The following is a 72,089-nucleotide window of genomic DNA, read 5'->3' on the forward strand; positions in this document are numbered from 1 at the left end:
AACTACAAGGAACAAGTCCCCACCCGCATGCTTTAACCCGACAACAACGCATACCTCGCTCACATATACGTTGTACCCAACATCTAAACATGTAGCAAATAGACAAACAAGTCCTAATCCCTCAAGTCAAGGTTAACCACGACACTTACCTCGCTCCAAATGTCCACTCAAAGCTCAATCACAGCTTTGCCTTTCAAAGAAGCCTCTGAACCAATAGAATCTAGCAAATTACCAACCAAATGATTCAAATTAAGTCTGAGGAACTACCCACGATTGCAAAGTATTCAATTTAGGTCATTATTGAAAAAGTCAACAAAAGTCAACTCCTGGGCGTGCTTGGTCCAAACCCGAAATTTGGACCAAAACCCGATTACCCATCCACCCCGAACCCGTATATATAATTTATTTTGGAATTCGACCTCAATTTGAGGTCTAAATCCCTATTTTGCAAAAATTCCTAATTCTACCCAAAACCCCAATTTCCACCATGAAAACACTAGATTTTAGGTTGAAATCTTAGAAAATATAGTGAAAGATTGAAAGAAAATGGATTAGAATCACTTACCAATGATTTGGGGAAGAAGAATTCTTTGAAAAATAGCCTCTAGGGTTTTCATATTTTGATGTAATTAGGATATTTAATTGTAGATATCGACTTGTTGGTGATGTTTGAGCATTTTAATAAACATTTGAATGATGGAACAGGATTGAAATCTTGTGAATGTTAATAAAAAGAAAGCGAGGTAAGTTGATTAAAACTTACTCTACTTGAGGGACTTTCTCTAAAAGCATGTTTTGAGTTAATACTTAAGTTGTTTGCAAATGTGCTTTCGTGCCATGTCCTCCCTCATACTTTGCTGCCCAAATGTTGCATCAAATCAAAATCCATCTCTGTAGCACCTGAACGAATAAATTGTTACCGACTTTAAGCCTCTTGGAAGATTATCTCTCTCGAACCATCAACATTAGAAATACTAATTCGATTCTGAACCACTGCACACCGCTGTCTCTGACACCCGCTTCTCAGGTACCATTTCACAATACCTTGCCCCGAAGACAAAATCAAAGAATACCATAACACCGGCAAACCTTAATGCGTTCAAACAAGGACGACAACACCGCATCATAATGAAAATTCCAAGTATCGTTACTCCATCAACCAAAACTCGAACATCCATAGTCCGATTGCCTTTCCTTTGTTGGAATTAAATGTTAAACCTCTAAATCATGCACCGAAAATCCTCCTTTCAAGTCATTCACTGCCTCAACACATAAACGAGCACCTTACCATTACACCAACATTATGCGATAACAACACATAGACATCGTAGCAATCCGTGCACAGTCTCAAAACCATAGAAAATACAGATACTGAGCTGGAACAAAGGAACATCCTTCTACAAGGAGACATAATAGCCTGCCCGAACACGCAGGGAAAAACATCCTGCACTACGTCTACAGTACCACTACAACTCCTCGATGCCCAATTGATAACAAGCGCTTCGCGTTGCATAAGATTGAGTAGGAAGGAAATAAAGGCACAAGCCTCAATTGAATCAAACTGCATGATCAGGAAATCAAGAAGGGAAGTGCTCCTAACAGCCTTGTAGCCTCTCGAAGATAAGTACAGACGTCTCTATACCGATCCTCAAGACTCTACTAGACTTGCTCATGACTAGTGAGACCTAAGTGAACCTAACGCTATGATACCAAGCTGTCACGACCCAAAATTCACTAAAGGTCGTGATGGTGCCTAACACCGCTGTCAGGCAAGCCAACGGTGATCTAGCAGCTCACTTGCTTATTTTTTGTAATTGAAATCAAAATTTTCCTTAATCAAATCATATGTAATAGATTCTTCAAAGTAAGTTATAATATTTATACAACTACATAACCGAACAACCCGTAGGAATCCCCCAAAACCCGGTGTCACAAGTACATGAACATTTTTTTCTAAGGAGTACAATAATAATACAACAACTGTCCCGAGTGTTGTAAGACAGAATAAAATAATTAGTATAGTGGAGACACGATGAACTAGGATGCGTAGCCTAAAATGCAGCTCACATGAAGTCTTCTCAACAGATGCGCCTACGCGCCAAGGTGATCATCAATGAACCTGTCACATCCTGAACATTTAATGCAGAAGTGCAGCATGAGTACGTAAATCAACGCGTACCCAGTAAGTATCTAGCCTAACCCCAAAGAAGTAGTGACGAGGGGTCGACATCGACACTTACTAGAGGTCCAAATAAATAAAATGATAATTCATAACAGATATGAAGTGTACAGCTATAGCGAAGTAAATTTGAAATCTCATAATTTTCCAATTTATTCCCTTTAAAACATAAATTTTCCCAATATTGTATTCTTCCTTAATATATTAGAACATTCCAAGTGTCAATACCAAATATATAAGAAATACCATAAAGTGACGGGCATCAGTGGAAAGACTAGCTCGTGAATATTCGGGCTACTAGCGATATAACGCACGATACTGTCGAGGTCTTTCGGCCCGATCCAGAATAACGTGTACACTGCCGAGGGATGTGCAGCACGATCCATAGATGCATCTATATACTGTTGAGGCATTCGGCCTGCTCCATAACAAACGGAAAGGAAATCACTGAATTACGAGACACGTGTTTACAATACAGCACATGAGCATCAATTGAATATAATTTTTACCATTTCTCAAATTACTCGCCCACAACTTAAAGTGTTATGGCTTAGTCTATTGTGCATATAATTACTTCTAAATCAATTTCAATTATAACTTTAATTAATTAAGCCAGCAAAATGGGTTCAAATAATTCAAATATTATATGATAAGATCCTAAGTCTACCCGGACATAACATGTTGTAGCTATGTACGGACTCTCGTCACCTCGTGCGTACGTAGCACCCACAACTAGTTGCACATAACAATAAATATCACCTAGGGGTAGTTTCTCCCTCACAAGGTTAGACAAGAGACTTACCTCGCTCCGAAGTTTCATAACCGGCTCCAAAGCCTCTCTAACACCTCAAACCAAAGCCCGTCGATCCAAAACTATTCAAACAATGTGCAACCCAATCAAAATATATTCTAATACCCATAATTAATCAATTTTCAACTTCGCTCGAAAAGTCGATAAAGCTAACCCTCGGGCCAACGTGCCCGGATTCTGAAAATTTTCAAAGATAAACTTTACCCATGACACTATGAACTCAAATATATGATTTATTCCTAATTCCATGTCCAAAATCGTGGCCAAAATCCAAAATTATAAATTCTAGGTCTTCTACCAAAATTCTACAATTTTCCTAAAGTTTCCTCCTTAAATCCAGATACAAACCTTACATTAAGCTCACATCAAGTGGAAAATTACTTACTTTGTGTTACATGATGAAAACTCCTCAAAATCGCCCAAGAACCGAGCTCCAAAAATCCCAAATAAAAATGACGAAATGACCAAGTTCAATCCCCTTATGTTCTGCCTAGTTTCCGCTTCTGCGGACATATTTGCGCATCTGTGACCTCGCTTTTGCGAGCCAAAATAATCTGTGGCGTACACTGCCCAGTTGAGACCTCACATCTGCGGAAGCATTGTTGCTTCTGCGTAGGCGCTTCTGTGATGGCCAACATGCATCTGTGGACGAGCCGCTTCTACGTGTTCATTCTTGCTTCTGCGATTCCGCAGGTGCGAGAATTTCTTCGCACCCGTGACCACTGCTTTTCCCCTTCCATTTCGCTTCTGTGAGCTTGACCTCGCTTCTACGATGTCACTTCTACGACCAAGACATCACAGAAGCGATCATACCAGCTGCTGCCCGGCTTCAGCATTTCTTAAGTCCAAAAATCAATCTGTTAACCATCCGAAATTCACCCGAGGCACTCAGAACCTTAACCAAATATACCAGCATGTCCCAACATACAATACGAACTTAGTTAAGCCTTCAAATCATATCAAACAGTGCTAAAATCATGAATCGTACCCCAATTCAAGCTTAATGAACTTTAGAACTTCAAACTTCTACATTCGATGCCGAAACCTACCAAATCAAGTCTGATTGACCTCAAATTTTGCAAACAAGTCATAAATGACATAACGAAGCTATTCAAAGGCTCGGAACCCCAAATGGACATCAATAACATTAAAATTCACTTCAAGTCAAACTTAAGAATTTCTTAAACTTTTAAAATACCAATCTCCCATAATAAGCGCCGAAATGCACCGGAGTGATCCGATACTCTACCCGAACATATGCCCAGGTACAAAATTATCATACGAACCTATTGGAACCTTCAAATCCCGATTCTGAGGTCGTTAATCAAAAGTCAAATCTTAGCCAATTCTTCCAACTTAAAGCTTCCGAAATTAGAATTTTCTTTCCAAATCAACTTCGAACTTTCCAAGATTTGATTCCGACCACACGTACAAGTCATAATACCTCAGGTGAATCTACTCAATGCCTTAAACCACCGAACAACATGCTAGAGCTCAAAACGACCGATCGATTCGTTACATTCTCCCCTAGTTAAATGTATGTTCGTCCTCGAACGTGCTAAGAACTGCTCCGGAGTTGTCCAAAATCACCGTGCAACACCTTGTGCACCTACTCGTGCCATCACAACCCAATTGGGCACATTAGCTCAAGCCGGACTGAATGTCCTCCCTTTTATTTAGTCAATAAGCCTTAGAACCAAATTCCAACATCTGAATTTCTCTACAATACCTGATTCTAACATACGGACTGTTACACCCCATAGTATTGTATGTTGGATTTGTCGAAAAAATAATTGACATCAGTTCAAGGACAAGATTATATTGAGGTTATAAGTATTATGCTATTTATAACAAGTGGTAAGTAAAGCCATGAAGGTCAGAGGGTAAACGAGTGAAAGAAAATAATTTTCATCGAAGTTTGATATTTTGAGGTAAAATACGATCCAAGCTATAATACCCCATATTTATGGATTAATGCCATACAAGGTACTATATGACCATGATAGTAAGGTATATAAAGTGTGTTAAAAGTGATTAGTATTTTAAGTAATTTGAGATAATTCTTAATTATGTGAGTAATTGATTAATTATTAGTTAGTGGGAGATTAACAAGTTAACAAATTAATTAGAATTGTGGATAAGCTTAATGGATCCCCCCCTCCCCAACAAACGTGGAAGCAAGTGAAAGAGGACTCAAAAATCAAACAATGATTTATGAGATTAGGTGGCATATTTAGAGGAAATTGTTGGCCAATCATCATACAAAGTGGGGCCCACACCAACTAAGATAAAAGATCTCTTTAATTCACAAAGAGAGATGCTTATATCTAATCTACAATGTATTGGATCCTCTTCGGCAAGTATCATACAAATTTTGCAATAGCAACGTGATTTGCTTCAACAATTCATATCAAACTGCTTAATACTATAGCAACGTGAAATCGCAATTCTAAGGGAGTACGGTACAATCTTTCTCAAGAATATCATACGAATTTTTCCCTACATCGATCCGCCGTTACGTGTTTCTCGCAAAAGCCATGGGTTAGAGGGATTGTTAAGAGAATTGGCTCGGGTATGTTAAGGCTATCCCTTCTTTCCTTTTGGCATGATCCATATGATACAAACGAAATGAGCAAATGCGCAACTTTCATAAATGACTCTATTCATAGAAGTGCTAGGGGTGCCTATGTTCTTGATTCCCCATGTGTCTTATTATTATATCCTCTGTTCATGGGTTTCAGAAAAATACGTAGTTGATAAAGTTTATTCGAAGGCATATTGATCTTATGACATTCCGAGAAATCTTATTAACATACTTCTTATGCATTTCATTCATTTATACCTGTATATTGACCCATGACCAGATGGCGTCATATACGCGTATATTATATGTATATGGGATATGGGAAAAGGTTACGTAGGGTGCAGGCAGGGGCATAGCACACTTTTTGCCAGTTAAGTCTACCAACACAGCGGAGCAGCATGCTCAGTTGTATATCAAAGAAATAGTCAGGTTGTATGGCACCCCAGTTTCCATCATTTCTGATCGTTGAGCACAATTTACTGCTAATTTTTGGAAGAAACTTCAGCAAGGTTTGGGTACTCAGGTGAATCTTAGTATAGCCTTTCACCCGCAGACTGACGGACAGGCAGAGCGGACTATTCAGACGCTTGAGGATATGTTGCGCGCTTGTGTTCTAGACTTCAAAGGTAGCTGTGATGATCATTTACCACTCATAGAATTTGGATACAACAATAACTATCATACTAGCATTCAGATGGCACCGTTCAAGGCTTTATATGGTAGGAGATGTAGATCTCCCATTAGGTGGTGGGTGGTTCGAAATTGGGGAAGCAGAGTTGATAGGGCCAGACCTCATGCATCAGGCTATGGAAAAAGTTAAAATCATTAATGAGTGGTTAAATACTGCTTAGAGTCGTCAGAAATCCTATTCGGATGTTCTTCATAGGGATTTGGAGTTCAAAAAATATGATTGGGTATTCATGAAAGTTTCCCCCATGAAGGGTGTAATGCGATTTGGTAAGAAAGGGAAATTGAGTCTGAGGTATGTCAGACCGTACAAAATCATCCAGAGGGTCGGTGAGGTGGCGTACAAGCTTGAGTACCACCTGAGATGTCATTAGTACACCTAGTGTTTCATGTGTCTATGTTAAAGAAGGTAGTCGGAGATCCGTCAACTATTGTACCGATTGAGACCATTGAGGTTAATGAAGAACTGTCATATGAAGAAATTCCAGTTGCCATTCTTGATAGGCAAGTCCGAAAGTTGAGGAATAAATAAATTGCCTTTGTGAAGGTGTTGTGGCGAAACCAGCAAGTTGAAGAGGCTACTTGGGTGGCCAAGGAAGAAATGAAAAAGAAGTATCATTACTTGTTTGTATAAACTATATGACCTTTTTATAAAACTGTCGCCTATGGATTCTTGTATCATTTGTTCAGTTATTGTAAATGTGTTTGTTTCTAAATATATTGCTTGTGAGGCCACAGTTGGTGCTGTTGTGTGTTATTTACCTCGTTGGATTGTGTATATATTGTTAGGATGTGTTTCTGGGGCTCTCTGACAGGTGGATAGACCTAGTTACAAGGGGAACTCTAGCGAAATTTTTGAAAATTTAGGGAGTTAGTCAAATTTGGGGATGCTAGCGTGTGATATGAAAATCTGAGTAGCATGAGATGCTAATAGCAGATTTTGACCCTCATTCGAGGACAAATGATCCTAAGTGGGGGAGAATGTAAGGCCCCATAAAATTTTGCAAAGGAAAAATAATGTTTCATGGTGGCAGACTAGGCTTACATATTTGAGGATTGTAAAAATTCTTTGGGTTGAACAATGCGCCGGAAAGTAAAGAAAAATTCTTGTCAGAAAAATGCGTTTCTGCGGTCCATTATGCGACCTTAGAATCACTCTACGGGACGTATAATGGCCACAGAAGTAAGGCAGGAGAGGGTCAATTTGGATGCAATTATACGGTCGACTATGCGACCGCATAACTGTTCTGTGGTTCATTATGCGACCGCAGAATAGGTCTGCAGGCCGCATAGTGACCGCAGACACAGATAGATTTTTGCCGGTTCTGGACAGCAATTATGCGATCGCATAAGCGATCGCAACCTTGTTCCGGAGCTCCATTTTTGGGTTTTTAAAACCCGACCCTACTTTATTAAATACAGCTTTGGGCCATTTTTGAGCTATAATCTGAAATTTTAGAGTGAGAGAGAGTACCCTAGAGTGAGAGTGTGTTCTTCAATAATTGTTCTTCAATTCTTGCTCAAGTTTTGGAAGATTAAGAAGGGAAACTCACTAGGTCTTCATCCTAGAGGTGAGATGAATAAACTCACTAGGTCTTCATCCTAGAGGTAACATAACCAAATGCTTTATTTATGTTATGTTATCAATTGAGGATGTGTTAAAATTTGGCATAAACTCACTAGGTTTTCAAGTCAAGTTCAAACGAAGGCTATTATGCCAAATTTTGTGAAATATCTCTATGTGCCTTAGACTCTAAATTGCTCACATGTGTACTACATACCTTGATTTGAATTGTATTTATTGTTGTTGATGATGATGATAATTGAAATTGAAAAAGTGAGCATGAAATACTAAATATGGCCAACGTGCCAAGAATGATCTTATAATTATGGCCATTAGTGTCAATGAAATGAAAAGATGTGAAAGTAATATGAAATGCGATGATTGATATAAAAAGGTTGATGTCTCGAATAAGACAGCCTAGCCGGTCAGGTCTTGATCGGACACCATACCGCACACATGGTGATGATTGTGCTGGAAATTGTAATTGAAATTATGATTGTGGTCGATGTCCCTAATGGATAGCCTAGCCGATCGGGTCGTGATCGGACTCCGTGTTAAAGACGGTGGTATTGATATTGAGAGTAATTGTGGTTGATGTCTCTAATGAGATAGACTAGCCGATCGGGTCGTGATCGGACTCCGTGCTGAGAGTAAGGTGGTACTGGTATTGTGAATAATGGTATTATGGACAATGGTATATCAATACTAAAAATCTCCCAATGTGAGATATGGAAATTAATTGAAACACTGTCTTGATCCTAAATTGAGGTTTGATGTTGATTAGGCTTCCATTAACATTATGATAATCTTATTTGTGATATTTGTCATTCTATTGAGAGGGTGTTTAGTTATACATACTAGTGCTATTCGATAGTACTAACGTCCCTTTTGCCGGGGGCGCTGCATCTTTAAATGGATGCAGGTGATTCCACAACAGGAGATATTGATCAGTGATAGCAGAACATCTTCTTCCCAGCTGACTTGGTGAGCCCCACTTCATCCCGGGGTCATGAATCTTTTGTACTTTGTGTATTCTATTTTAGGTATAGTCGGGGCCTTATTGCCAGTATTATCATTGTACTCTTCTTTATCTATAGAGGCTCCGTAGACAGTGTGGGTTGTGTATTGGTGCTGGGAAAGACAAACTATGTTATATTGTGGTTGTATTACTTGTCCCATTTGAGACTTTAAAATGATGAAAACTAATGGTAATGAATTGGTATTGTAAACATGATCACGTTTTTGTCAAATTAATGAAAATATGTATTATCTTCATTCGTGGATGAGTTTGGGTAGAAGAAAATCTAACAGGCTTGCTCGGTCGGGTTCACTCGGTTGAGCACTGGTCGCGCTCCTCGATTTTGGGGCGTGACAAACTTGGTATCCTGATCAGCTGGTATATGTTGATGATTTTGCCCACAGTGGCCGAGATGATATGATGGGATACCCTCAGAGGCTTGATGATGTTATGTACGCATATATCTATGCATGATATGACATTTATACGCATATGCACGATATTATTAATATGAAACGATTCACAGAGCTATTCAGACTTACATGTTTAGTCTTTTACTCCATGTTTCTCTCATGTCTTTTATTTACTGATTTTCATTCCTTACATACTCGGTACATTATTTGTACTGACGTCCCTTTTGCCTGGGGACACTGTATTTCATGCCCCCAGATCCTGATAGACAGGTTGAGAGTCCTCCAAGTAGGCTATCAGTTCAACGGAAGGTTTTGGTGCGCTCCATTTGCTCTGGAGTTGCTTATTTGGTCAGTATGATTTGGAAATGTATTGATTGGTATGGTGGGGCCTTGTCCCAACCTTTATGGTATTTATCTTCTCTTAGAGGCTTGTAGACAGATGGCATGTATATGGATACTTGTATGGCCTTGTCGACTTATGTTTTGAGTACATAAAAGATTGTGCCGGCCTTATAGGCCCGTATGTCATATGTATAAGTCGGTACATCATGTTGGGTCATTCTATGTCAAGTGTTTCCTCATGTTTTATCCTAGTTATCTCACAACAGCCTTTCCGGCTCATTTACCTATGATAATATGATACAAAATATACGTTTCGTTAGTACTCGGTTGAGTAAGGTATCGGGTGTTCGTCGCAACCCATCAGTTTGGGTCGTGACAAAAGTGGTATTAGAGCAGTTCCGTCCTAGGGAGTCTACAAGATGTGTCTAGTAGAGTCTTGTTTATGGGTGTGTTGTGCACCACACTTATAAGCAGGAGACTACATGGCATTTAGGATTGTCACTCTTTCTTCTTACTCTAGATCGTGTGGTAGAGCTCACTTCTAAGAATTCAAACCCCTAAATTATATTTTATTCGTAATAAGATGATACCTACATCCAAAGGACAGTTGGTAAGAGATTGCATGTGGTAGTGGAAGAGTTGAGTTAGAGGAACTCGATTTTCCATCATTCTTATGATGGATAAATGTGAGGTTTTCAGCAGAACATGTGTGTACTAAGACGTGTAAGCTTCTTGATAAGGAGCCTTAAGGCAGGAATATCTATCCACCCATATGGTGAAAAGCAATAAAAGAATCTGAAGATAGATACAGTTTCAACAAGTAAAAGAAGCAAGGTAAAGAAGGGTATGAGGTACCCAGTTAATGAAGATTATCAGTATTACAATTCAGGCAGAGAAATATAAGCATTTTGGGTTACCTTCAACAGTAACAGATGTATGTACAATTGGCCACACCGATCTCAGTTATTCCCTATGGGAGCTAACAGATATGGCTTAAGAGGATCCAGCTGGGGTTAGAGTTAGTTGACATTTCCGAAGGATAGTGTAAATGTGGTAATGGATCTCCTTATGAGACACCCAGATGGTTCACTCTAGAATAGTACAGCTAGATATGAATACTAGAATGTTCAAAAACAATTATTACAAAGATAGGCACTGGAAGCCTGGAAAGGATCAATATTACCTTAATGTGGTTCCCGTCCCTAGTAGAGCGATAATGTTATGCAATCCGAAGAGCCAGGGGATGGGGCAAGGGGAGCTAAAAGCAAAAGAATATCTTGTTGAAGTTTTCAGAATAAAGTTATAGACAGAAATGTTAGCAGGGAAATAAGAAGAGAGTTAATGAAGCATTATGAGTAAGATGTGATACATGGATGACAACGGTAGATCAAACAAATGATAGTATTACAGAGTCTATACTCAAGGGAAGGAAAAGACGAGAGGTGACAGGCCTTGAGACATCAAAAGAGTATAGGCCATAAAGTCATATCCTCATTTCGAGAAATAAATTCGTGATTCTAGTGCGACTACCAGAAGGAAAATTTAGACCCCAGAATAATAGAAATTAGTATGGGCTGGTGAACAAGATAAACTAAACATGAATTAGGGACTGAGTAATTTGATAATAGTAGGCATCATGAAAATTTCAGAGATTACGTTCCGGCGATAATAGAATAGACGACAGAAGAATAACCTTTAAAGATAATTTAGGAAGACGCTTCCCTAAAGAAAGCAATGTGAGCAAAGTTAAGCTTAAGGGACTATGTGTGCTAGTTACACTAAGTGTCACCCTCATGAGTAAGGAATTTCGTTATCCTTGGCACAGAAGGATTACCGCAAGGCGAGTAAGGGTCATCGATGATGTGAAAAAACGCCAAAGATGAAGAGGTAAAACATCTATAGGTAGATCATCGTAGCACTAAATCTTATTACTCCCCAATGAGGGGAATATAGAGTGATGTGGCATTAAGTTAGAGTTAAGTGGTTCTAGTAACTATGGAATGGTAAAGGAAGAATGCGATAAAAATAAGAAAGGGATGAGATTGCACTTATTCAAATCCTACGGATATGTTACGACTCCAGCACATTATGCAAGTACAACGTCGGAGAGAGGCAGTAAGGGTTTTTCCCGGAATGTTATTGATAAATAAGTGTGAATGAACCTTTGATGCATAAGGAGATAGTGCGAAAGGTAAGTTAAGACAAAGAAAATAACCCAATAGAGATTACGCAGAATATAGATATGAGAATGGACCGACGAGCAGTTAGTAGTTGATTCAGGAAGAGTCTAGTTATGGCTAGATATGAGGTTACAAATAACTCAACAGATCATGCAAGATTACCGTAGTGAACCCCAACATAGGGAATTTAGTCTCGCAGATATGACATCGTGACCCTTGAGAAATATTCAGACAGGAGTTGGGGTAGTTAAAGGTACCGTATGAGTGTTACGGAAATAAAAAAGAGTGCCACTGGGAAGACAATCAAAATATCAGCTCAAAAGCAACCCTACAAGCACAAGGGCATGGAGGTAAGTAACTACAGACAATTATAGTCGAGGAAGAACATCAAAAATAAAATCGAGTATATGATGTGATACGCTCGCAGCTTTACAACAGTCAGAGGGTCCTCTCTAAGTACTACAACGAAAGACTAGCTGAGGAAATAAGGAAGAAGGCTTCAACCTAAGCACAATGAGCTAAAGAGGAAATGGTCTTGTAACAACAGTCTCACAACAACATTGTATGCACTCCATAAGAAAGTGGCACCTATCGTGGCTAATGAACGGGAAGAAGAAAAAAAATCAAAAGGTGATATTCAAGATCATATGGGCTATATGGAATTCCAATATGTGTGGGCACTAAGATGAGCCAAGTATCCATGCAGCAAGTGGCAGAACGGCCAGAAAAAGTAATTGCTTATATTTAAAGAAAGCTGAGAATGAACGAAAGGAATTATTAGAGCAATGATCCAGAGTTAGTTACGTTATGAACACACTTAATATTTTGAAGTATTATCCATGCAACATATATGTTGACAACCATACAGCCGTAAAAGACTCCAGTATAAGTTAAAAGAAAGAATTGAGTCCAGGTCATAGACAAAGGATTGAATTGTTAGAAGATTGTATCATGGATATTCCATAGCGTCCATGAAAGGCTAAAGTAATAACTAATACCATGAGCCGCATATCGGAAGATAGCTTAAGCCTGCATAAAGGCTGATCAGAAGGAAGAGGAAACTAAAGAGTTACATCAACTAAGTAAATCAGGAGTCTGATTATTGGACCCAGAAAATTATAGAAATCGTGATTGAGAACATTGCAGAATCACTCTTAATATCAGAGGTACAAGAGAGATAGTACAACAACCATATTCTATAATGGCTCTGCGATAAAGCCAGTTAGAAGAGTACCAGCCTCATAAGAAGTCAGTATGAAGCTCCCACCAGATTGTGTATGCACCAGAGGTGCAAGTATTATAATAGAGCTTCAAGTTGTGGATGTGAATTATACCTATGTGGAAGGGAGGTCATGAAAGAGATAGAAGATGTGATGCGAGATTTTAAGGTAAGTAAGGTAAAGGTGAACAACGTACGAGATACTCAAGTGCGGAAGATTGTGAATAATCTATACTTCAGATAGAGGGCTAGAAGTGATGGAATTCAGTATCCAGGAATGATAGCGGTATCATTAGTGGCATATCTTTCAGCCTATGGTTTCTAGGTATCGAGAGGTCTAGTTAAGAGAGTAAAGAAGAGTTAGTGACAATGTGATGTCTCGCTTGATGTTCCAAAATAACATAAGGAAATCTATGGTGCAAGCAAGTTGAAGGAAGGTTACGAGTAGTATAAATAGATATGTGTAGATGGCAAGCTAAAGTATGGTAGAGCAACAAGGTTTTAGGGAGACATTAGTAAGGATAAGGAAAGGCGAGTGAGAAGGTGACGAGAATGGATTAGTCCTCGGGGTTAAGCCCAGGAAAACAAGAGAGCTAATGGTTTTTCTAAGTTATAGAAAGCTCAGTATAGCCTGAATGAACTCAAAGGAGTCTAAGACTAATAACATTTAAAAGAGATGGAATGTTGCCCTGGTAGTAGAATAAGGGTGTAATTGTGATAGATAAAGGATGATGTTTGGGCCTTTGATTGAGTACTGATTTAAAGAAAAAAAACCCCATAAGATGAATCACGTTGGAAAGCTATAAAAAACGATTATTGAAGTATAGTATCGCCCTTAGGTGGATTAGGAAAGTCACTTAAGATATTCCCCGATGAGATGTAAGCCCTAGTGACAATGTATTACGTAAGAGGTTTCAAGTTATCAGTAGTAGATTGTAGATCAACACTGAGGTGAATCAACAATGGATGGATAAAAGTTACAAAGTATGAGATGAGATTAGGCCATCATTCTTAAGATGAACAATAATGAAGAAGCATTAAAGGACTTAGATTTATACATATAAGATAAGCAACGAGAGTAACCTGGAGTTTGGTAGCAGACCTCAGTAACAATAAACTGAAGTAAGAGTTATGGTATAGTATGACCTACTTAGATATAGTAAAGTCATAGACGCCCAGAGGGACAACTTATCATAATTCTATATATGTTCACAAAGTGAGGCCTAGAGATTGACTAAAGGCTGGAGGAATAAGAAGAGAAGAGTCTCATAAGCGCACATACAAGGACAAAGTCGTACAAACTACATGATAGAAGGTAGCAATAGTTACGAGATTGGAAGAGTTCCGGTCACAAGTCATGGTGTGAAAAAAAGGGCTTAAAGGGGGAATGCCCTGGCCTTTGGATTTATTCACAGAACAGTTGCCTAGATGGTAAGGACAATATTAAAACCATTCGTAAGAGCTATCTGGTTATAAGACAGATAAGTGCATCAGCCAACATTCGAGGACGAATGTTCCAAATGGGAGAATGATGTTACATCACGTAGTATTGTACATTGGATTTGTCGAAAAAATAATTGACATCAGTTCAAGGACAAGATTATTTTGAGGTTATAAGTATTATGCTATTTATAACAAGTAATAAGTAAAGCCATGAAGGTCAGAGGGTAAACGAGTGGGAGAAAATGAGTTTCGTTGAAGTTTGACATTTTGAGGTAAAATACGGTCCAAGCTATAATACCCCGTATTTATGGACTAGTTCCATACAAGGTACCACATGATCATGATAGTAAGGTATATAAAGTATGTTAAAAGTGATTAGCATTTTAAGTAATTTGAGATAATTCTTAATTATGTGGGTAATTGATTAATTATTAGTTAGTGGGAGATTAACAAGTTAACAAATTAATTAGAATTGTGGATAAGCTTAATGGATCCCCCCAATGTGGCAGCAAGTGAAAGAGGACTCAAAAATCAAACAATGACTCTTTGATTTATGAGATTAGGTGGCGTATTTAGAGGAAATTGTTGGCCAAGTCATCATACAAAGTGGGGCCCACGCCAACTAAGATAAAAGATCTCTTTAATTCACAAAAAGAGATTCTTATATCTAATCTGCAATGTAATGGATCCTCTTAAGCAAGTATCATACAAATTTTGCAATAGCAATGTGATTTGCTTCAACAATTCATATGAAACTGCTTAATACTATAGTAGCATGAAATCACAATTCTAAGGGAGTACGGTACAATCTTTCTCAAGAATATCATACGAATTTTTCCCTATATCGATCTGTCGTTACGTGTTTCTCGCAAAAGACGTGGGTTAGAGGGATTGTTAAGAGAATCGGCTTAGGTATGTTAAGGCTATCCCTTCTTTTCTTTTGGCATGATCCATATGATACAAACGAAATGACCAAGTGCGCAAATTTCATAAATGACTCTATTCATAGAAGTGCTAGGCGTGCCTATGTTCTTGATTCCCCATGTGTCTTATTATTATATCTTCTGTTCATAGGTCTCAGAAAAAGACGTAGTTGATAAAGTTTATCCGAAGGCATATAGATCTTATGACATTCCGAGAAATCTTATTAACGTACTTCTTATGCATTTCATTCATTTATACATGTACATTGACCCATGACCAGATGGCGTTATATACGCGTATATTATATGTATATGGGATATGGAAAAAGGTTAAAACATTATATACGCACCACCACCTGATCAACTGGTATTAGGGGTGTACATGGACCGAGTTGGTTCGATTTTTATCAAAACCAAACCAAACCAACTATATCGGTTTGGATTAATTCGGTTTTGTCGGGTTTTTCGGGTTTTCGGATTTTTTGTTTCTTAAATATTATTTCAATCTTACTTTGTTAAATATTTGATAAGTAAATATATATTTAGTAAAAATATAAAAAATTAAAAAATATATTATCGATTAAAATATTCTTATGGGAGAATTCTATTAGTAACACATAATAGTTATTTTTTAAGTCGTCTGACAATAATTATTCATAGATGTACACTTTCAGGTTAACCGAATTTAGTAATTAAACATAAAAATCAATATGATACCTAAATATTAATAATCATTTCACATTCGAAAAAGATATAAGAATTTAATAGATCTTAACATATGATATGAATATGGAAGAATAAAGAGATAGACGTATTTCAATAACACTTGATAATAAAGTGATCATACAACCCATTATTTAAGGTCAATAAATATGGAGCACTTCATAATCTATTAAAATTTATATCCCGCAAGAGAATCCCAAATATTTCTAGACATTTTTAAAAAAAAAATTCTATATAAAATCTTAAAAGTATATATAAAAATTATATATTTATATGTCGGGTTGGTTCGGGTTTTTTTACTCAATATCAAACCAAATCAAACCAAACCAAGTCGGGTTTTTTAATCGGTTTGGTTTGATTTTTCGGTTTGGTATGATTTTTCGGTTCGGTTTGTACACCCCTACTTGTTCCTTAGTCAAATTATTATGATGTATTAACGTGAGGATCCTATAGGAACCCATAAACTTTTAATCTTGGATCCGCCTCTGTGCAAGAAGCTATTTCTATGACTCGAACCCGTGACCTCCTAGTCACATGATAGCAACTTTACCAATTACGTCAAGGCACCCCTTCCTATAACAAACAAAACTATAGCAAAAAAAAAGGGAAAAATGAAGAGTCTATTTAAGGTCAATAAATATGGAGCACTGCATAATCTATTAAAATTTATATCCCACAAGAGAATCCCAAATATTTCTAGACATTTTTTAAAGAAAATTATATATAAAATCTTAAAAGTATATAAAAAAATTATATATTTATATGTCGGGTTGGTTCGGATTTTTTTACTCAATACCAAACCAAGTCGAGTTTTTTAATCGGTTTGGTTTGACATTTCGATTTGGTGTGGTTTTTCGGTTTGGTTTGTACACCCCTAACTGGTATATGTTGATGATTTTGCCCATAGTGGCCGAGATGATATGATGGGATGCCCTCAGATGCTTGATGATATTATGTACGCATATACCTAAACGTGATATGACATTTATACGCATATGCACGACATTATAAATATTAAACAATTCACAGAGCTATTCAGACTTACATGTTGAGTCTTTTACTCCATGTTTCTCTTATGTCTTTTATTTACTGATTTTCATTCCTTACATACTCGGTACATTATTTGTACTGACATCCTTTTTGCCTGGGGACGCTGCGTTTTATGCCTGCAGGTCCCGATAGATAGGTTGAGAGTCCTCCAAGTAGACTATCAGCTCAACGGAAGGTGTTGGTGTGCTCCATTTAATCTAGAGTTACTTATTTGGTCAGTATGATTTGGACATGTATTGATTGGTATGGCGAGGCCCTGTCCCGACCTTTATGGTATTTATCTACTCTTAGAGGATTATAGACAGATGTCATGTATATGGATACTTGTATGGCCTTGTTGGCTTATGTTTTGAGTACATAAAGGATCGTGTCGGCCTTATAGGCCCATATGTCATATGTATAAGTCGGTATATCATGTTGGGTCATCCTATGTCGAGTATTTCCTCATGTTTTATTTTAGTTATCTCACGATAGCCTTTCCGGCTCATTTACCTATGATAGTATGATACGAAATATATGTTACGTTGGTACTCGGTTGAGTAAGGTATCGGGTGCCCGTCGCGGCCCATCGATTTGGGTCGTGACAAGGACACCGTACCAATCACCACACACCGTACCAAAACACGATCGTGCACCTTTTGCTGAATTCACACTATGCCCTGCATAATTCCCATGCCCATAATAACATACTCCAATAATAGCTATAATTTAACTAATCTGATGCCCACAATACATCTCATGACGTATATAAATCTTGTGCCAACTCTCGCAATACTGCCACGACGAAAGAGATGTGTAGAAACTCATAACCACCTGCTGAATCAATAATTCACGGAGTCTCCCCTCCTGACAAGAACCATTACCTCATTCTGAATTGAATAACGATATTTTCCATTCTATGTACCTTATATAAATCTAGTTGCGCAAATTTTAGGACCAATAATCTCGTCTCATCCAGTACAAGCTGCTCAGGAAATAAGCCACCTCAAACACTGAGTCAGATCTCATATGACGCCATCAATGCGCCGACAAGCTACAACTCGAATATGACACATAAGGGAAACGAACTCTGGAGAAGTACTACCGAGCCTGCATAACGAATAAATCGGCCGAATAGATATTGTGAACCTACCTCAGGGATGAAAAAAAGGCACACAAAATATATGTAAGGAGTTATGCTCAATCTCTCGTTGTTGCGGCGTGCAACCCGATCCGACATGACACTGTTGCGGCGTGCAACCTGATCCATACATAACAATCACGAAGAAAACACATATATCAAGCCGTAACGCTTATACTTATGAAATGCCCGAATATCAACCACAAGCACGCCAAGTGCATAATACCAAATCCTGGGGAGACGGATAGCGCCATACGTTACGAACCCCAAGCACAACTAAGGTGCAATAAATGACCAGTATCTCGAGAGCTATCCTGCTCACATAACACCACAAGCTACATGGGACCTCAACACGTGTGTGAATATTCAAGCCGTCTAACAACCCACATGGCACAATAGAGATGTACATAGAATAGCTGACGACGGGAATAATATCCCCCCATCCGATGACTCCTCCATAAGCAATGCTGTGACGACGAACACATCTGACCTGATGTGGAGCACACATTCACATTAGTCCCACAAACGGACCTCACACCGATTCTGATCATACCATACTAGGCCAATAACTTTCTAAAGATCCACAATGGCCCTATTCACGACACATAAGAACAGCTGTCAAATCCGAAACAAACTCAGACGGGCCACAACCTAAGGAATAGGGCGCCTCTCAGGCATAAGCTCTCGCATTTGCGATGTTACCATAACCTCCATACTTGGTCTTAATCTTTAATAATAAAGTGACTAACACGCCACACTTATACAAATTCCCCATTGGGGTACGCTCCCACGACCTTCCGCTCAGGTAGCAAAGTCCGCACATCCATACCACCAGTCGTACTAATTCTTTAAGGCAAATCACAATCCGTCAATCAATACACAATGCCTCTTCCACAGAACACCATTCTCAGGTGACACTAAGATAATGCCATCTCACTCTAAACATCTGAATTCTTCCCTGCTCATCCGAACTCGTGACATTCTTATCAACACCGAACCGCAACCTTGATCCTCAACTTCCAATTCCCATGTTGCTCACTGTACCCATCACGCCGCTACGAGAGAATACAAGAATTCATCATAACCCCTGAATTACCAGTAGAACAAACACTTTATTGGCTAGAAACCTTTCACTTAACTCATTTCAGAAGAACCGATGCAACATGCAACCGAATTCCCAAATTGCAGAAAATACAAACCTCAAGTCGTGACCTAAACCACCATGACTCTTCCGGAATGCATTTACACAACAAAGCCATTTGAATCAAATACCTCCTAAATCAATAAAGTTATGGTGGCTATCAAGCCCACACGTACAACCACAAACCACATGTATGACTTCACACGCCTAAGGAATTTATCATTGCCACAATTATGCCGACTCAACCATTACTAACCGACCCAACTTCTTTCAATGTACTCTTGACCTGACTTAGAAATATAATAGTTCCATTCACAACATAACAAATGCAATCCGCACTCATCCCGAGTAACCAGAATTGCGAGACCACATCGTCTCAATACCCATGAATCATCTCATACCCTTTTCAAGCGCACAATAGCATCTCCAACTGGTACACCCATTTTGAAAGACCTTCCGTGAATCCGAAGCTATTTCTTCCTTTACTCCAATACTGCACCGCATACCCGATGATAACATAGAAAATTCCAAGTCCCGTTCATAATCCACTGCAAAAAAAAACTCGATCCTTAACCACACAACGGACCCGAAATCCTTAGGCACTGCACCTTAATTCTTGAACCCACTAGGACTGTTGTTGAGAGTCACCCACTCTAACCTAATCCCGAATCTAACCAACTTCAATGCTCTACGAGCACCTGAACACCCTCTCAAAGAAGCAACCCGACTGAATTCTTTTCCTTGTACATCACATCCACAAAGCGTACACTCTGAGTCTTCCTAAAACCTGCACATGAATCGATAGGGCGAAATATACCACACATTTATCAATTTCTCTGCTTGTATTACCCTTGATGTTTCCCTTTCTTAGTCACAAATAATCCACCAATTCACCGATAACCAGAAGCTACACAAGCCGACAACCACGCTATCCAATCGTAGACGGTGGGACTCCAACACTTAGCTTTAAGCTACCATCACATAATGTAGAGCCCACAATGATTCCTCCTTCTCATTTACCTTGATCCCGCACTGTTAACCTGCCAAATTTCTCGAAGTCTTTTGTTAAGATTTTCATGAATATTCCGAATCATCAGTCACAGTCACACATTAGACCTTTTACCGGGCAGCAAGTAGTATTCTTTGCAGAAGCTTCATCAACATCATGCAACCACTAACTTGCTCACATGAGATAACCCACCTGTGGAATTTCTTACCGACATCTTCCAACGGCTCTTCACTGGGTACAACTACCACGTAATCAGTAAATTCTCCTAAGCTCATCCTCACCCACTAGCTGTATAAGTCTGCTTCTTCCCAATTGACATCAACTGAAAGTTCAACAATACCTTCCGAACTCAAGTCATATTGCATCTCAAACGATAATCAAATCTTCACACCCCTCTTCATTTCAAGCAACTCAATTCTTCCATATTCAATCTTTCTTCGTACAGTGACCACCATTCCAAATACAATCCGTAGGCCAAATCACCTTTCATCATGATTCCCAAACCGTTCTACACTTTCTCAAGGCACACGACTATCCTACCACGGAATCCATATGCTAATCTGCCACTCTTACTTCGGTTAAACCATCTCCTTTAAGCAACTTCTCAATCTCTGCTCTTCATACTTGACCCGCTAGTACTTCAACCACCGCGAAACACTTCCCGCCATGTCCTCCCTCATACTTTGTTGCCCAAATATTGCATCAAATCAAAATCCATCTCTGTAGCACCTGAACCAATAAATTGTTACCGACTCTAAGCCTCTTTGAAGATCATCTCTCTCGAGCCATCAACATTAGAAATAACAATTCAATTCTTAACAGCTGCACACTGTTGTCTCTGACACCCGCTTCTCAGGTACCATTTCACAACACCCTGCCCCGAAGGCAAAATGAAAGAATACCATAACACCGACGAACCTTAATGCATTCAAATAAGGACGGCGACACCGCATCAAAATGAAAATTCCACCACGCTCAAAAATACCAAGTATCGTTACTCCATCAACAAAACCCGAACATCCATAGTCCGATTGCCTTTCCTTTGTTGGAATTAAATGCTAAACCTCTAAATCATGCACCGAAAAATCCTCCTTTCAAGTCATTCACTGCCTTAACACATAAATGAGCACCTTACCATTACACCAACATTGTGCGATAACAATGCATAGACATCGTAGCAATCCATGCACAGTCTCGAAACCATAGAAAATACAGATACTGAGCTGGAACAAAAGAACATATTTTCGCAAGGCGACGATAATAGCCTGCCCGAACACGCAGGGAAAAATATCTGGCACAACGTCTGCAGTACCACTACAACTCCTCGACACACAATTTATAACAAGCATTTTGCATCGCATAAGATTGAGTAGGAAGGAAATAAAGGCACACGACTCAATGGAATCAAACCGCACAATGAGGAAATCAAGAAGGGAAGTGCTCCTAACAACCCTGTAGCCTCTCGAAGATAAGTACAAACGTCTCCATACCGATCCACAAGACTCTACTAGACTTGCTCATGACTCGTGAAACCTAAATGAACCTAATGCTTTGATACCAAGCTGTCACGACCCGAAATCCGCTAAAGGTCGTGATGGCGCCTAACACCGCCGTCAGCAAGCCAACGGTGATCTAGTGACTCACTTGCTTATTTTTTGTAATTGAAATCAAAATTTTCCTTAATTAAATCGTATGTAATAGATTCTTCAAAGTAAGTGAAAATATTTACACAACTACATCAACGAACAACCCGTAGGAATCCCTCAAAACCTGGTGTCACAAGTACATGAGTATTTTTTCTAAGTAGTACAATAATTATACAATAGTTGTCCCGAGTGTAATAAGACAGAATAAAATAATTAGTACAGTGGAGTCTTGGTGGACTGGGATGCATAGCCTGGAATGCATCTCACATGAAGTCTCCTCAACAGGTGCGCCGACGCGCTAAGGTGATCATCAATGAACCTGTCAGATCCTGCACATTTAGTGTAGAAGTGTAGTATGAGTACGTAAATCAACGCGTACCCAGTAAATATCTAGCCTAACCCCAGAGAAGTAGTGATGAGGGGTTGACATCGACACTTACTAGAGGTCCAAATAAATAAAATGATAATTCATAACAGATATGAAGTGTACAACTATAGCGAAGTAAATATGAAATCTCCTAATTTTTCAATTTATCCCCTTTAAAGCATACATTTTCCAAATCTTGTATTCTTCTTTAATATCTCAGAACATTCCAAGTATCAATACCAAATAAATAAGAAATACCATAAAATATCGGGCATCGGTAGAAAGACTAGCTCGTGAATATTCGGGCTACTAGCGATATAATGCACGATACTGTCGAGGCCGTTCGGCCTGATCCAGAATAACGTGTACACTGCCGAGGGACGCAAGATACGATCCATAGATGCATCTACATACTGCTGAGGCATTTGATCCGCTCCACAAGAAAAGGAAAGGAAATCACTGAATTACGAGACACGTGTTTACAATACAACATATGAGCATCAATTGAATATAATTTTTACCATTTCTCAAATTACTCGCCCACAACTCAAAATGTTAAGGCTTAGCCTAGTGTGCATATAATTAGTTCTAAATCAATTTCATTTATAACTTCAATTAATTAAGCCAGCAAAATGGGTTCAAATAATTCAAATATTACATGATAAGATCCTAAGTCTATCCGGATATAACATGTTGTAGCTATGTATGGACTCTCGTCACCTCGTGCGTATGTAGCACCCACAACTAGTTGCACATAACAATAAATATCACCTAGGGGTAGTTTCTCCCTCACAAGATTAGACAAGAGACTTACCTCACTCCGAAGTTTCATAACCGGCTCCAAAGCCTCTCTAACACCTCAAACCAAAGCCTGTCGATCCAAAACTATTCAAACAATGTGCAACCCAATCAAAATATATTCTAATACCCATAATTAATCAATTTAAACAATTTCCAACTGCACTCGAAAAGTCGATAAAGCTAACTCTCGGGCCCATGTGCCCGGATTCCAAAATTATTCGAAGATAAACTTTACCTATGACACCACGAACAAATATATGATTTATTCCTAATTTCATGTCCAAAATCGTGGCCAAAATTCAAAATTATAAATTCTAGGTCTTCTACCACAATCCCACAATTTTCCTAAATTTTCCTCCTTAAATCCAAATATAAACCTTACATTAAGCCCACAACAAGTGAAAAATTACTTACCTTGTGTTACATGATGAAAACTCCACAAAATTGCCAAAGAACCGAGCTTCAAAAATTCCAAATGAAAATGACAAAATGACCAAGTTCGATCCCCTTATGTTCTGCCCAGTTTTTGCTTCTGCGGACATATTTGCGCATCTGCGGCCTCACTTTTACGAGCCAAAATGCGCATCTGCAGAGTACACTGCGCAGCTGAGACCTCGCATCTGCGGAAGCATTGTCGCTTCTGCACAGGCGCTTTTGCGATGGCCAACACGCATCTGCGGACCAGCCGCTTCTGCGTCTTCATTCTCGCTTCTGCGATTCCGCAGGTGCGGGAATTTTGTCGCACCTGTGACCACTGCCTTTCCCCTTCCATTCCGCTTCCTCGAGCTCGCTTCTGCGACCAAGACATCGCAGAAGCGATCACACCATCTGTTGCCCAGCTTCAGCATTTCTTATGTCCAAAAATCAATCTGTTAATCATCCGAAATTCACCCGAGGCACTCGGGAACTTAACCAAATATACCAGCACGTCCCAAAATACAATACGAACTTAGTTGAGATTTCAAATCACATCAAACAGCGCTAAAACCACGAATCGCACCCCAATTCAAGCTTAATGAACTTTAGAATTTCAAACTTCTACATTCGACGCCGAAACCTATCAAATCAAGTCCGATTGACCTCAAATTTTACACACAAGTCATAAATGACATAACGAAACTAGTCCAAGATTCGAAACCCCAAACGGACATCGATAACCTTAAAATCCACTTCAAGCCAAACTTAAAAATTTCTTAAACTTTTAAAATACCAACCCCCCATAATATGCGCCGAAATACACCCGGGTGATCAGATACTCAACCCGAAAATATGCCCAAATCCGAAATCATCATACAAACCTATTGGAAACTTCGAGTCCCGATTCCGAGGTCGTTTACTCAAAAGTCAAATCTTAGCCAATTCTTCCAACTTAAAGCTTCCGAAATTAGAATTTTCTTTCCAAATCAACTCTGAACTTCCCAAGATTCGATTCCGACCACACGTACAAGTCATAATATCTGAGGTGAATTTATTCAATACCTTAAACCGCCGAACAACGCGCTAGAGCTCAAAATAACCGATTGGATCGTTACAATATAGTACTCCCAGTGAAAGGTAAGGATGATTTTCTTATGTTGAGGCCTAAGGAGCGAAAGTGATTTCGATGACTTAAAGCAAATGGAATGATTTTGTATGATTTTATCCAAAATCTTGGGTTGATATAAATGTTTTAAAAGTATATATTATGGGTTATGTTTTATTTGTCTTTTATTTAAAATGACAATGATCGTGAATATATAAAATTTCTTATCATTTTATATCAAATATTGATGCATTATTTTTATAAAGTTTGTCCCAAGAACTTAAATTAGAGAGTGTCTATGACACTTATTGAGTACCGATGTGGTGTACTCAGCCCTTAGGGGCCCCCTCCAAGGTTCCACTTACTTTACATATTTCAGGATGATGTATAATAAGTGGCATGCGGTCAGGCTAGGATGACTCTCTTTTCAAGGTATTATGAAGCACCACTTTTATCGTGGTAGCTATCATGTTCTTTCTTATTTTATTTTGGTAGAATTACTCCAAGTGTTGGTTTTATTATTTAGTATAGAGGCTCCATAGATAGTTGTGGGATTATAAAAATAGGATTGTGGACGTCATGCATAAAGGAATAATCATTTAATTTGATTGTGTCATTTTTATGAAAGGTTTCATGTATGACTTTGGAAATGAAAAAAATATGTTGTCTTGATTTGAAAATGTACAAGATTTTTAATTGGCTTCCGCAATTATACTTGGTCCTGACATATGAGTTGGTTCACTCTGGTCGGGTAGTGTGCCGGGTGTAAGGCACGTAAATTTGGGTCGTGACAAGTGACTCACAACTGGACTATGCAAGAGTATTGGGAAGTTTGATGTATATCATGAATTGTACGCGACCAGATATAGTATATGCTATTAGCAAACTGAGTCGGTTTACAAGTAATCACAATCAAATATATTGGATGGCAATGAAATGAGTTTTGGGGTATCTGAAATATACCCAAGACTGTGCTTTGCATTATAACAAATATCCCTCCGTGATTGAGGGATATAGTGATGCAAATTGGATCACTGGATCATCTGAAGTTAAATCCATGAGTGGATATGCTTTAACAATTGGGGGTGGAGCAGTGTCTTGAAAATCATCCAAACAAACTTGCATCACTCGTTCTACAATGGAATCTAAATTCATAGCTTTAGACAAGGCCGGTGAAGAAGCTGAATGGCTCCGAAATTTCTTGGAAAATATTCCATTTTGGCCCAAACCTTTCGCACCTATATGTATATATCGTGATAGTCAAGCGGCAATAGACAGGGCAGGGAGCAATATATATAACGGAAAATCTCGTCACATACGACGAAGACACAATTCCATTAAACAAATACTCTCAAGTAGTGTTATCACAATTGACTACGTAAAGTCAAGAGATAACGTGTCAGATCCACTTACAAAAGGCATATCTAGAGAGGCAATTGAAAGATCATCGAATGGAATGGGATTAAGGCCTAGGACAAGTCATCATGGTGGTAACTCTACCTAATAGACTAGAGATCCCAAGAGCTAGGTTCAAAGAGATCAAACAAAGTTATGAATGATGGTTCAACATTGTCAAATAACTCAATCCATTCTCGTGATGAAGACAATGTTCAGAAATCAGGGCAAATCATTAAGGCTTTTTTGACGAGTCAATAAAACTTAAAGCTTTTTAATGATTTGCTAAGTCTGGAAGGAAATGACCAGATAGTGTGTCTATAGGATTACACGTTTAGAAATCATCTATGTGAGTGTGAAATGTAAGCCACTTTAAGGGGAATGAAATTAAAGGCACATTCTCTAAGCACTCATGAAACCAGGCGGTGTAGATGGCTGAAACGAACACAACCGTGAGAACCATAGATGGTTAAGGGTTGATTATATGACTTATATTATCTAGGTATACTATAAAACTCGACGGTTCAAAGATATAAAATCTACCGATTGATTGAGTATATCCGATATAAGTTCACTACGGAAAGTTCAAAGGGAAACCTACTTATCCAAATGCAATTAATCCTTGCATGTAAATCACACACTTGTCCGTGCATTCCTTTATCTTATAGCTATTCCCCATTCATGTGGGGAATTGTTGGGATTAAAAGATTGGTGAATGAGAAATAGAGGGATGAAAGTGAAAGGGAAGTAAGCTCCCCTTTGCTTTGGAAAGAGCAAGTGTCCCTCATTGGTGGTGAAACGAAAAGTGAATGTGCTTATATTGATAAAATATTTTCCTTGGTGTTAAATTGGTTGGAAAGAAAGCAAGTCTCGCACCGTCGTCGTCGTCGCTTGCTCGGCTCGGCTCGACTCGACTCAACTCGACTTCGGCTTCGGATTTGGTCAAAGATCGATTGATTGATTAATCTTTTTGGACAAAATTTCTTTCAATTATTTAATTAATTAATTAACGAAAAGTCAACTCGGAATAACCCAGGACCTCTGCGACCCGGTCCGTTTCTTTCCCGGATTATTTTAAATTAATTTCCCAGAATATTTTAAATGGGAATCATTCCCACCTGTTCCAACAGCTATGGCTATTTCTTAAAGGTTGCAAACTTTTCAGAAAACAGTGCCAGAAAATGTCTATAAATATGCCTTGATCCCACAATCTTTCCTTACGAAATTTTTCGAACTTCTTCTCCTTCTTCTACACAATTAAATCCCAGTGTAGTTTACAGCCTTTAAGTGGTTCGCTGTTTCACCGGCATTTTTGGTACCGATACTCTGGTGCGTTAAATTTTTCTATCCTGGGAGGATAGTATTCCAACACCTCGAGTACGTGAGGGTAATAATTTTCTTAAGAACACACTGTGCATTCAGTGGGCTCGATTTTATTTCGAAATATATTTACTGATTCTGGTTTCTGATAATCTCCAGTTTCTGCCTATTTCTGTTTTTCTTTTTCTTGTTTCTGTTTTATGTTACAGAAATTTACTGTTTTGTAATATTATATTATACTATTATAGATTACTAACAGGATAGTGTGTACGCAGACCTTTACCCTACCCCGAGGGAGTAGAGAGGTTATTTCCGATAGATCTCTGGCTCAAGTAGACGAAAAGAGACAATATATCAGTACCAGTAACAGAAACCATAAAAATAATAACAGCATCGTAAGAACCAGAAAATAGATGAAAAGCAATAACAACCAGTAAATAAGGCTCGGGACTATGAAAAATAGAAGAATAGTGTGAATATAATATTAACCACTAGCAGTCTAAGATAAAATTCTATCAGACTAGCCGCATACCCCGTATGAAGTAGAAAAATGCTCCTAGCCAGTAAAAACATAGCAAAATATTTTTAAGAGTCTACTCTGGTAGTATCCTTAGAACTCCAGGATATAGTGGTACAATATCGAACAGATAGAACAGTTCCTGTTCATGTAACGTCGTATGCATCAGCGTTGCTTCACTGACATATAAATACTTCCTTGCCTCGGTTGCTTGTCGATGTGGTACTTTGGCCAAAAAATGTAAGGAGTATTTAATTATTATTTTATTGTCTTTACAAGTCGATATAAAAAAGGACAACCACAAGCTATGTTTTTGTCAACATCGAAAGATGTTCTAATTCTGACGTTAGTGGATGCATGAAGTATTATGCAATTTCTGAGTAATTATTTTTCCAATATTGCATTCTTATTTGAAAATTAAAGAGTTTATATTTCAACGTTTCTTTCAGAAAATTCATTGAGTACAACTGGCATTTAGACGCCTAGGTTGGTGACCTCCATTGCACTTTGAAGGGGTGCCCGCCTAAGGTCGGCCCAAGTGGCTGAGCTTACGTCATAATTTGTGGCAGTGGGGACTTGCGTTCGCGCAGCCCCTACCCAATCCTAAGTCTAATTATTTCCCATTTTCTTTTTCTGGGAACAAGACAGCAATGGCCTAGTGAGTAAATCTTAAAAAGGGATTTGTGGATATGTATCTACTTTAACTCCTCTATTTGAGTCTAGCCAAATTGTGTCTTTTTCTCTATCGAAGACAGCCTATATTGACAAATTTGGAATTTTTGTACAGTTTGGAAAAAGCTTAAAAGAAGTAATCCTGGAATTATTTGAATACCATTGACCCCGTCCAGGTAAGTATGTTTCTTGGTTGTCCTTGGCCCTATTTTATAGTATCTTCTCATCTTCTATCTTATTCAATTGACGATGTGGGTCTAAGAAGTTCAACCTTTGCACAAACACTTATCCAAACTTGCATCTTCGTTGTGAATATTTCTTTTTTGGGTATTTATTAAAAGATGAAATAAATAATGAAATAAGTATGGTAGTTCTTCACCAAGTCCTTCTGATCTTAGCTTAATTTTGCCTAATATTAACAATGCTAGTTTGACTCTAAAGCAGATACTATGCAATTTAGCCTAGTCTAAAATAACACATACAAAGCATTTAAGTACTGCTCCATAACCATTGGCATTACTGGCTCAGTGAACCATGATTGAATATTCTTCTGGAACTTCTATGTCATTCCAAATCTCTAGAAGTATGTCACTGACAATTCTATAAATGGCATTAGAGGAATAGCTTTACAATTGTAAACTTAAAGTCTCACAAATATAAGGCAGATAGCAAAAAATTCAAGAGTCTGTCAGACAACCATTAAACCATCCCATCACCCATAGTTGGGGCTGAGAACGATAATCCTGAAGGTCACAGGGGCTGTTGATCACGCTCTGGTCTAATGGCCAGAATTCATCTACCAAACTTGATTTTCTGTCTTCCTTAGAGACTCAAGGATACAGTGGTACGAGCCTATAGAACAGATCCTGTTCAAGTAAGATCGTATCCATCCAAGTTGCTTCACTGATATATAAATATATCATTGCCTGGTTTGTTTGTCGATGTGGTATGTAAGGAGAAAACATAAAGCGGTAATACTTAATAACTTAATTCTTTTATTGTCTCCGCAACTTGGTATTTTGAACAATGCTTCTTTTCTATTCCCCTTTTTCTTTTTACGTTTGTGGCTATAGAATTAATTCCGCATACTCCGAGTAATCATTCGCCATTTAATTCCTGTGATATCAAAGAATTCAAGGATTTATATTCGAAAGTTTCTTCTTAAAAGATTCAATGAGTAGCACAAGGTGACTGGAAATGGTGAAAACATGAAGTATTGAGAACGTATGCTCAAGTAATTCATAAATCAGAAGCTTATAAACGAGTCTCGAAAATGAATTATACTCTGATCATTCTTCGATTTGCATATCAAAATTGGATTTCAATTTTTGAGAGACTTCCCACAGTTACCACATCTAATATGTAACTCAACCTTTGACCAAACACTATGCATCTTCCTTGTGCATATATCTCTCCGTATTAAAAGAAGAAACTAATAACAAATCATGACGTACTAACAGTTTTCACCTAGCTTAATACAGTGTAACACAGTGTAACGTTAACAACACAAAAAAGATCGAAAAGTCTGTCAGACAGCCATTAGACCATCTCCTTCGGCTCAATGACAGAGGCAGACCTACCTTGGAGGTAGGGGGTCACCGGAACCCGTTAGCCTCGGCAAAAATACTGAAAAAATATTTTATGCACATTTGTATATACACTGGGGACCTCTCAAATAATTTACCTGGCCCCCTTAAGTAATAAAAGCCGGACAGAAGCGCTGGTTTTGTAGCCTGCTCAAGTGCTTCAGTTAGTTGATGGACCCAGGTTCGAAACTTAACTCCTTTCCCTTTATTTTTTTTAATTCAACGATTGTTACTTAGTACTAATCTACTACTTTTTTTATTTTATCTTTTCTGATTTTTTTAATGCTTGTACCAATACTCAACCTAAATTTTTAACCTTTTTAAAAACCCCTCGCTCACCCCTTCTGCTTAAAAACAAATATTCTTTTTCAATTGATTGTTTTAACCTTTTTCTGCATTTGTTGAACTCTGACGGTGTGAATCAGCGACGGTGACTCAGTTTGAGACTCTTCTTCAGCTGAAACATACCCTTAGTAAGTTTTTTTTTCTTTTGAAGATATTAACTTAGCAAAATAATCTGCTATCGAACTTTTGCTTTCTGCAAAGAGCCGAGTTAAAAGAGAACGCCAAATTAATGTCGTAGCTAGTAGGCATTTGAAAATTGAGTGCTAATGTTAATTTGAAATATTCTTTCAGTGAAGTATTTGTCTTCAAACAAAATTGTATTTGGAAATTAGTATAAAAGCAGAACTTCGAATTAGGATATCTTTTATAGGACTAGGGTAAAATTTCGAACTTGTTTAATTTAATTAATACTTGTTCCCATAGTAGTTAGGTTAAGTAGTAAGTCTTAATAAAGTGTATAGTATAATAATATTCATTTCTTACAAATGGATTTTGGTCATGGGATAACTTTATTGTCCACTTGGTAACAATATGGTATTTTACGTATATAAGTAATGATATTTAATAAAATTAAAGTTTGTATTTTGCTGATAATTTATCATAATTATATGTATTTATACTATGTATTGACTCCCCTTAATTTTCTGATATGTTAACTTTTATATATTTGAAAACCCCTTAACGAAAATTATGGATCCACCATTGGGGAGTAATTGGTAAGCTTAATATAATAGTGCCCCCATAATGCTCAAATCTTGGGTCCACCTCTGCTCAATGACCCGAAGGATATGGGGCTGCTGCTAATCACGCTCTGGTCAAATGGCCACGATTCATCCACCAGACCTGGTTTCCTGTCTCCTTAGAACTCAAGGATACAGTGATACGAGCCTATAGAACAGATCCTGTTCAAGTAAGGTCGTGTCATTTCATGTAACTGCAACTTCATATAAAGACTTTCCTGTCTGGGTAGCTTGTCGCTGTGGGAGGCAAGCAAGGCTTCTATGTCGAGGTTCCGGTTCGTAATCTCGGCGTTTCAATCCGTCAATTGTTGATTTGTTATTTCGATAGAGTTGCAAATTTTCAGCTTTATTCATCAATATAAAGGTCCATTCGAATCCATTTCTCTCAGTATATGTTTACATTTTCAGTATATACTTGCTTTGACATATTAGTGTTTCTATTTGCTCGTGATGAATTTTATTTCCTCTATGGAAAATACTTGATCTCTTTCGTATTGATTGTGTCCTGATTGTGTATTATTTGGGTTATATATTGGTTTTAAAAATTAATTCGTTTGAGTACATATAAGTTTGTTTTGGACGATTTCTGTTAAATATGGTATGGACTTTGATTTAGTTTTCTTACTTATATAGTTATGTTACGTCTCTTTTGTTTTAGCATGTTGAAGCGGTGATTTAAGTGAGTTGTTAAATCGAATAGATGGAAAATTAAAGTTGTTTCTTTCTTGGAAAGGAATAAGAATAGGCCATGAGTGGTGTTAAGTCAGAAGAATATATAACTCTTAAGCATCACAATAATCCCAAACTTAGGAAAATAATTTTTGAGTACGTTAGAGTGCTTTAAGCGTGCCCTAAATTAATCAAATCATCGTAGTTATGTATACATTCGCGTGATATAATTACGATTTCCAAAATTAAAACCGAAGTATGTGTTCGCGCAACTTTGGCTAAAATAATCTTAATAAAATAAAATACTATTAATTGTGTACACATACGCATGACATGATTTTGGCACAATAAAAAACGGATTCACAACCGTGATTCGTTTCAAATATAATTTTATATTTTAATAATTAAAAACGGATAGATAAAACATGAAAACCAATAAATCATAGTTTATCCAAAATTAATTCAAGCTAAGTTGTAGTCAATGAAGCGACTGTGCTAGAACCACGAGACTCGGGGAATGCTTTATACCTTCTCCCCGGTCAACAGAATTCCTTACTCAAATTTTGTTTTCGCAGACCAATAATAATAGAGTCAAACCTTCCTTTGACTAGGGATTCAAATAAAAGGTAACTTGAAACACCAAAAAACTTAATTCCAAGTGGCGACTCTGTAAATAAAATAATCCCGACTCTTTAACACCAACCCATAAAACACATATCTTTTTGGGGAGTAAAAAGGGGGTGTGACAGCTCTGGCAACTCTGCTGGGGACTCTCAAGAATTCGAGCTTTTACATTGACTTTATTTGGCTTTATTAATTTTTGTATATATTGTGATTTATTTGGGCCTAATGTGCTACTTGTCCACTTTTTACCGCTTTGATATTGTTGAACTGTACATATAAGTTGAATTCTCTCTCGCACCCCTCTGAGTCTTCTGATAGTTAGTTATGTTGTGTTTGCCTACCAGCATCATAAAATTTCTCTCTTGAGATAAAGCCAATTAGCCTACCAGCTTCTGGTGAAGGATTTAGTTACACATGTTTAGGCGGGAGAGCCGTTAGCTAGCAAGTATTGTTCTACTACTGGTGACGCTTGACACTCCTCGGCTGGGGTTGTCCGCCCGGGTAAGCCAAATCTAGATACCATTTCCTTTAGGATTTTTTAAACCCAGAAGAACAAACCTCATGCCGGATATCCCTAGTAGGTTCACTTTATTTGCATCGTATGCATTTGACTTAGCAACACTCGGCACAGGGGTCGGGTTCTGTTTTAGGACAGGTACCTTGTTGAGACTAATATGTTCATTTTATATGCTATCTGTTGCATTAATTTGGAGGCTTGCATGTTGACCGCTTTAGGATAGATTAGTTGAATGAACAAGAGACAAATTCTCTGATTTTTGTACAAATGTCTGTTAAAAGAAACAAATTAAGAAAATAAAAATAAAATAAGGGGACGATGTGGTCTAATTTTATGGTTTTAAGGATTAATTTTCATAAATCAAAAGAGAACATAGTCGGTTTTGACTGAACTACGCGGGTCTGAATCTCACTGGATATGAGATACATAGGCAAACCTCATTGGTTCCGGCCCTAATTATTTTTTTAAAAAACAAAATTCCAAAAATATTGTCCCTTAATTCCTTCTTTAGAAGTCTAACCTTAGAAAATCCCAAATAAAAAAATTTTAAAACATAAAAATATTTTCTTTCTTTTTATAAGTCTTTCATTCAAAAAGAAAATCAAATCAAAATCCAAAAATATATTTTTTTCTTTAGAAGTCTTTCTCCGAAAAAAATTAAAATTCAAAAAAAAAAATTCTCTTTTCAAAAATTCTCAAAACAATAAAATTGAAAACCAAAAATATTTTCTTTCTTTTTTATTAGTCTTTCTTTCGGAAATTAAAAAACTAAAAAAATATTCAAGATCCAAAAAACAAAAGAGTTTGTTTATTTACTTTATTCCTAATCTTACCGAACTACGCATGTCTGATTCTCACCGGATGTGAGATACATAGGCAAACCTCATCGGTTCAGGCCCCAATTTTCGAAAAAACAAAAAAAGTCCAAAAATATTTCCCCTTTCCTTAATTCTTTCCTTAGAAAATTCAAAAAAAAAATCAAATCCAAAAATATTTTTCTTTTTTTTCTGAAGTCTTTCATTCAAAAAAAAATCAAATCAAAAATATTTTCTTTCTTCTTTAGAAGTCTTTCTTTCGAAAATTTCCAAAAAAGGAAATCAAAAATATTTTCCTTGTTAAGAGTTTTTGTGGTCTGTTTGTATATGAAAACCATAAAGGAAAAAAGAGTTAGTTTATTTATTTTATTTCTGATCTTCCCCTGAACTACGTAATCGTCGGATTCATGCGGTGTCATGATACGTTGGCAATCCCCGTCGGATGCGATCATATCTCTAATTAATCTAAGTGAAAATCAACAAAAAGAGAAAAAAAAAAAAAAGGGAAGCAAAGTGTGATAAAAATGAAAGAAAAATCAGGAATGACAAAGCGAAAGAGAAAAGAGAGTGGAAATAAAAGAAAAGAACAATAGAATGAAAAAAATATAGTGAAAGCCGGGATGAAATACGCAGTCATTGCAAAAATATTTTAGAAACGTTTAATTGTTCAGGTATATTACATCCCCAATGTGTGATTCCTTATATGTTAAACGTTTCAAAACTGACAAGGATGTTGTGCGTGCAATAAAGTAGGCCTTGTTCAATTGGTTGGTTTTTTCGGTAATCTGGTTTCTCACCCCTATTTTACAAGATCCAAAGGAAAGATCCCAATGGCTTCAGAAAGCAATCTCTGCATCATTAACATTGAGGATAGCCCTAAGCTGGCTATTTCACAACCTGAGTCGGCAACTGCCGAAGAAAATAAGATGCTGCGTCTCCGCATGTTAGAAATGTGGGACGCCTGGTCTAACGGTAGGGAACCACCAAGCGCAATTCGTGGGTTCTCAGAGCTGGTCCCAAGGACAGTTGGAACCACCAATATCCCTATGACAAATCCATTTGTCCCATTTGGGTACCCTTCCATATCATCCAACTTCACCGATATGCCTTCTGTGGTCCGCCCCCAGGCACCGTTCTCCGTAGCACCATCAACGTTGATCTTTGCACCACCGGTCTTCACCATGGCACAGCCAACCGTGCCCAGGCCATGCTTTGAACCTTCAACATTCTCCTTTCAAGGCCCGCAATTTCAGCCTGACCTGACTAATATTACTCCGGACTTTTACGCTCTACAACCACAATATGAGTCCCCGATTGAATAAGAAAGAGCAGTTAGGAATCCCGAGCAGGAAAAAATGGCTCGAGAGATGAGAAGCTTGGAACAAAGCTTGAAAAATATGCAAGGCTTGAGTGGCCAAAAAGGTGTTTCCTATTCAGACTTGTGCATGTTCCCAAATGTTCATCGGAAAGAAGAGTTGTTGATGGCCTACTTTGGAGAAAGCGTGACAGGAATCGCTTCAGAATGGTATATGGATTAGGAAATCTCCCACTGCACATATATGACGATTTAGCTAGGGATTTTGTCAAACAGTTCCAGTACAACGTCGACATCGCTCTAGACAAAAACTCCCTGTCTAATATGAAGAAGAAAATCGCGAAAAGTTTTCGCGAGTATGCTATCAAATGGCGCGAGCAGGTCGCTAGAGTGAAACCACCCATGGACGAAGCAGAAATGGTTACAGTCTTCTTGCAAGCCCAAGAAGCTGATTACTTCCAGAATATGATGTCCGCTTTGGGCAAACCATTTGTTGAGGCCATCAAAATCGGGGAGATGGTAGAGAACGGATTGAAAACCGGCCGGATATTGAGTCAAGCTGCCTAGAAAGCTACCTCCCAAGCCATCCAGAATGGTTCAGGGGGTTTGGATAATCGCAAAAAGATGGAGGAGGGATACATGATGGCTTCGGGTTCAAGAGGGCCTCGCCGATTATTTGACCACTCTTATATGCCACCAATAACCCCACAACATTACTACCCACATCAAGATGCAGCTTATGCTGTGGCACCGCCTCTCTATGTGGTGATGAATGCCCAACCTTACGCACGACCACAACAGCACTACAACCAATCCCGAGCTCACCTCCCAGACATAACCATCCATACCAAGCTCCATATAATCCCCATCCACAAAACATACACCAACATAATCCACGCCCTCGTGAGCCTCCCAGGAGAAATAATTTTACCCCTATTGGCGAATCTTACTCCAGTCTGCTTCAAAAGCTAATCCACCTGGGTCTATTGCAACCTGTACCTCCCAATCAGCAAAATCCTGAGTCACCATCATACAGGATCGGTACCATATGTGCTTACCATTCAAGAGTAGAAGGCCATGATACAGAAGATTGTTGGACCCTTAAAAAGGCTGTCGAAAGCTTGATAGAAGAAAATAGAATTGTGCTAAGGGACGAAGAGATCCCAAAAGTGACTAACAATCCATTACCGACTCACAATAATGGGCCAGTCATTGGTATGATTTGTGAGGCCAAAGAATTTGATCCGGCACTAAAGTCCATTGCAACCATTGCTGAGACAGAAGAAAAGCAAACAAACGGTCGCCAAGCCTGAAAGTTTCCTGTCAGACGGGAGTCTCGGTAGCCGGTCTTTCTATCCTTTCTGTGTTCAGATTATTTCAGGATGTGATCCGGATGTTTAACTTGTTGTCTTACTTTCCGATTGTATACCCTTCTATCTTTAAAATAAAAAAAATAAATCAAATAAAATTAATATTTCATTGTCCAGGAATGTCTCTTTTCTTAATCTTGTCATTTTTCTTATTCTCTTTTCAGTTCTGTTAAATGCAGATTTTAATGACATGACATGCTTGCGAACTTCAGGCCCAGATTCTAAAATGCTGTCAGACTTTGAAATAATGAATCAAAAATCAGAATGCAATGAAGATAAGTTTAAGGAAATAAAATAAAGAACCAAAACAACTAAAGGAAAACTGGCTCCAGATTGGAAAGCTCCATACATTGTAACGAGAGTACTGCTAAAAGAGAGATCTGTACTTGGGAAATATCGAAGGAAATGTCCCTGAAACAACTGTCAATGCAGGTGTAGTCAAAAAGGTACTATGTTTGATCCTCTATATAACATTAATGTTCTCCCGTTGGGACGAAGAAGGCTTTCATTCTCGCTACCCAAACATTATCAACTTTTTGCAAACCCTTTGAGCCGGTTACTCTTCTTTGATTACCCTCTTTGGAACCTGAAAGTGTTTTTGAAAAAAAAGAAAAGAAAATGAAAAAAAAAAGAGAAAAGAAAACAAAACAGAAAATAAAAATAAAAATAAAATAGAATCAGAAACTGGGGCAGGTGTTACAATAGTTCGACGATGGTTTCGCCTGAGAGGTTCCAAAGTTGTAATATAATCCAAATCCTTTCTACGCAAAATCCTTTTCAAGTCCTTTCGATCAATCAATAAGAATGTTCAAGAATTGGAGGATACAGTCACTTGGATCTGATGACACCAAAATAAGAGAGTCTTATTGGTGAAAACCCTCGCGGGCACTATAGGGAGATGGCGAGCAGAGATAATGAAAATGAGAGTCTTGTTAGTGAAAACCCGCAAAGGGCACTATAAGGTGATGGTGAGAAGAGAAATAAGAGAAGCCAGCTGGTGAAAACCCGCAAAGGGCACTAATGATCGAAAAAAGGATCTTCACAGCCATTGGTATTGACAGTCTTGGGCAAGGTTTCTCGGTTTCGAGGCAAAAGTTGTGATGAATTTATGAGAGTTGGACGGTTTACACAGATCAGGCATCTAGTCCAAAAGTCATGTCATATTCATTGAAGTCCGCAGGTACTCCAGATAAGTCCTTTCCTTTCCCCGAAAGGGATACCTTTCGTCTAAATTCATTGTCCATTCCATTGTTTGTTTTTCTTTGAATCCCTTTCGGTCTAACTCTGTTCCAAAACTAACGCAAAGAAGGATGGCAAGACTGATTTACAGGGCACCAGCCTCGGCATGGGCATCAAATCAACCCCGACTGGCCATGTTGGCTAATGCTTTGAAATCAAAAACTCTCGAAAGGAGGAAATCAAATTGAAAGTGCCTACAAGGGCAAAATGAAGTTGAAAAGGTTAAGTCCAAGTGGCTAACCATCTTGGCAAAGTTTGAAAATCCAAAGGTTCCCCAATGCTCTAAAGTTAAAATTAGAAGAAAGAAGTCAAATGCCCACAAAGGAAAAATAAAGCTGAAAAAGGTTAAGCCCCATGCGACCAATAGTCATGATAAATTTTGGAAAAACCAAAGGTTCTTCGGGTCCAAAAGTGCAACCGGTATTCAGGAGACAACCAGTTGCAGTTGAAATTATCATCAAAGAAGCCGGACTGAGATCAAGTGACTGAAACACGCAAGGCCGCAAAAATCAAACTAACAATTCTTCTTTGTTTGAAAAATAGGAAACAGGTGCAATCCAAAGAAATCTTGCAAGAAGCAGGTGCAGCCAAAAAGAAATCACACGGAGACTAAGATAGCTCTGCAGCAGCAACAACTCCAAAAAGGGAAGTCTTCGCCAAATTCTTTCCCGCATTTTATTCATTCTCTTAATAAAAAGAGAAAAAAAAAGTTCCAAATCATGGTAGTATCGAGTCTCCAATCCCTAGCTGCGTTTTTCCAACATAGGGTCTACACTCCCTAGTTGATTTTATTTTAGACATAGGGTCTCCACTCCCTAGTCACTTTTCAAACATAGGGTCTCCACTCCCTAGTTGATTTTATTTTAGACATAGGGTCTCCACTCCCTAGTCTCCTTTCCAACATAGGGTCTCCACTCCCTAGTTGATTTGATTTTAGACATAAGGTCTCTACTCCCTAGTCGCTTTTACAATATAGGGTCTCCACTCCATAGTTGATTTTATTTTAGACATAGGGTCTCCACTCCGTAGTTGGTTTTATTTTAGACATAGGGTCTCCACTCCCTAGTTGGTTTTATTTTAGATATAGGGTCTCCACTCCCTAGTCGCTTTTCCAATATAGGGTTTTCACTCTCTAGTTGATTTTATTTTAGATATAGGGTCTCCATTCCCTAGTCTCCTTTACAACATAGGGTCTCCACTCCCTAGTTGATTTTATTTTAGACATAGGGTCTCCACTCCCTAGTCATTTTTCCAACATATGGTCTCCATTCCCTAGTTGATTTTATTTAGATGTAGGGTCTCCACTCCCTAGTCTCTTTTCCAACATAAGGTCTCCACTCCCTAGTTTATGATATTTTAGACATAGGGTCTCCACTCCCTAGTCTATTTTCCATCATAGGGTCTCCACTCCCTAGTTGATGATATTTTAGACATAAGGTCTGTACTCCCTAGTTGCTTTTCCAACATAGGGTTTTCACTCTCTAGTTGATGATATTTTAGATATGGGGTCTCCACTGCCTAGTCTCTTTTCCAACATAGGGTCTCTATTCCCTAGTTGATGATATTTTAGACATAGGGTCTCCACTCCCTAGTCTCTTTTCCAACATAGAGTCTTCACTCCCTAGTTGACTTAATTTTAGACATAGGGTCTTCACTCCCTAGTCGCTTTTCCAACATAGGGTCTCCATTCCCTAGTTAGTTTTATTTTAGACATAGGGTCTCCACTCCCTAGCCGCCTTTCCAATATAGGGTCTCCACTCCCTAGTCTCTTTTTCCAACATAGGGTCTCCATTCACTAGTTGATTTTATTTTAGACATATGTTTTCCACTCCCTAGTTGATTTTATTTTAGACATAGGGTCTCCACTCCCTAGTCTCTCTTTCAACATAGGGTCTCCACTCCCTAGTTGATTTTTATTTTTATACATAGGGTCCCCACTCCCTAGTTTTCTTACCAGTGTCAGGGTACACCATTCCCCATCATATCTCCCCAACATAAGGTTTACACTCCCTAGTTGGGGCATCATTTAGACAATCAGGGTACACCAATCTCAAAGAATTATATTTTCCCAGTGTACACCAATTCTGACCTTTTATTGCTTTCAATGATGAAGTAGTATAGAGTTTTTGTTACAAATTACTCATAAAATTTTCCTAGTGAAAAATGGGGTAGAAAAATTTTGTTCGTTTGTTTGTTTTGGTGTCTAAGCAGGTTTTACCTCGAGGCACATGGTTTGAGATAAACAAAAAAAAAGTCTCAATCCAAAATAAAAGAAAAAGAGAAGTGAATCCAAATACAGAAACAGATGGAAAGGATATGGACTGCTCAAGACGATTGAAGTTACGAGCTTTACATTTCTGTTTTGGTTAGAAGAAGCTGTAGAAGAATGAACTAGCACCTGCAGCTAGATAGCATCAAGGTTCAGATCAGAGTCTGCATGAAGAACCAGTCAAGACTCAAGATCAAGTTTTAGAAGAGTTAGTAGATAGAAATCTTGTAACTGATAGCTGATAGGATTGTTTAGTTTCTTTTGATTTTGATGTAATAACATGACTACAGAACGGAGCCTCGACGGAACCTCACTCAACTCTCCAATTCATCATTCTATCATTTTTCTTGAACTACACGCGACTTGATTCCCCTATAACCCGAGATATGTAGGATGTCCAAAATCAGGACTCGGTTATACTTTTTTCTATTATATCTTCCCTTTTGAATAATGGTATAGCCAAAAATTAGTCATATCGCTCATCTTTTCTTTACCTGAAAACTCTTCATGTTTCCAAGCAAAGAGGGGCATGCTGTGAGCACATATTTTTTGACCATGCTTGAATTTTTCACAACTCTCTCATGTCACTTAACACACACCTTACCACCAACACAATTATTCCCTCATAACTCACACTCCCACTCTTCCTCTTTAATAACTCGTACTCCACTCTTCCTCGTTAACAACTCACATATGCACTTCCCTCACATGATCCCTCCACAAACACACATGGACACTCACAAAAAAAGGAGCTTCATCTCCAACCCAAAGACCAACAAAACCCTCTATAAAATTGCTGCAAAAATCAGCCACAAGAAGAGGAAAAAAAGAAGCAAAAAGCGAGCTGCAAATCCAGCCCCAAAACTCCCTCAAAACGAGTTGAAAACAGCCCAAACAACGAGCTGAAAACTAGTCCACCCACAACTGCCGATAACCCCCCAAAACAGCCCATTTTCTCCAGTTAAACACCCCAAAAATGAGCTGGAAATCCACCACCAAACCCACCCGAAAACAGCCTTGAAACAGTCATGAAAACCGACTGAAACTTCACTCGAACTTACACTTGAAACCAGCCGTGAAACCACCAAACTTCAGCCACTAAACAGCTCCAAAACAGCTTTAAACCACCTAAAATTGTTCCTGTCTTCATCGGCCAGGCAAGGCTTCTATGTCGAGGTTCTAGTTCGCAATTTCGGCGTTTCAGTCCAACGATTGTTGATTTGTTATTTTGATTGAGTAGCAAATTTTGAGCTTTATTCATCAATATAAAGTTCCATTCGAATTCATTTCTCTCAGTATTTGGTTACATTTTCAGTATATACTTGCTTTGATATATTAGTGCTTCTATTTGTTCGGAATGAATTTTATTTGCTCTATGAAAAATACTTGATCTCTTTCGTACTGATTGTGTCCTGATTGTGTATTATTTGGGTTATATATTGGTTTTAAAGATTAATTCGTTTGAGTACATGTAAGTTTGTTTTGGACGATTTCTGTTAAATATGTTATGTACTTTGATTTAGTTTTCTTACTTATATGGTTATGTTACGTCTCTTTTGTTTTAGCATGTTGAAGTGGTGATTTAAGTGAGTTGTTAAATCGGATAGATGAAAAATTAAAGTTGTTTCTTTCTTGGCAAGGAATAAGAATAGGCCATGAGTGATATTAAGTCAGAAGAATGTATAACTCTTAAGCATCATAATAATCCCAAACTTAGGAAATCAATTTTTGAGTACGTTAGAATGCTTTAAGCGCGCCCTAAATTAATCAAATCATCGTAGTTATGTATACGTTCGCGTGATTTAATTACGATTTTCAAAATTAAAATCGAAGTATGTGTTCGCGCAACTTTGGGCAAAACAATCTTAATATAATAAAATACTATTAATTGTGTACACATACGCGTGACATGATTTTGGCACAATAAAAAACGGATTCACACCCGTGATTCGTTTCAAAGATAATTTCATATTTTAATAATTAAAAACGGATAGATAAAATATGAAAACCAATAAATCACAGTTTATCCAAAATTAATTCAAGCCAAGTTGTAGTCAATGAAGCGACCGTGTTAGAACCACGGGACTCGGGGAATGCCTTACACCTTCTCCCCGGTCAACAAAATTTCTTACTCGGATTTTATTTTCGCAGACCAATAATAATAGAGTCAAACCTTCCTTTGACTAGGGATTCAAATAAAAGGTGACTTGGAACACCCAAAAACTAAATTTCAAGTTGCAACTCTGTAAATAAATAATTCCTACTCAAGTTTGTTACTTTAATTAAAAAAATTCTTTAACACCAACCCATAAAACACATATCATTTTGGGGGTAAAAAGGGGGTGTGACAGAGCTCATCTTCATTCCAAGAAAATAACATGTCAACACTGAATCCGAGTGAAGTCTGTACTTACATTTTGATTTTCCATAACAAATAAAACTAAAAAAAGATAGTCTGATGCACTAAGCTCCTGCTATGCGTGGAGTGCAGAGAAGGGCGCGAACCAGTGACCTCATGGTCACATAACACCCGTGACCTGACAACAACTTTATCAATTACGCCAAGGCTCCCCTTCCTATAACAAACAAAACTATAGCAACAAAAAAAATAAAGAGTCTGTCAGACAACCATTAAACCATCCCAACACTATTGTTGGAGCTGAGAACGATCATCTACGGCACCATGACCCGAAGGGTGCAGGGACTATTAATCATGTTCTGGTCCAATAGTTATGCCTCATCAACCAGACTTGATTAATATAATAAAATACTATTAATTGTGTACACATACGCGTGACATGATTTTGGCACAATAAAAAACGGATTCACACCCGTGATTCGTTTCAAAGATAATTTCATATTTTAATAATTAAAAACGTATAGATAAAATATGAAAACCAATAAATCACAGTTTATCCAAAATTAATTCAAGCCAAGTTGTAGTCAATGAAGCGACCGTGTTAGAACCACGGGACTCGGGGAATGCTTTATACCTTCTCCCCGGTCAACAAAATTTCTTACTCGGATTTTATTTTCGCAGACCAATAATAATAGAGTCAAACCTTCCTTTGACTAGGGATTCAAATAAAAGGTGACTTGGAACACCCAAAAACTAAATTTCAAGTTGCAACTCTGTAAATAAAATAATTCCTACTCAAGTTTGTTACTTTAATTGAAAAAACTCTTTAACACCAACCCATAAAACATATATCATTTTGGGGGGTAAAAAGGGGGTGTGACAGAGCTCATCTTCATTCCAAGAAAATAACATGTCAACACTGAATCCGAGTGAAGTCTATACTTACATTTTGAATTTCCATAACAAATAAAACTAAAAAAAGATAGTCGGATGCACTAAGCTCCTGCTATGCGTGGAATGCAGAGAAGGGCGCGAACCAGTGACCTCATGGTCATATAACAACAAAAAAAATGAAGAAACCATTAAACCATCCCAACACTATTGTTAGAGCTGAGAACGATCATCTACGGCACAATGACCCTTCGTGTTCTGGTCCAATAGTTATGCCTCATCAACCAGACTTGGTTGCCTATCTCCTTAGGACTCAAGGATACAGTGGTATGAGCCTATATAACAGATCTTGTTCAAGTAAGGTCGTATACATCCATGTTGCTTCACTGATATTTAAATACTTCCTTCCCTGGGTTTCTTGTCGATGTGGTACGTTGGTCAAGGAAAAAGAGGACTATTTAATTATTATTTTATTGTCTTTACAAGTCGCCAATGCTGACAAAACAGTAAAACCACAACTGTGTTTTTGTAAAACCACAACTATCAAAAGATGTTCTAATTCTGGCTACTTCCGGTAATTCAGTTTCCAATTAATTCATGTGAATTCTTAGTCGAAAATTTAAGGGATTTATTAATAATACAAAGTTTCTTTTTAATATATTCATGGTAATATATACATATTACAGGTTTCTAGAGTCCCTCAATAAATGTTTTTACTACAATGTACCTTCCATCAACCATATAAATTGTTAAATAAGTGATTTGGAATGTAATATGTGTTGGTGGGAAAAAAGGCATTACATGTGGAATGTTAGTATGCTAATGAATCATGACACGTGGAGCTGTGATATAGCGACAAGTGGCATTTTCAATTAATAATTGAGCGAGGAAGGTACTGGAGAAATACACACGAGACAGTACAGAGAAGAGAACCGGGCCTGACAGTTGTCAAAGAAGAGGCGAGGATGGAATGAATAAGGATAAAAAAGAAGGGAAAATACATGAACCAGAAGTAAATAAAGAAGGAGAATCGGAACAGTTATAAGGCATTTATAGCGATAAATATGCCAGTTACACCTATCTGTGGTAATGGATAATCAATACAATTAATGCTCATAAATAATCCAAATTATGAGAGAAACCCGTTATGATTGTACACTCCTATATAAGGATACAAAATTTTATTTGTAATGGGGATTCCAAGGACTATTTAATTACATTCTATACTTCTCTGCTATATCGAAGTTTTCAGCCTTGATTTTAGGAATTGACTATCGTCTCATTCCTTATTTCTCTTTATCAATTTTCTCTACCGTTTTTATTATTTTCCTAAATATTATTGTGAAAGTGAAGTAAAACTTAGTTATCAGTAACCTTTTTTCTTCTAAACATAGACTTTGACTAAGAAATCTATTTTTTAGTTAAACAAATTGGTTCCGTCACCGGGAATCTGATAATCTTTTCACTTTCCAAATTCTTTTTCTGACAACCGACTATATTAACTGTTAATGAAAATAACTAGTTGAACCCATAGGAAGGAGCAACTCCTCCACTCCTCTCTCCACAAGGATTTCCTCAATAGTCCCGTGAGAGGTCACTTGAAAGATCTACGTCACACGCGAATGATAAAATTTTAGCAGATTTTGTGATAGATTTCAGCATAAATTTAGCTCTTGAAGCAGAAAAGTAATTACATGTATTTACCGGATCTAATCTGGGGACTTGAATTTTATTTACCGACAGTTCCTCGAATGTTAAAGGAGCGGGCTTAGGTATTGTTTTAATTACGCCTTCAGGGAAAGTCATAAGGTAAGCAATAAAATGTTATCCCATCACTAACAATGAAGCAGAGTATGAAGCTGTGATTGCAGGTTTGGAACTGGCACAAAAACTTGGCATAGAACAGATAGTAATCAAAAGTGACTCGCAGCTAGTAGTTAACCAAATGCAGGGGACTTACATAGCAAGAGAGACACGAATGCAATAATACCTGGAAAAAGGGACAGGAATTAGTCAGACATTTTCAGTCGTGGAAGGCTGTGCAAATACCCAGGGAGGAGAATGCAAAAGCAAATGCATTAGCCAACCTCGCATCTGTTACTAAGATAATAAATGCAGAAAATGCTATTGTAATATATTTGTTTCATTCGACAGTCGACCAAGACAAGAACGAGGTAAATTTTAATAATTTAACTTGGGATTGGAGGAACGAGTTTGTCAACTTTTTGCAGTACAGAATCTTACCCGAGGGCAAGAAGAAGTCACAGGTACTTTGCCAAAAAGCCTCTCGTTATTGCTTAATTCGTGGAAATTTATACCAAAAAATGTTCGGTGGACCTTTGGCACGGTGTCTAGGACCTTCACAAACGGAATATGTGATGAGGGAAGTACATGAGGGGCGCTGCGATAATCATGCTGGGGGAAGATCATTGGTGAAGATTTTAATAAGAGCAGGATACTATTGGCCAAAAATAGAGGAAGAAGCAAAAAACTTTGTAGCCAGGTGCGATAAGTGTCAACGATATGCCAATAACATGCATCGCCAAGAAGAATTGTTACATTCGGTTATATCGCCATGTCCTTTCATGAAATGGGGCATGGATATCGTAGGTCCGTTACCACAAGCTAAAGGAAAGGTACGGTTTCTATTAGTTTTAATAGATTATTTTTCAAAATGGGTAGAAGCAGGAGCTTTCAAACAAGTGCGAGAAAAAGAGGTCAAGGACTTTATTTGGCGAAATATTATCTGCCGCTTTGGAGTTCCAAAGAAAATTGTTTGTGACAATGGCCCACAATTCATAGGCACGAAAATCACAAAGTTCTTTCAAAGTTGGTAGATTAAACGAATTGCATCTGCACCTTACCATCATGTAGCCAACGGGAAAGGTGATTCAACAAACAAAGTTATTATTAATAACTTGAAGAAGAGACTAGAAGAATCAAAAGGAAAGTGGCCACAAGTGTTACCGAGGATATTTTGGGCTTATCGAACGATAACAAAAACAAGTATGCGTGAGACTCCATTTTTGCTTGTCTATGGCACTGAAGCCTTAATTACAGTAGAAATAGGTGAACCAAGTACGAGATACATACATGCTACTGAGGAGTCAAATGAGGAAGAAATGCAAATAAATTCGGATTTACTAGAAGAAAGGAGAGAAGCAGCGCTAATAAGGATGACGACTCAAAAATAGATGATTGAACGATATTACAACATGAAAGCTAATCAGAGGTACTTCAAGACTGGGGATTTCATCCTCAAAAAGGTGTTTCGATCAACAAAAGCAGCTAATGCAGGAAAATTAAGTCCAAATTGGGAAGGACCTTATAGGGTTCGAGGCATCGCTGAAAAAGGAGCATATAAGTTGGAAACCATAGATGGAAAGATGCTACCATCAAACTGGAACATTGTTCATCTGAAGAAATACTACTTTTAGACGAAGAAAGTACCCATGGACAGGTATCACTCAGTTGCGATTTTATTTTATTCTTTTGGATTTTACTAACAATTTTAGATGATAGGCAAAAAGTTAGCCTGTATCAAATGATGATATTAGACTCGAAAGACATGCAGAATACTAAATTATTCCCGGTCTAGGTTACAACCTTTCTGATAGAAAAGGGGTTATGCAGTCATCATCTAAATATATATCTCTGAGTCACGTTTGTATTTTCAGGAAATGGACCAAAAGCAAGGAGTGATCCAGTGTTCACGATTTCATAGTTCAAAGTTCTAACACTGGGAGGACTATACATATAGAAGCCTGAATCAAAAACCTTGAACAAAACTTGGAAAGGTGTAAACTTGCGAAAAGGACACGAGATACGTTCCATGTTCCAACGAGTTTTAGGTTAAGGCCAAAAATTAGTCACGGGATAATAGACCAAATTTTGTATTTCAAAAATCTGTTACAAAGAAAGCAGTTATGAAAGTGTTGTATGAATAAATGAAAGTGATGTACGAAATTCATTTGAAAGTTCAAAGCATAAAACTTCCTCAAATCATTTCTTTCTCATGTCTACTTCGTCTTTCATATATTTACACCAATATGAAGATGAGACGTCATCTTCATTAGTGTCGTTAACATAAAATGGCCCTTTTTTTAATATATAAAAAACAACCTTCCAAAAAGTTGTTAAGTTAAGAGCAAAGTATAATATCTCACGTGCTGCACGGACAACTCACGTGCTATAGTATAATATCTCACAATCAGGACCTCGGCCTCACTCAACCATAAATCTCTCCAGTCTCTCGGGCTCTGAATAATCATGAAAATCAACCCAAACTACAATGATATAATGCATCAATAATGAACAATAGAGACTGAGATAAAATAAACATGTAAACTGTGACTGAGTACAAAACAAAAATTTAGCAGATAATTCAACATGTACACGACCTTTGTGGGTCCTTACAGTGCCAACACATAATCTAAACATGATTTGTGGTTTAATTTCTCTACTACATAAAGAATGTACCGATAACAAGGTATTATTCAACTACACAGTTTCATGGAATTTGACCAAGTCATAATTCCTACGGTGCACACCCACACGTCCGTCACCTAGCATGTGCGTCACCTCAAAACCGACCACATAATACATAATCCGGGGTTTCATACCCTCAGGGCCAAATTTAGAACTGTTACTTACCTCAATCCGAACAATTCTCTATTCCAATAAGCCTTTGCCTCGCGAATCGGACTCTGAATGCCTCGAATCTAGTCCCAATTAATTCGATTCAATCAATTCAAATTATAAGAATTAATTTCATATGAAAATACTAATTTCCAACAAAATTCAAAATTGCACTCAAAAATCGCCCGTGGGGCTCACGCCTCGGAACCCAACAAAAATTACAAACTATGAACGCCACCCATCCAACTACGAATCCAACCATATAAATTTCACCAAATTTCAACATCAACTCGACCCTCAAATCTTCAATTGAAATCCTTGAAGATTTCTACCATTTTCCATCCAATCTTTACCCATTTGAACTCAATAATCTTTCCACAAACTTTATTGGTACGTGTATGTATAAATAATACTCTTACACCCAGGAATCATATTCCCAATTACCCATCTTTACCCATACTCGAAATTGAAGACTATGGTTAGAATTTCTTACCTATTTGAAGCCCTAGCAAGATCCTAGTGAAATCTTCAAACCTTGAACAAGAATTGATGGATAAATGGCTAGGTTTTTACTTTCTCTCTCTAAAATTCTCTCACCTCTCTCTAAAATATGAGATGAAACCCTTCAAAATGACCCCTAATAGTATTTTATAAGAATGAGGTCGAGTTTATAAAACCAGAAAAATGACACCCCGAAACACACTCTGCGGTCGCATATGCGACCGCATAATGCTCCCGCGGCCTGCACAATGGGTCGCAAAAAGGCCCTCCGGAACTGGGCAACACTGTTTCAGTCTGCGGCCGTTATTCGGTCCGCAGACCTGTTCTGCGATCGTATAATGCACCGCAGACCTTCCTCCAAACTTGCCCCACTTCTAATTCACTCTGCGGCCATTATGCGGTCCGCAAAGTGATTCTGCGACCGCATAGTGGGCCGCTGAAATGACCTTTTTCTGGCAAAAAATTTCTTTACTCATCGGCGCATTGTTCAACCCAAAAGGTCCGAGCTGCGGCGTAAGCCTAGTTCGGCACCACGAAGCCTTAATTTCCTTAGCAAAATTTTTTTCGGGGTCGTTACACATAAGTCAACATCCGGTCACACTTTTCAACTTAAATTCTAAACCTTGGAACTAAGTGTTCCAAATCATTCCAAAACCTCACCAGACCCGAACCAATTACCCCGGCAAGTCAAATAACTACCGAAAAGCATAATTTGAGCAGTAAATGGGGAGACAGGGTTGTAATACTCGAAACGACCAGCCGGGTCGTTACAAGAAGGAACAAACTCGTCAACAATCACAGCCTTGCGAGGGTCTGGGGAAGACATGATTGTCTAAAGAAATACAGAAGAAAGATGCGGAAAATGCAAAGAAGGAATAAGATGATGGATAGTGAAGAAGGAAGACTCTAAGAAATCAAAAAAAAATGAAGTATTTATAAGGAGACACGACCATTGTTAAAGTTGGTCATTATGAAGCGTCATAATGGAACTGACATTTCGTGACTGATGCGACCGTAGGGAAACCCTAAAAAGCGCTAAAAAACTGCAGAACCAATCGTTAGAAGCCACGTGGTATGGGCATTAAATGAATGTGGTGTGCGTCGCATCAATTCCGAAGGAGACATGATAACATTCGAAAAACGGCGGCAGAAAATTCCCGCCATAAAAGCTTTTCACTTCCCAAATATTTAGTTGAGAATATTCAGAAAGTAGGGGGACTATTTGTATTGGTGAAAAAAAAGACATTACATATGGAATGTTAGTATGCTAACGAAGCATGACGCGTGGAGCTGTGATATAGCGATAAGTGGCATTCTTAATTAATAGAATTAATTGAGCGAGGAAGGCACGAGAGAAACACACTCGAGACAGTACATAGAAGAGAACCGGGCCTGACAGTTGTCAAAGAAGAGGCGAGGATGGAATTAATTCGGATAAAAAAGAAAGGAATATACATAAACCAGAAGTAAATAAGAAAGGAGAATCAAAACAATTATAAGGCATTTATAGCGATAAATATGCCAGTTACGGCTATCTGTGGTAATGGGCAATCAATATAATTAATTCCCATAAATAATCCAAATTATGAGAGACAACCGTTATGATTGTACACTCCTATATAAGGCTACAAAATTTTATTTGTAATGGGGATTCCAAGGACTACTGAAATACATTCTATACTTCTCTTCTTTATTGATGTTTTCAGCCTTGATTTTAGGAACTGACTATTGTCGCATTCTTTATTTCTCTTTGTCAATTTTCTCTACCGGTTTTATTATTTTCCTAAATATTATTATGAAAGTGAAGTAGAACTTGGTTATCAGTAACCCTTTTTCTTCTAAACATAGACTTTGACTAAGAAATCTATTTTTTGGTTAAACATAATAAACATAGATTTTTCTTTAAAAACATGTATTATACTATATTTTGAGATAACATCCTTTAGATAAATAGCCTACCTATGCGTGCTTCTTCACAGATTTATGGAATTTCTGATGCATTTCAAAAACTTGGCAAAATACTTTTGGTTGAAAACAAGTATTGCCCTAAACTCCAAATAAAATGCTGAATGGTTTATTGTAACATTCACTACTGATTTACCACCAAGGATTGTGGTGAGATGTTTCAATTTAATTATTATTATTGTTTCTTATATTTTGGTTATCTTTACTATTTCTGTTGTTAATACTTCCCTCCTCTTCAGTATTTTCATGATAGTATTTTACTCATGTATTTTTATTAACCTGTTTTGGAAACACTTTTCTGAAGCTGAGGTCTATCGGAAACAGCCTATACACCACCTTCCACAGATCTCACTTATGAGATCACACTTGGTAATGTTGTTGTTATTGGTTGTCGTGAGATGGATAGAATCTGTCTACTCTTAACTAGAGGTCTCGAGCCCTAGGAATGGAAAAAATTCCCGGTAAAGAGTGCTTCCTTCTTTAATGGCCATATGCGGCGCGAATCAGAATTAGTCGGACACCAAAGCTGATACTAGACGCTAGGTGGGAAACCAAAAAAATACTGATCGCAGGCTCGCAGCTGCCTACTTGTTTTTTATTTTCATGTATTAAGCATATAGCTAGTAAAATATTGATCAAACACATTCACCAGTTGAACATAGGATAATAACTTAATCATTAAGTTTGGAATAAGTGATGATTGTAAAATACTAAATACCATCTATCGTTAAAATGGCTTGGAACCAACAACAATTTTGCACCATTGACACAAAAGCAATGTACAGAGAGAAAGGAGTAAGTAACTACTATAAAATAAGAACTATGCTTGCCTTAAACTGGCTTTTGAAATTTCTAATTTCTAAGTCATGGCAAATGTACAATGAAAGTTAAGTCAGCAAATTGCATCTAAGGTCATCGGGTGTTCAACACTGTACATGTACATTCTCAGGTAAACCACCTCTGATAACTTCTAAAGCAGCCTCCTGCAGAAGAAAACAGCAAAACTTTGAGCAACAAACACAACTTATGATTATTTCAACCACATTAATAATAAGTAAACCTTATCAAACAACAGAGTTATACTAAACTTATATTTTTTCCGTTGTACTTTTAATTTTTTAACCATATGGTAGAATAAACTTGAAGTCTTTATGAATTTCTTAAGGGCAAATAGTATGTTTTGGCTCATAGATCACAGGCGTTGCTTTGCGTGTAATACTGGACATAGGGAATTTAGTCAATGTCGCTATATTCCATTTGAAGGAACAGATTCACGTTTCAAGCTGTTTAACCAAACAAATAGTTTTTGTGGTCAAAGCAAATAAAAAAATAACTTCGATTTCTACCAACCAGTTTTACTTCACTTTTCATAATATAAAAGAATAATAATAATGGAAAATACGACCGAGAGAATAATAAAATAGAAATCTTGCTGCTTTCTTTCAATTGGAAAGAACAAGATCTTCCAATGGCAGAGAATAACAAGAATACTGACAATTGATAGTATTACTTTGTAGTTTTCTCGATGGGTATACATGATAAGGAAAGGGGATTTATATAAGGGTACTTTTTGTAATTGCTTGCCCTATTTAATTCTCGCTCGTTACTAGTATTTATTACATTGATTACCCATTACATGGGTGAATTGTAATAGTTGTAGTAATAATAGTCAATCCCGCATTGTCGCGACCCGATTTTCCTATAGGCAGTGATGACGCCCAACGTCACCGCCAGGTAAGCTAGCGGTGAACTAGTCATGTATCTATTCTTTTAACATTTTAGAAATAGTTGGTTCTTAATTATTAAATAAGTAAGATGTGAGAAATTTAATAAAATAAAGTGTAAACAATTATAAGAACTAGTGTGGTGAAATAATTACTCAAAAATCATCAAGTGTATGAGCTGGTGTCACAAGTGTATGAGCTACTAGCAGAATATACAAAACACAAAGCTACTGTCCGAATGGAGTAGACAGAAAATAAAAGCAAAAGAGAAATTCCAGGTGCTGCAGGATGGACTCGGAAAGCAGCTCATCACGAAGTCTCGAAGTATCAGGTGTGTGCACCAGGATAACTACCAGATGCACATGCCTCAGAAGCTGAACGATAAGTGCAGAAGTGTAGCGTGAGAACATAAACAACATGTACCCAGTAAGTATCTAGTCTAACCTCGAAGAAGTAGTGATGAGGGGTCTACATCGACACTTACTATGGGCTAACAATAAAATACAGGAATTTTAAATAAGCATGGATTATGTAAATAATAAATACAACTCAGTAACAAGCATTGAATAATTATTCTTTCACTAATAATAAATTTCAGGTCAACTTCTGTCATTAGATAATTCTAACCTCTCAAACAATAAAATAATATCAAGTATAATTAGGCTCCGAGTATTATCACGCATGATTTATGCCAAAATCATACAACCAGATCCAGAAATATATTGTGTGCACTGTCGAGGGTCGAACGGCACGAACCATAGATGCATCTATTAACCTGCCGAGGCAAACGGCCCACTCCCATGAGAGTTGAGGAAATTCTTACCTCGCTCTCGAAAATACTTACGACGCGAGTGAACATGGATTTATCAGAGTTATTATAAAATTCTTCAATTCTTCCCAAACATAAGAAATCTAAACTAGAGACATTAAATCTTAAAATCCTTAATCTCAGCTCTATTCAGGACACTTAATATGCATAATCAACTTAACAGTGCAAACAAAACATGATGTAAATCTAAGACTACCCGGACATCACATGTAATATAGCTACGCACGGGCTCTCGTCACCTTGTGTGTACGTAGCTCCCCACATAAGTAATTCACAACCAAATACACCTAAGGAGATGAGTTCTCTCTTACAAGGTTAGGCAAAAGACTTACCTCGTTCTCAAGCTCACTTCCGATCCACAAATATGCTTTAAATCCTCAACTCAGTGCCAAACGACCCAAAACAAGTCAAATATTATATAAATTAATCAATATGTGTTCAAAAGTTCATAATTTAACTATCAGAGTAATTACCCAACCCAAATTGAAAGATTCCAAAAATTTACCCCCGGGTCCACATACCCGGATTCCAAAAACTTTCGGATATAAATGGTACCCATAACCTCACGAACTCAAATATATAATTTTTACTCAAACCCACAACCATTTTCGTGGTTAAATCATATTTTTTTATTTATCAAAACCTAGGTTTTTAATCTAAACCCATAATTTTCACAATTTTACATGTTAAAATCTATCCTTAATCTATGTATTTAACTTATATTGGATAGAAATTACTTACCTCTAATAGCTAGGTGAAAACCTCTCTCTAAAAAGCTCCAAAATCTCGCAAGAAATGAGAGAAATGGGTCAAAAATGACACATATCTCATAATAAATGAACCTTTCTGCCTCTAGGTCTTCCGCTTCTGCGGCTCTACAGCCATATCTGCGGAAAAAGCCTCGCAGATGTGGCTCCCCCTTTGATATCCTCTTCCGCATCTGCGGACCTCAGGTTTGGTTCTGCGGGACCAATGCTGCGACGCATGTGCCGCACCTGCGGTTTTGGCCGCTTCCGAGGTAGCTTCCTTCGCACCTGCGCGTTCGCAGGTGCGCACCCTCACCCGCATCTGCGATTTTTGGGATGCCTACGATTGGCTACTTTTGCGGCTGCTGGCTTGCTTTTGCGAGCTCGCACATGCGGCTGGCCCTCGACAGGTGCGATTGCACCAGAAGCTTGATGCTTCAGCTGTTCATCCAAGGCCAAATGACTTTCGCGCATCGTCTGAATGGCATCCGGGGCCCTCGAGGCCCTGTCCAAACATACCAACAAGTTTGAAAACATAAAACATACTTGCTCGCACCCTCAAAATGCGGAAAAAAATATTAAAACTAAGAATCACAACCCAAAATCAATTGGATCATCTTATGAACTTCAAATTCTTCCAACTTACTCCGAACGCGCCGATTCATACTTAAACTACTCGGAATGACACCAAATTTTGCGTGCAAGTCTTAAATCACTATACGGAACTATTCCCAGGCTGAGAATCATAAACAGGCCTCGATAATACCAAAAAATACTCCAAATCAAATTTATAGAACTTTAAAACCTTCAACGCGCCAACTTTTAACTTTATGCACATAAACGCTCCCGGGTCATCCAAAACCCGATCTGAACATACGTCCGAGTCCAAAATCATCATACAAACCTATTAGGACCGTCAAATCCCGGTTCCAGGGTCGTATTCTAGAAATGTTGACTCAAGTCAAACTTAACCCTTTAAAGCCAATGTTGAGGAACTAAGTGTTCTGATTTCAACCCGAACCCTTCCAAATCCCAAACTAACCATCCTGGAAAGTCATAAAATAGTAAAAGTACATATGGAGAGTCGTATTTAGGAGAACGGGAATCTAAAAAGCAAAATAACATGTCGGGTCGTTACACGCATAACCAGTGATTCAGCTGATTTATTCGTGGCTATTAATAATCTTTCCATTTTTATGGCTTCCAATATTCTTAATTCTCAGCCCCGTACCTATTTTCTCTTATGTAGCTAACAGGTACAGTATCTTCGTAGTCGATCCCGTGGTTATTGCTCATATCTTCTTTGCACATCATTCGTCTTTATTGCTTCATCTCCCAAGCCACTTCTCATCATAATGTTGGTTCACGTGGTGAGTCTATTTTTCACCAATATAAATAGTTCCCCCATTTTTTAGATATTCTAAACTGAATATTCGGGAATTGGAGAGTTTATTTATGGTGGATATATTTTGCTGCCTCTTCCCGAGATCATTATGATCCGCATAAAAAATGAAGAGACCTATGTCTCTTCTATTTAATGCTCGAGACATGTGTCCTATTATGATTGGCTCTGCGGTTTGTATCCGTTGACTTTGTTAGTTCGATGTGACGATTACATGATGACGGTTCATGATGACCTTTTTTCGTATAAATACTGAATCATCGGTCTTCTAAAATTTCTTCTACTTTCTTTCATCTTTTCCTTCTTCCCCAAACCCACTTAGTGATTCTCTTCATACATCTTTCTTTCTCCTCCTTAACAATGGCTTCTAAATCTTCAAAGAGTTATGCATCTTCTGATCCTCGTCGTACTATAATAGTAGATGACATCCCTTCCACAATAGCTCCGGATAGGAGTAGAAGTAGGGGTGGCAGGCTTCATAGCATAGGTTCGATAGCAAATAGAAACACCTCCTCTTCTAAGACGAGTTCTTCAAAGTCTGCCTCTTCTTCCAAAGCCAAAGCCTCTGCTACTCCCAGATCTTCTTTCAAAACTAGAGATTCCAATGAACCATTTCCCGAACCCCTAGTTTTTGAAACTTTTCCACAGGAGTTCTCTTTTGTTTCTCATTGTGAGGTATGGAACAAATAGGTTACCTCAATAGTAGGTCGCAATCATGTTGACTATTACCCATCTCTTATTAAGTCCGGTATTTTTCTCTTGTTCGTAAATAGTGCTATTAGAAATCTGACTTTCCAATCGTGGCTCCTGGTGTAGATGATCGTATAATCACTTATCATGAAGTTTATTCGTTCGCCTACACATATCCCTTTACTCTTGGCTTCCGACCCCCAATATATCCATTGATTTTGGAATTTTGTCGTTATTTCAATGTGTGTCTTGGATGAATATGCCCAATAGTATAGAGGGCAGTAGCGTGTCTTCGCTATTTGTCAGCTTTAGTTTCCGCCCCTTTTACTTTCCAACATCTTCTTCACCTTTTCTCTCCTAAAATCTTTCATGCTGGTATCTTCACACTCGTGGCAAGGTGCAAATAAGTCTTGGTTGGCCCCGATAATGATTGTGATAGGGGTTAATCTAGCCGATTCGTGGCTGTCCCAACTCGTAAGTTGGTGTGAGAAGAGAATGTGCCTTTTTCCAAAAAATATAATTTTGCATGTAAGTTTTTTTTACATATGTTATCTATTATCTTCTTCACTTCTCTCTTGGAATACTAATTCTCTCATATGTGTTTTTTTCCTAGCAATCATGGAAGTTTTTGGTGAACTCCCGAACTTCCGTGGATGGGTTGAGTTACTGTTATCTGCTACCTCTGGAGCAGAGAACTTGAAAGTTTCTTTCCCAAAAGATCGAATGGAAATTTAAAACCCATGTAAGCTACTTTATTTTACCGCGTGTATTTTTGTTGTCATTTTTTCTTTTGACACTCTTACCTTTTGGATATCAGGATTTGGAATCCATAGTGTTCGTCTCTCTTCTGCTCCTGCAGTTAGACTTAACGTCAATACTGCCCAGGAGTGTATTTTGAATTTGTCCTCTTCGAAGAGTAAGAATAAAGAACCTCTTGCCTCGATCTAGGAGGTAAGTTGTTTTGGAAGATGAAAAAAGTGCCCCTCAAACCCAGCCTTTGAAATCTGTACCTTTTCATTTGGTTGATGAGCCCGAAGATATCCCACTGGTGATTTGTGATGAGGAGACTGCCGAACTAACTTTGAACCCTCCTTCAGTTCTAGTTGAGAAGCTTTTTTCTCAAGGATTTGAAGGTGACGAGGACTTTAGTTTTGTTTATGAAGAACCACCCCTTGTCACTCTTCCCATGAGTCCTATTGCTCCCACTACTTCCCCTCGAGACAAAGCTGGACCTTTCAACAAGGGTGGAATGAAGAAAGTTACAATTGAAGTCCCCGAGGGTATCAATTTAATGAGGAAACCTAACTGGGTAGTTGTTTGATTTGAAACCTTTGATTGGCCCTCTTGAAAGGGAAAAAGCTATACTCTTATTCTTCTATCACCCTTATGAATGATGTGATTCGTTCTGCTCTTAAGGTATACTTCCTTACCTTCAATCCTTTTGTTTCTCCCTTCCTCGTGTATATAACATCTTTTGTCTTCTTCCTTTTTATAGATCAATCTAACGGTCACGGATCTGATGAAAAAGTTAGCTTGGACTGAGTAAGAGGTTGTTGAGTTACACATGGAAGCTGACAACTGGAAGGAACAGTTTGAGAGCCTTCAATTAGAAAAAGATTTTCGGGCCAGCAATAAGGAAGCTTTGGAGAAACAACTTTAGCTAGCCACCGCTGAATTGGTAGTGGTGAAAGCATTAGCAGTTCAGGCGGAGAAGGAAAAAGCTAGGATAGAGGCTACCTTTGCTTAGCTGCATTCAAAGGCTACCGAATAGATTCGAAGTTTGAAAGAACTTATGAATCAAAAAGAGATATATGTGGGTGAACTAGTTCAAGAGCTTACCCAGGCTCAGGAAGAACTTCGTGCCTCCTCCAGCAACGTTAAATTCCTTGAGTCTACATTGGAGCCTTTGAAGGTTTCCTATGATGCCGCTGAAGCTGAGAAAGAAAGTTTAAGGGCTGAAGTTGAACAATTAGAAAGGGATTACGAGGCTTTAGAGGATAAGATGACTTTGGATGTTAGTTAGGCTTATCTCTGCACTCGCCTTGAAACTTTGACCGAAGCTAGCAAAGAAAGTTTTGATCTCGAAGCTGAACTTGCCAAGGATAAAGAAGCTATTGAAACTACTCTGTAAAGTCAAAGGTTTTTTATACCTGAGGATAAAAGTTCCAAAGTGTGATTTTCGCAGGGAAGATGCGGAGGCAGATCCTGAGCCTTCAACTTCAAGTCTCCCAACTGATCCTTCTTCTGCTCGCAACCTTCCTCTCTAATGAAAAATCCTCGGCCTTCAACAACAAGTCCCCCGGCTAATCCTTATTCTGCTGGCAATCTTCTTCCCCAAGATGCTCCTTAGTTTCTTTTTATTGAAGTTTTTGTTTGCCTTTTGAATACTCTTGACAAATTATCAATATTAATTTTCAGCACATTTTATATATGCTTTATTTTTGCTTTTTAATTTGAAAAAATACATCAGTTGCTCCTATACTTGTCCTAAAAGTGAGTTTCCCTTTACAATTTTCATTTTTCCTCTCTGTACTTATCCAAACTGAATTTATTTCCCCCTTCTAAGCCCTCTCCCAGGATGTATGTAGAGTGTGGCATACACTCTCCCTTTGATGATGCCACATAATAAATTTTATTCTTAAATGATTATTAGTCTAATAATATAATTAATTAAAATAATATTTTACCTAATATACCCAAATACTTACCATAACTCGTTTATTCCATTTCATTTAATTTCTGCCCACCGCAAACATTTCCCAAAGAAATCCAAAATAATATTCCTTGAAAGAACATTGTTGAGCGCTTGAACACCGACAACTCAAAGAACTATCACGACCCAAAACCTAACCCATCGTGATGGCGCCTATCGTGGTACAAGGCAAGCCGACCTTTCCAAAACACTTTCAAAATTTAACAGAAATGAATTAAGACATTTAAAATAATCGAAGTTTTTCATAAAACGGGGGTAAAACCCAATTAAAATATAAGTGCGGAAAAATAGCCCGACATCGGGGTGTCACTAAGTCACGAGCATCTAACAACCAATCTAGAAACAGAGTCTACTACAGTCTATGCCAAATGCCAATACAAGAGATAAAAGATAATAAGAAAGGAGAAACAAGGATTGCGAATGATGGCAGCTACCTCGTAAGTCTCCGATACTCAGCCCGCGCACAAACTCAGCGACCGCCAAAACCGTACACACCTGGATCTGCACATGAAGTGCAGGGTGTAGCATGAGTACAACTAACTCAGCAAGTAATAGAATTAAATAAGGAACTGAGAAGCAGTGACGAGCTATAAAAATACGGTTCATTTCAAATGTTTTCAGTAAAGAGTGAACATGCTTTCAATTCCGGTGGTGTAAGTCAAATCAGTTCGAGCTCAAGTAAAACAGATATGAATATTCCAGAAATTTCACCACAACAACAGATAGCAACTAAGTGCAATAATAAATAAAAGCAAGTACAGCCTCTCAAGACAGCAGTCACTCAACTCATCTCAACATCTCATACTCTCGGCTCTCAGCCCTCAATACACACTCTCAATAGGTACCTGCGCTCACTGGGGGTGTGCAGACTCCGGAGGGGCTCCTTTCAACCCAAGCGCTATATTGCTGCGGCGTGCAGCCCGACCTAATCATATAAGTAGCCATAAGGCTTGTTGCGGCGTGCAACCCGGTCCACAATCCATAAATAGCCATAAGGCTTGTTGCGGCATGCAACCCGATCTATATAACCTCACATAGCTCACAGCTCGACACTCAGGCCCTATCTCAGTCACTAACCTCTCCAGCCCCTCGGGCTCACAGAATATCATAATAATCAGCCCAAACAGAGAATACAACAAGTATCAACAATAATTGAGAGGGAACAGAGATGTAACACACAAGTAAGACTGTGACTGAGTACAAGACAACAATTAGCAGTCAATTCAACAAGTATATGACCACTGCGGGTCCCAACATCAATATCATATGGCCTAAGCATGGTTTCTAACATGAAAGGCAGTCAATTGCTCAAAGATAAGGAAAAAAACAAGTAATAACAATGGCTATTCGACTTTACAGTCTCACGGGACGGACCAAGTCACAATCCCTCGCGGTGCACACTCACGCGCCCATCACCTAGCATGTGCGTCACCTCCAAACACTCATATCATACCAATTCTCGGGGTTTCATATCCTCAAAACCAGATTTAAGACTGTTACTTACCTCAAACCGAGCAAATCTCAAATCGGTCTCCAAACGTCCCGAATCTAGCCACAAGTAGAACAATACAATCAATATAGGCTAAAGGGATCAATTCCACAAGAAAAGTACTAAATTATAGCCAAAATCTGAAATTGGCCCGAACCCCGGCTCCCAGGACCACGTCACGAAATCCGACAAAAGCCACAAAACCCGAAAGCCCATTCACTCACGAGTCTAACCATACCAAATTTACTCAAATCCGATAACAAAATCCCATTCAAAACCTTAAAATCCCAACTCAAGAGTTCTTCCTCTTTTTCCCCAATTTCTCACCCCAAATCACAAATTAGATGATAAAATTAAAGATGGAATCATGGGATTTAACCAAAACCAAGTAAGAATCACTTACCCCAATTAACTCCACGAAAATCCCTTCAAGTATCGCCCAATTCCGTGTCCTCTAGCTCAAAATATGCAAAATGGGTTCAAACCCTCGTTTTTAAATTAATATTGCCTGCTCAGCTATCCTTCATCGCGATCGCCGAACATTTCTCGCTATCGCAAAGCACAACTATGCTGCCCCATATTTTTACCCTACGCGATCGCGAAATCACCAACGCGATCGCGGATCACTGCCTCTCATACCTACGCGATCGCATAGAGCATTGGCCACACCTCCTCTCCTGCTCAAATCCTTCTACGCGAACGCGACCTCAGCCACACGTTCGCGAAGCACATCTTCGCACACATACGTGATTGCGTTCCTAACTCTGCGATCGCATATAACAAACTCACCTATGCCCCAAATAAGCTTACGCGATCGTGAATGAATCCCTGCGATCGCATACAAGGAAACCAGAACCTGCTGAAACCAGAACTTCAACTATCAAGCCAAGTTTAAAAATGATCCGTTAAGCATCCGAAACTCACCTGAGGTCCCCGGCACCTCAACCGAATATACCAACCAATCCTAAAACACCATACAAACTTATTCGAGCCTTTGAATCACTCAAAACAACATCAAAACACAAATTACACCTGGATTCAAGCCTAAAGAACTTCTAAACTTTCAAATTCCACAAACGATGCTGAAACCTACCAAAGCACGTCCGATTGACCTCAAATTTTGCACGCAAGTCATATTCAACATTACGGACCTATTCCAACTTTCGGAATCAGGAATCCGACCCCGATATCAAAAAGTCAACCCCCCGGCCAAACTTCCCAAAATTCAACTTTCGCCATTTCAAGCCTAAATTAGCTACAGACCTCAAATTCACAGTCCTGACATGCTCCTAAGGCCAAAATCACCCAACGGAGCTAACGGAACTGACGGAACTCCATTCCGGAGTCGTCTTCACACACTTTCAACTACGGTCAAAATCCTAAGACTTAAGCTTCCGTTTTAGGGACTAAGTGTCCCAAAACACTCCTAAATAAAAAACAAGACCACTCGGCAAGTCACATAAGCAGAAAAAGATACGAGAAAAATAGTAAATAGGGGATCTGGGCTAATAAACTCAAAACGACCGGCCGAATCGTTACATCCTCCCACTCTTAAAACAATCGTTCGTACTCGAACGAGCATAGAGACATACCTGAAGTGGTGAAAAGATGAGGATAACGGCTGCGCATATCATGCTCGGTCTCCCAAGTCGCCTCCTCGACCGACTGACCTCTCCACTACACCTTTACTGAAGCTATATCCTTTGACCTCAACTTCCGAACCTGCCGCTCCAAAATGGCCACCAGCTCCACATCATAAGTCATATCACCATACAACTGAATCGTGCTGAAATCCAAAATATGGGATGGATCACCGATATACTTCCGGAACATAGAAACATGAAATACTGGATGCACACTCGACAAGCTAGATGGCAAGGCAAGCTTGTAAGCCCCATCTCCGATCCTCTAAAGTACCTTAAAGGGCACAACGAACTGAGGGCTCAACTTTCCCCTCTTCCCAAACCTCATAACACCCTTCATGGGTGATACCTTCAGCAGAACTTTCTCCCCAACAATGAAAGACACATCACGGACCTTCCTGTCAGCATAGCTCTTCTGCCTAGACTGCGCCATGCGAAGCCGCTCCTGAATCAATTTCACCTTGTCTAATGCAACCTGGACCAAGTCTGTACCCAAGAGCCTAGCCTCACCTGGCTCAAACCATCCCACCGCAAGACTCTACTAAACCTACTCATGACTCGTGAGACCTATGTAACCTAGGCTCTGATACCAACTTGTCACGACCCAAAACCTAACCCGTCGTGATGGCTCCTATCGTGGTACTAGGCAAGCCGACCTTTCCAAAACACTTTCAAAATTTAACAGAAATGAATTAAGACATTTAAAATAACTGGATTTTTTCATAAAACGAGGGTAAAACCCAATTAAAACATAAGTGCAGAAAAATAGCCCGACATCAGGGTGTCACTAAGTCACGAGCATCTAACAACCAATCTAGAAACAGAGTCTACTACAGTCTATTCCAAATGCCAATACAAGAGATAAAAGATAATAAGAAAGGAGAAACAAGGACTACGAGCGATGGCAGCTACCTCGTAAGTCTCCGATAATCAGCCCGTGCACGAACTCAGTGACCGCCCGAACCGTACACACCTGGATCTACATATAAAGTGCAGGGTATAGCATGAGTACAACTAACTCAGCAAGTAATAGAATTAAATAAGGAACTAAGAAGTAGTGACGAGCTATAAAAATACAGTTCATTTCAAAGGTTTTCAGTAATGAGTGAACATGCTTTCAATTCCGGTGGTGTCAGTCAAATCAGTTCGAGCTCAAGTAAAACAGATATAAATATTCCAGAAATTTCACCACAACAACAGATAGTAACTAAGTGCAACAATAAATAAAAGCAAGTATAGCCTCTCAAGGCAGCAGTCACTCAATGCATCTCAACAACTATTACTTTCGGCTCTCAGCCCTCAATAAACACACTCAATAGGTACCTGCGCTCACTGGGGGTGTGCAGACTCCGGAGAGGGTCCTTTTAGCCCAAGCGCTATATCTCTGCGGCTTGCAGCCCGACCCAATCATATAAGTAGCCATAAGGCTCGTTGCGGCGTGCAACCCGATCCACAATCCATAAATAGCCATACGGCTCGTTGCGGCGTGCAACCCGATCCGTATAATCTCACATAGCTCACAGTTCGGCACTCAGGCCCTATCCTCTCCAGCCCCTCAGGCTCACAGAATATCATTATAATCAGCCCAAACAGAGAATACAACAAGTATCAACAAGAGTTGAGAGGGAACAGAGGTGTAACACACAAGTAAGACTGTGACTGAGTGCAAGACAACAATTAACAGTCAATTCAACAAGTATACGGCCGCTGCGGGTCCCAATAGTGATATCATATGGCCTAAACATGGTTTCAAACATGAAAGGTAGTCAATTGCTCAAAGACAAGGAAAAAAACAGGTAATAACAATGGCTATTCGACTTTACAGTCTCACGGGACGGACCAAGTCACAATCCCTCGCGGTGCACACTCACTCGCCCGTCACCTAGAATGTGTGTCACCTACAAACACTAACATCATACCAATTCTCGGGGTTTCATACCCTCAAAACCATATTTAAGACTATTACTTACCTCAAACCGAGTAAATCTCTACTTCAAATGCCTTTGCCTCCCAAATCGGTCTCCAAATGTCCCGAATCTTGCCACATGTAGAACAATAAAATCAATATAGGCTAAAGGGATCAATTCCACAAGAAAAGTACTAAATTATAGCAAATAATCTGAAATTGGCCCAAACCCGGCTCCCAGGCCCACGTCTCGAAATCCGACAAAAGTCACAAAACCCGAAGCCCATTCACTTGCGAGTCTAACCATACCAAATTTACTCAAATCCGATAACAAAATCCCATTCAAAACCTCAAAATCCCAACTCAAGAGTTCTTCCTCTTTTTCCCCAATTTCTCACCCCAAATCACAAATTAAATGATAAAATTAAAGATGAAATCATGGGATTTAACCAAAACCAAGTAAGAATCACTTAACCCAATCAACTCCACAAAACTGCCTTCAAGAATCGCATAATTCCGTGACGTCTAACTCAAAATATACAAAATCGGTTCAAACCCTCGTTTTTGAAATTAATACTGCCTGCCCAAATATCCTTCATCGCGATCGCAGAACATTCCTCGTGATCGCAAAGCATAACTATGTTGCCCCACATTTTTACCCTACGCGATCGCGGAATCACCCATGCAATCGCGGATCATTGCCTCTCATACCTACACGATCGCATCCTGCCTCACGCGATCGCATAGAGCATTGGCCACACTTTCCCTGCTGCTCAAATCCTTCTAGCCGAACGCGGCCTCAGCCAAGTGTTCGTGAAGCACATCTTCGCACATATACGCGATCGCGTTCCTAACTCTGTGATCACATAGAACAAACTCACCTCTGCCCCAAATAAGCTTACGCGATCGCGAATGAATCCCTGCGATCGCGTAGAAGGAAACCAGAACCTGCTGAAACCAGAACTTCAGCTATCAAGCCAAGTCAAAAAATGATCCGTTAAGCATCCGAAACTCACCCGAGGTCCCCAGGACCTCAACCGAACATACCAACCAATCCTAAAACACCATACGAACTTAGTCGAATCTTCGAATCACTCAAAACAACATAAAAACACCAATTACACCCGGATTCAAGCCTAAAGAACTTCTAAACTTTCAAATTCCACAAATGACGCTGAAACCTACCAAACCACGTCTGATTGACCTCAAATTTTACAGACAAGTCATACTCAACATTAAAGACCTATTCCAACTTACGAAATCAGAATCTGACTCCGATATCAAAAAGTCAACCCCCGGTCAAACTTCCCAAAATTCGACTTTCGCCATTTCAAGCCTAAATTAGCTACAGACCTCATATTCACAGTCCGGACACGCTCTTAAGTTCAAAATCACCCAATGGAGCTAACGGAACTGACAGAACTCCATTCTAGAGTTGTTTTCACATACTTCCGACTACGATCAAAATCGTAAGACTTAAGCTTCCGTTTTAGGAACTAAGTGTCCCAAAATACTCCGAAATCAAAAATAAGAACTCCCGGCAAGTCACATAAGCAGAAACAGATACGGAGAAAATAATAAATAGGGGATCGGGGCTAATACACTCAAAACAACCGACCGGGTCATTACATTCTCCCCCTCTTAAAACAATCGTTCGTCCTCGAACGAGCATAGAGACATACCTGAAGTGGTGAAAAGATGAGGATAATGGCTGCACATATCATGCTCGGTCTTCCAAGTCACCTCCTCGACTGGCTGACCTCTCCACTGCACCTTTACTGAAGTTATATCCTTTGACCTCAACTTCCAAATAATCAGTTTTTGACTATTTTTCTATTTGTCACGCACCTTTTGTAATGTGAAAATTAATTCCTCTATCATGTAATCTATTAAGGAGGAAATAAATTCAGTTTGGAGAAGTACATGGAGGAAAAACGACACCCGTAAAGGTTGAGCGGGAAACTCACTTTTCAGGATAAGTATAGGGAGCAACTTATGTATTTTGTCTTTTAGTTTCTTGAGCCTTTTATTGCATTATCTTAGTAGAATGAATGCTTTAATATGTCGTGAATAGATATACACAGTCTTAATTATACAAGAGGACCCTTTTATGCAATCGACACTAATGAAGATGACATCTCATCTTCATGTTGGTGTACAAATATGAAATAATTTGAGAAGTTTTATTTGAACTTTCAAAATAAATATTAATATATATCGTCTTTACAACTGCTATATTTCTGCAGAATTACAAGTAAATTTTTGGAATGTACTGTCCTGTGACTATTTGTCTTGTCAATTTAATAGTTCTTGGGAGTTTTTGTTGAATATTCAATTCTTCACTTTCCATTAGATCTTCGAGCTTGAAATTTTTCTTCTTCAAAGTTCTTCAAATTTCTTGATATTTTTCTTCTTCGAAATTCTTGAGATATTTGCTCAATGATTTTTCCATATATATATACTCCCACCATCCCTAGTGTTTGAGTTTGAAGTATGAAAACTTGAACAATAAATAAACTTCTCTCCTTGGTCCTTTTCTTGAAAAGGAAGTACACACGGGACTCGAGGGAAATGTTTTCGACGAAGATTGCTTAATCCTTTCCATCCGAATTATTGTTACCTTGATTAAAAAATAATTATATATTTCACGTGTCTTTTTGGGTGTAATGTCATCATTTGGTCTAGGTTAGCTTTTTTCTTATCATCTAAAAAAGTTAGTAAAATTTATATGAACAAATAAATAATGAATTAAGAGATATCTGACCATGGGTACTTGCTTAAAAGTAGTACTTCTTAAAGTATATTGCATTCCAATTAGAAGGTAACAATTTCCCGTTCATGGTCACTAACTCATATGCTCATTTTCCAGCAATGCCTCAGACTAAAATACCTTCCTAAGGATGAAGTCCCCAATCTTGAAATATCAAAGATTTGCCTTTCTATTATAATATCATTTTATCGTTTGCTTTTGAGTCGCCATTCGTATTAAAGTTGACTTTCTCTATTCTTCTTCCAAATACAAGTTTGTGTGAAGTTCCTCTTCGTTTGATAATTCATTCGTATGTTTAAACTTCAAGCTCGGTTCTCCTGTCTCCACCAGAATTAGGGCTTCAGTACCGTAATTGAGTGAAAAAGAGTTTCTCTCGTACTTGTTTTGGATGTCGTTCTATAATCCCATAACACCCCTGGTAGCGCCTCAGGCCACATGCCCTTTGTTGCTTCTAAACACTTCTGCACACTAATGACAATTATCTTGTTTGTCGACTCTGCCTGCCTATTAGCTATGGGATTATATGGTGATGATGTTATTCTCTTGATTTTATAACCTTTGAGAAATTCGGTGATCTTTTCTCCCATGAATTGTGGCCCATTATCACGTGCGATCTCTTTTGGAACCCCGAACCAACAAATTTTGTTCCTTCAAATGAAGTGTATAATTTCTTTTTATCATACCTATTTAAAGGCACATGCTTCCACCCACTTAGAAAAATAATCAGTTAAAATTAATAATAATCCTACCTTTCCTGGTGCTTGCCGTAAAAGACCTATGATATCCATCCCTCATTTCATAAACGGCCACAATGCGATTACAGAATGAAGCAGTTCCGCCAGTTGATGCATATTATTTGTATACCATTGACATTTACCGTATCTTCTTACGGCGTTTTCTGCTTCATTTTCTATTTTTGGCCAATAATAGCATGTTGTTAACAGTATTTTTACAAATGATCTTCCACCTGCATGATTTTCACAGTGACCTTAATGCACTTCTTGCATCACATATTCAGTTTGTGAGAGCCCAAGGCACCTAGCTAGAGGTCCACCGAATATTTTACGATACAAATTTCCGTCTATCAAATAGTATCGAGCTGCTTGCACTCGTAGCTGGTTGGATTGCTTTTTATCCTCGAGTAATATTTCATATTGTAAATAATTCATGAATTTATTTCTCCAATCCCACATTAAATTATTAAATTTTACCTCATCCTTGACATGATTGAGTGCTGAATGAAATACATGCACCACGACTGCATTTTCGAAATTGTCACATTAGCTACTGATCTGAGGTTTACCAATGCATCTGCTTCCGCATTTCACTTTTCTTGAAATTTAAATGGCTTTCTACACTCAAAATTTATGTAACAAGTCTCGTTACCTTCTTCAAGTATTGTTGCATTTTTGTATCTCTATCCATGTAATTCCCTTGCTTTTGATTAACCACTAATTGAAAATTGCTTTTGATTTCAATTTGGTCAATTTTCATCTCTTTTGCAAGCTCCAAGCCTGCAACCACTTCCTCATACTCAACTTCATTGTTAGTAATGGGGTAACATTTTATCGCTTGTCTAATAGTCTTCGGTGAGGGAGATATTAAGATAATACCCAAACCTGCTCCCTTTACATTTGATGATCCATCAATGTATAGAGTCCAAGTCCCCAGATTAGATCTAGTAGACGCACATACTTCATTTTCAACTTCAGGAAGTAAACTTGAACTAAAATCTGCTAGTACCTGTGACTTTATAACAGTTCGTGGCTGATAAATAATATCATATTCACTAAGCTTTATTGCCCACTTAGCTAATTTTACTAATAATTTATGTTTATTCAAAATGTTCCGTAATAGAAAAGTAGTCACGACAGATATAGGATGACATTGAAAATAAGGTCATAATTTTTTTGATGCTATTATTAATGTCAGCACTAATTTTTCTAAATGTGGATATCATTTTTCAGCTTCTAATAATTCCTTACTAACATAATAGATAGGATACTGCGTACCTTTTTCTTCTCGTACAAGTATAGCACTTACTATATGTAACGACCCGACCGATCGTTTCGAGCTCTAGCACATCGTTCGGCGGTTTGAGATCTTAAGTGGCTTCACTTCAGGTATTATAACTTGTATGTGTGGTCATAATTGAATTTCGGAAAGTTCAGGATTGATTTGGAAAGAAAATTCTAATTTCGGAAGCTTTAAGTTGGAATAATTGACTAAGGTTTGACTTTTGAGTAAACGACCTCAGAATCGGGATTTGAAGGTTCCAATAGGTTCGTATGAAGCTTTCGGACTCCGGCGAATGTTCGGGTTGAGTATCAGATCATCTGGGAGCATTTCAGCATTTATTATGGAAAGTTAACATTTTGAAAGTTTAAGAATTTCACAAGTTTGGTTTGAGGTGGATTTTGATGTTATCGATGTCTGTTTGGGGTTCTGAGCCTTGGAATAGCTTTGTTATATTATGTATGACTCGTGTGTGAAATTTAAAGTCATTCCGGATTGATTTGATACGTTTCGGCACAACATATAGAATTTGGAAATTTGAAAATTTATAAGTTTGATTCGAGGCGCGATTCATGATTTTGATGTTCTTTGACATGGGTTAAGGCTTCAACTAAGTTTGTAATGTATTTTAAGATGCGTTGGTATAATTGGTTAAGGTCCCGAGGGCCTCAGGTTGATTCCGGATGGCTAACGGATCAGATTTTGGACTTAAGGAAGAGCTAGACGATTCTGGTTGCTGGTGCAACTGCTTCTGCGGAAGCTTCATCGCAGAAGCGGCCTCGTAGAAGCGAGGTAGTCGACCGCAGAAGCGGCTAGAAGGGAGCTGGGAAGAGACCGCAAGTGCGAAGGAATTTCTGCACCTGCGTGACAGCAGAAGCGGCATGGAGTGAGGCAGCCTGGAGGCGCATGTGTGAGGTTTGTGCCGCATATGGGAGACTGCAAAAGCGTTTCCTTGGTCGCATGTGCGACTCCGCAAAAGCGGAGTCTAGTCCGCAGATGCGAAGGTAGGGGGCTGAAGGGGGACCGCAGAAGAGGTATTTTTGGTCGTACCTGCGGAGCCGCCGAAGCGGCTAAGGGACCGCAACTCCGCAGTATGTTCTTTTAACAACGTTATTTGTCCCATTTTCTTTCATTTTCACTTGGTTGGGGTGATTTTGGAGAGCTTCAAGGGGTGATTTTCATCAAGCAACACAAGGTAAGTGACTCTCACCTATTACAAGTTAAATACATGATTTTTATATGGAGTTAAATATGGAAATTAGTATGAATTTGAGATTTTTGGTAGAAAAACTAGAATTTGGTATTTTTGAATTTTGAACACGAAATTGGACATGGAATTTAGAATAAGTTATATATTTTAGTTCGTGGGGTTATGGCTAAGGTTTATCTTCAAAAAATTTTGGAATCCGGGCAAGTGAACCCGAGGGTTGACTTTATCGACTTTTTGAGCGGAGTTGGGAATTGTTTAAATTGAGTAACTATAGGTATTCGAGTATATTTTGATTGGTTTGCATGTTGTTTGACTAGGTTTTAAGATACGGGCATCGATTTGAGGTGTTTGAGAGGCGTTGGAGCCGGTTTTGGAATTTCGGAGCGAGGTAAGTCTCTTGTCTATCCTTGTGAGGGGGAAACTACCCCTAGGTGATATTTATTGTTATGTGCAACTAGTTGTGGGTGCTACGAACACACGAGGTGAGGAGAGTCTGTACATAGCTACAACATGTTTATGTCTGGGTAGACTTAGGATCTTATCATGTAATATTTGAATTATTTGAACTCATTTTGCTAGCTTAATTAATTGAAGTTATAAATAAAATTAATTTAGAAATAAATATAAGTATACCAGGCCGAGCCTTTACACTTTGAGTTGTGGGCGAGTTATTTGAGAAATGGTAACGATTATATCCATTTTGTACTCATGTATGGTATTGTATACACGTGTCTCGTAATTCGATAACTTCCTTCTTTTTCTTGTGGAGCGGGCCGAACGCCTCCGAAGTATATAGATGCATCTATGGTTTGTGCCGCTCGACCCTCGGCAGTGTACACATTATTCTGGATCGGGCCGAACGACCTCAGTAGAATCGTGTGTTATATCGCTAGTAGTCCGAATATTCACGTGCTAATCTTTCCACTGATGCCCGGCATTTATATGGTATTACTTATTTATTTGATAATGGCACTTGACATTTTTTGAGTTGTTAAGGCAGAATACAAGATTTGTAAATTCTTGCTTTAAAAGAAGTAATTGGAAAATTATGTAACCTACAGATTTACCCCATCATTGTCGTATGTTTCATATATGCTCATATTTTATTATATTATTTTATTGGACCTTTAGTCAGTGTCGATGTCGACCCCTCATCACTACTTCTCTGGAGTTAGGCTAGATACTTACTAGGTATGCGTTGATTTATATACTCATGATGCACTTCTGCACTAAATGTGCAGGATCTGACAGGTTCATTTGATGATCACCTTGGCGCGTAGGCGCACCTGTTGAGGAGACTTTATGTGAGTTGCATTCCAGGCTACACATCGCAGTCCACCGAATCTTACTACATTCAAGACAAATGTTGTATTACTATTGTACTCCTTAGAAAATGCTCATGCACTTGTTACATCAGGTTTTGGAGGTTCCTACTGGTTATTCTTTATTGTAGTTCACATAGTTATTATCCTTTACCATGTAAATTCCATTTTATACTATTTAAGTAATGGAGATTATGATCTCGAAAGTAATGAAATGAGTAAATAAATTGATATATCAACATTGGCTTGCCTGACGGCGGCGTTAAGCGTCATCACGACCTATAATGAATTTCGTTTTCGGGTCATGACACTACAACTTCAGATAAGCTAAGTAAACAAGTAATTTTTTTCCAACCCTTGGCTTCAATTACAAAGGAGGTTTTGAAAGATACACTTTCAAATTTTTCAATGCTTGTTGGTAATCATTTGTCCATTCAAACTTATTTTGCTTTTTTAACAACGAAAACAATTTGAAGCATTTCTCTGAAGATTTAGATATAAATCTCCCCAAGGCTGCTATCCTCCCAGTTAGCCTCTATACTTCTTTTTTACTCGTGAGTACATTCGATATTTATTCGATTGCTTTAATTTGAGAAGGATTTATCTCAATCCCCAGTTACAAAGAAAGAAACCCAAAAATTTACCTGATGCCGCTCCAAATACGCATTTTTCTAGGTTCAGCTTCGTATTATACTTGCGAAGAATGGCAAAGATTTCATTCAAATGCTTGAGATGATCTCCCGCTTGATTTGATTTCACCAACATATCATCAATGTAGTCTTCCATGATTTTTCCCAAATGTTCTTGAAATATTTTAGTCACCAATCTTTAATACGTAACCCCACTTTTCTTTAGACCAAAAGACATGATTTTATAACAATAGATCCCCATGTCTATAATAAAAGAAGTTTTTTCCTTATCTCTGCGATCCATCTTAATCTGATTATATTCAGAATAAACATCTAAAAACTTAAAAGTTCATGTCCAACAGTAGAATCAATTAGTTGGTATATATGTGGTAAATGAAATAAATCTTTGGGACATGCCTTATTTAAATTGGTATAATCTATACATACTCATCATTTACCATTTTTTAGGATTACAACAATATTTGCCAACCAGTCAGGGTATTTGACCTCA

At 38.3% G+C, this 72,089-nt stretch overlaps 1 protein-coding gene and 4 pseudogenes across 1 annotated transcript; 2 read left to right on the forward strand and 3 right to left on the reverse strand.

Moving 5' to 3' along the window:
• Window positions 1-28,444: 28,444 nt before the first annotated feature.
• On the forward strand, window positions 28,445-28,571 carry LOC117274155 (U1 spliceosomal RNA; annotated as a pseudogene).
• A 757-nt stretch (window positions 28,572-29,328) lies between these two features.
• LOC117274156 (small nucleolar RNA U3) lies at window positions 29,329-29,530 on the reverse strand (annotated as a pseudogene).
• A 1,711-nt stretch (window positions 29,531-31,241) lies between these two features.
• On the reverse strand, window positions 31,242-31,497 carry LOC117274158 (small nucleolar RNA U3; annotated as a pseudogene).
• Window positions 31,498-35,464: 3,967 nt separating this feature from the next.
• LOC138892008 (uncharacterized) lies at window positions 35,465-35,824 on the forward strand. Its single transcript, XM_070175699.1, has one exon. The coding sequence runs from the start codon at window positions 35,465-35,467 to the stop codon at window positions 35,822-35,824; it is 360 nt and encodes a 119-aa protein (XP_070031800.1).
• Window positions 35,825-43,561: 7,737 nt separating this feature from the next.
• LOC117274157 (small nucleolar RNA U3) lies at window positions 43,562-43,752 on the reverse strand (annotated as a pseudogene).
• Window positions 43,753-72,089: the final 28,337 nt, after the last annotated feature.

Source organism: Nicotiana tomentosiformis, chromosome 5 (assembly GCF_000390325.3).
Source record: "Nicotiana tomentosiformis chromosome 5, ASM39032v3, whole genome shotgun sequence".
Lineage (NCBI taxonomy): Eukaryota > Viridiplantae > Streptophyta > Magnoliopsida > Solanales > Solanaceae > Nicotiana > Nicotiana tomentosiformis.

Excerpts from the sequence above, each read along its gene's own strand:
- LOC138892008 (XM_070175699.1), top strand. The coding sequence starts at position 35,465 with ATGGTATATGGATTAGGAAATCTCCCACTGCACATATATGACGATTTA.